The following is a 72,089-nucleotide window of genomic DNA, read 5'->3' as shown; positions in this document are numbered from 1 at the left end:
CGGCGTTGTCACTTCGTGTGGATTATAAAAGGTGTGTTTGTATGCTATTCGTTTATCCTGATGAAAGAACTACATTATTTGTTCTGAAACGTTGACATCACTGGGCTATGTGATTGTATTATTTCAAAAGTCATCTGAGTGCCGTCTTCTCTAAAGAGATTTTATATATATATATATATATACATATTTATATATATATATATATATATATATTCCTGGGTAGCTTGTATGGGAATTGGTATGATTTCCCGGCGTACAGGTGCCAGCGGTCAGAAGACCGACAGCAGCATCCTAATAGTGAAGATCCCGACAGGGGTCCGGTAAGTATACTTACCTTCTCCCCTTTTTTTCCTAACCCTCCCTCCTTGTACCCTAACCCTCCCCACCCCGCACCCTAACCCTCCCCTTAAGTGCCTAAACCTAACCCTCCCTCCTTGATGCCTAAACCTAACTGTCCCCTCTTAGTGCCACTATATATATACATATATATATATATATATATTTACCACAAACAAAAGGCGGCACTCCAAGCCTTAAATGGTGAACAAAGATGTATCTTTATTGCATTGACGTTTCAGGGACTGCTACCTCATCATCTGTCCTGATGAAGGGTAGCAGTCCCCGAAACGTCGATGCAATCAAGAGACATCTTTGTTCACCATTTAAAGCCTTGGAGTGCCGCCTTTTGTTTGTGGTTTGTGGAGGGTTTGATCATCCGGTTTGGAAGGCACCCAAGCAATTTAACATGAGGCTTACAGCAGACTAGAGTGCCGGATTTAGTGTTTTATATACAGTATATATAATATAATATATATATATATATATATATATATGGAGAGAGAGAGAGAGACAGTTTTGTTGGCACTCCAATCCAAGGGGAATAAATGAATATGTGCTCCGGTGCTCCGATAAACACTGCATAAGTCAAACACAAACAATCGGCATTCGGGGCTCCAGTGATTATAAACACATGTATTAATGACAGCAACGTTTCAGGGTATAACCCCCTTTGTCAAGCCAATACAGACAATGAAACCAACATACACAGTGCACTTACCCCTTAAGTAGTGACATGTAACTGACACCTGGTCTCACATGCCGCGGAACTCACAGCCGGAAATCACGCAATGAGATACATCCGGCTCCTGCGTTCCAGCGTCTCCCGGCAATACCTAGCCTGCGCTCCACTAGACCATCCACTGCAGCGCATGCGTAGTACCCCAGGACACAGCCACAGCAGGAGTCTCCGACTCAAAGTATGATCTGTATCGGCGGCGTCCGCAGCATGGAAACTAGGGGTAACAATAAGTGAATTACCATCACCCAATAAATAACAAACACTAAAAGACATATATATATAAACAAAAGACATAGTAAAGCATCCAAAGGATTATAACACTAAAGAGAAAAAAATGCCCAAGTCAATTTCTACTAAATCTAACTATAAGTTCAAAACCACATTGCAGTCCTGAATCCTATACAGATAAAGCATTCCAATTGATCTTATCATTCAGCCCTTTGGGCGAAATTGTATCTAATCTAAAGATCCACTGGGATTCTTTATGAAGAAGAATTTTAGCTCTATCTCCACCTCTCCTGGGTACCGGCACATGATCGATGATTATATACCTAAGTTGTGCCAATGTGTGGTTGGCCTCTTTAAAGTGCCGTGCCACTGGCTGTTCACATTCTTTGCCAGAAAGTATAGTTTTGATCGCTGAGCGATGGAGAGCCATCCTTTCTCGAAATTTACGAATCGTCTGTCCAACATAATACAAATTGCATGGACATATAATCACATACACCACATGTGTAGTGGTGCATGTCAATACGTGTCGGATATCATAGATGATGTCTCTGTGTGGATGTTTGAAATTTTTACCACTGATGAGATATGAGCACGTAACACAAATATGACATTTATAACAGCCTGCTGGTTTAGTATACACATTCGGGGTATGTGGAATGTTCATATCCGTGATGTCTGTGCATACAATGGATATCTCTAAGGTTGTTGTCCATTATCTATTTTAACTATATAGGGGCTGGCTGTTGTCCTGTCCATAGGGGCTGGCTGGCTGTTGTCCATAGGGGCTGGCTGGCTGTTGTCCATTGGGGCTGGCTGGCTGTTCTGCTGTGTTGTCCAGGGGTCCTCTGTCCATCAGGGGTGCTCTTTACCTCCAGTGTGAAACAAATTAAAATATATTTTTTTATTTCTGTGTGTGCATTAGCCACAACTATTATCAGCAACGTAGGTGCACAGGGGTGCACCTGTATCATCTATCAAAGGGCTGCTACCTCGTTCAAGGGGGCTTACCCCCCACCAGTATGAAAAAAAAAATTCTGTGTGTGTGTGCGCCTGTTAACCACACTTATCAGCAACGTAGGTGCACAGGTGTGCTGCCTGTGTCATTTATTAAAAGGCTGCTGCCTAATTCCGGGGTCAATCAATATGGTTTTTTTTATGTGTCAGGGGTGCTGCCTGTGTTGTTTATCAAGAGGCTGTGCCTCGCTCGGGTGCTCTCCCTCCCAAGTGCCCCCAAAAAGTTGATTCAATCAATCAATCTGTTTTTTTTCTTGTGTGTGGCAGACAGGCCCGGCGACAGGGGGGGTCCAGGGGTACAACTGTACCAGGCCCCAAGGTCCTAGGGGGCCCCGAAGTGTGCCGCTGCCTGCACTGCTGCTGCAGTGATCAGCAGGGTGCAGGCATGTACAGGGCCCCTGCTGAGCACTGCAGCAGCAAGTCCAGTGGGGGGGAGCAGGGTGCCATCTGCCACCTGGCCGGGAGACATTACCTGCAGCTGCACGCTGCATAAACTTGCAGGGCCGGCAACTTACTATGTACTGGCTGCTGCTGGGGCCCGGCTTGGTGACACTCAGCACTGTGTGGGGGGCGGGGCTTCTGCCTGATGACTCCTCGAGATAGAAGCAGTCATTAGTTAGCTCCGCTCCACCACAATGCTCTTCCTATCTCCAGTCCCGTCCAGCAGCAGTCAGGACTCAGCAGACGCTGCCCAGGAAACACCAGGTAAGTGCAGGGGAGGGGGGGGGATACAAAATGTGGGCTAGGATTGGGAAGTACAGTGGGGGATGGGAGAGCACAGTGTGAGAGGGGATGGGAGAGCACAGTGTAGGATGGGGATAGGATAGCACAGTGTGAGAGGGGGGATGAGAGAGCAGTGTGAGAGGGGGGATGGGAGAGCACAGTGTGGGATGGGGATAGGATAGCACAGTGTGAGAGGGGGATGGGAGAGCACAGTGTGGGATGGGGATAGGATAGCACAGTGTGAGAGGGGGGATGAGAGAGCAGTGTGGGTATGAGATAGCACAGTCTGAGGGGGGATGGGAGAGCACAGTTTGGGTTGGGGGATGTGAGAGCACAGTGTGAGATGGGGGGATAGGATAGCACAGTGTGAGAGGGGGGATGGAAGAGCAGTGTGGTATGGGGGATAGGAGAACAGTGGGGGATGGGTTAGCACAGTGTGAGAGCATAGAGTGGGTTGGGGGATGTGAGAACACAGTGTGAGGGGGGATGGGAGAGTACAGTGTAAGAGGGGGGATGGGAGAGCACAGTGTGGGATGGGGGTGGGAGAGCACAGTGTGAGATGGGGATGGGAGAGCACAGTGTGGGATGGGGATCACAATGGTGAATAGGAGAGCACATTGTGGGATGTGGTAGGTATGAGAGAGTATAGTGTCAGTTGGGGGAGCACAGTGGGATATGGAAGCACAGTGTGGGATGGGGAGCTTATGTGTAAAAAAAAGAAATATATATATATATATATATAATGCAAAGGAGCTACTACCAGTCCCTATGCTGCTTAGGTTAAGAATCAAGTAGCCGACGGAGTCAAGCCAGCAACGAGGGGCAACAGAGGACCCGGCGCATGGCAAGCTTAGAAAAAGACTCACAAGTAGAGACGCTGCGGCAGGCATATATAGAATAAGGTAAGTGTGAGACATGGAGGGAAACTGTGGGGATCAGAAGTTCCCCAGAAAAACCACATATAGCTATACCCCCCAACTGTCCCACTTCTGGTAGGGCAGTCCCGCTATTCAGGTACTGTCCCGCCATCCCACCCATGAGCCGCAGTGTCCGCGGTGGGGGGGAGTTGTGAGAAATCAATTTCACCGCTGTGCAGAGCAGCAGTGAATAGATGCCGTGCGCATGTACATGGTATCTCTTCGCTGTGCAGGGAGGGCTGACACAAGCAACTAGCCTGTTTCTGCCAGGGACCCTGGAATGGGGGGGCCCCTAAAAGAATGGGCGTATCAGCCCCATGATTTCTGTTGCCGACCATGGTGTCAGGGGTGCTGCCTGTGTCATTTATCAAGAGGCTGGTGCCTCGTTCGGGCACTCTCCCTCCCAAGTGCCCCCCCCAAAATAATTCAATCAATCAATCTGGTTTTTTGTGTGTGTGTGTGTCAGGGGTGCTGCCTGTGTCATTTATCAAGAGGCTGGTGCATCGTTCGGGAGCTCTTCCTTCCAAGTGCCCCCAAAAACTTAATACAATCAATCATTCAATCAATCTGGATTTTTTTTTGTGTGTCAGGGGTGCTGCCTGTGTTGTTTATCAAGAGGCTGGTGTCTCGTTCGGGTGCTCTCCCTTCCAATTGCCCCCCCAAAATTAATTCAATCAATCAGTTTTTTGTGTGTGTGTCAGGGGTGCTGCCTGTGTTGTTTATCAAGAGGCTACTGCCTCGTTCAGGTGCTCTCCCTCCCAAGTGCCAAAAAAAAAATGAATCAATCAATGTGTTTCTTTTTCTGTGTGTGTGTGTGCGCGTTAGCCATGGCATCACAAATGCCTCTGCTGAGATTTGCATAAACATTTTTTTCAAAGGTGAAACTAGAGGATATGGTCTAAAAATGGAATAAAGCCATTAAAACTGTGTTCTTTGGTTATAGTGTCCCTACTCCCTAACCATGGCCCCTCAACCTGACTTTCAGCGAGTCAGAGGGGCAACTCCATACAACCATATTCCAGAGTGCAGCTGCTTTTCCTGTAGCCCAGGTCAGAAGATGTGTAGGGGGTGTGGTGATGTTATGGACTAAAATGGAGCTCACATCCATTAAAGTGGACAATGAATCCCCAATCTAACAGGGAGCGCAGCTGTAATTTATACACAACACAGGATGGGATGACGATATAGGCTTGGATGGTGGTATAATCTGAGGTGATGTATACATCTTCTTCTTCAGACAATATTAATCTGTCCCCACTGGAATCCACCATTACAGGTGCCTCTGTAATTTTTGCACGTAATTGACTGTAAAGGTCTTTCTCGTAGAATTTGTATTTCATTTTGATGGACATCATCATTTCCACATTTTGGGGAAGTAGTGTTAGGCCAATTACTGACAAGGTTCCCGGCTGTGCTGAAAACTCTTTCTGAGTACACACTGGAAGGTGGGCAGCTCAAGTAAAGCAAAGGCAGTATTTTTGTGTAAGTTCCTCCAAGGGGTATATTTATTTACTAAAGTTCCTAAATATGAAAAGTGTTCATGTTGCCCATAGCAACCAATCAGATCCTGTCTATCATTTCTAGAATGCAATTGAGAAATGATAACTACAATCTGATTGGTTGCTATGGGCAACATGAACACTTTTCATTTTTAGAAACTTTAGTAAAACTACCCCCAAATTTCCTCTTTTTCCTGCCAGTAGTTATTTACATGTATCTCCTTCTCTTCAGATCTGTGTCCATTGGGAAGAAAAAACAATGGCCCTCATTCAGAGCCGTTCGCTATTTGCGGTCGTTTGTTCAAAAACAAGGGGTGGCTATTCAAATGATCCGTTCGCACATTGCAGTCTGTTCACACCTCTAAGTCTGAACGAGCGAGCAAAACATACACTCGTTTATTTGATAAAAACGCCCCCTGGCCGCTCGCACCATACGTCATGTCCGCTATTTATTAGATTAATCGAGTACATCGTACAGCGTATGAACTGCTCGCTATTCTTGTGGTTGGTTTTTTCAACCGCTATTTTGCGAACAGTTCTGACTTTAAAAAAACCAAGTGACGTGATCAATGACGCTGCTGGATTAATTATGCACACCCTTAAAATGCCTGTTTTGACCTTTAAGCACGCCTGCATTCGAATTCCACTCCCCCGTTTTCAAGCACCTTCCCCTGTTACCACCCACATACGCCTCATTCTGTCACTCAAAATAGCAGGCACTCGCTATATAGCGTACAAACGATTTTCGGCCGCACTGACTGGTTCGCGCATGCGTACTAAAAACCGTACGCATGCGCAGATGTGCGAACATCGCTCGGAACGAGCGTACTGCCGCTAACGAGCGGCTCTGAATGAGGGCCAATGCTGGGATGAAAATCCACTCCCAGAGAGCAGGCATGGTGTTCAAGAATTCCCAGGAAAGACACAACATAGGACTTAAAACTTAAATCTGAATTGCTGCATTTAATGCTCTGTTCCGCTTGTTCACATATCTGATATGGTTAAGTGGACAGTGGTGGGAACAACGGCAGTTTGAAGGCCACTAACTAACTCTGTTTTTTTAATGTCCCTGTACAGGTTGGGAAATGCCTTTACAGAAGGTTTGCAAAGGATTATTTAAGTCAATTGTTTTTGGAAAGCACTCTTCCTGGTCCCCTTCTGGGATGAAAATCCACTCCTAGCTGCAGAAGCAGCTGCAGGATTCTCAAGATGGACACAATGTAAGGCCTTAAATCAGGGGTAGCCAACCTCGGTCCTCGAGAGCTACTATCAGTTCACGTTTTCCAAACCACCTAGCTGGTGCACAGGTGTATTCATTACTCACCAACACATTTAATTATTTATTACACTTGTGATTCTGTGAGGAGATCTGGAAAACATGCACTGTTGGTAGCGCTCGAGGACGAGGATTGGCTACCCCTGCCTTAAATCATATATCTTACGCTTGTCCACATATATGTGCTGGTTAAGTGGCACTTTGAGTGGCACTAACTAACTATGTTTTTTTTAATGTTCCTGAACAGGTTGGGAAATTATTTTTTTATGTTGAAAGCACTACTCGAAGTCTTCCTGGTCCACATCTGGGATGAGAAAATCCACTCCCAGCAGCAGCAGGCATGGCGCTTAAGGATTCTTCTGGGGCAAGGACTGATGTGACTATGCCAAATATTTTTTTGTAAATGCCTCCTCCCCTCCCTTCCTCCCTCATAAATTTTCTTTGGAATCAAAAAATTAAATAAAATTTACTACCAATCAACCCTTCCTGTCCCTGCCCTGCCTTCAACTACATACATACTCCAACTCCCTCAGGCCTCTTTTGAATAATAAAAACATTTGTTTCCTGATGTGCCATGTTGGAAGTTGAACTGCCACATGTTTGTGCCGCCCACTGCTGCCGCTTAACTTAGTCAGCCAGCTAGCTTGGTGCAAATTTTGGGCCTAAACTGGATGAAAACAATATAGTGAGCTGTGAGGTGGTCAAAATTGACTGGAAATGAGTGGAAATAAATGTTATTGAGGTTAATAATGATTTTTAATGGAAAAGTCCAGATCCAAAACCGTAAAACCAAACACGGAGGTGAGGTTTTGGCAAAACCAATCCAGATCCAAAACCAGGGGAGATCCAGATCCAAAACCAAAACATGGGGGTCGACGCACATCTCTAATATATATATATATATATATATATATATATATACCTGCCCCGGATCCCTCACCCGAGGCAAAACCTCACGACCTTGCTGTCGAGTCACGAGGTTTTGTTTTGAGCAGGCTTAACGCTGATTGGCTGAGAGAACCGTTAAGCCCATTGAAAACAGCACAAAGGAGAAAAATAAGATGGCGCCCACCATCCCCTGCCACCTGACACCGCCAGCAGCACTCCCGATGCTGACACCGCTGGCACCCCCACTGGCAGCATCCCCCGTTGCTGACACCACCGCTGCTGACACTCCTGCACTGCTGCCCAACAAACTGAGGACACAGTCAGCGACCCTGCTCTGCCGACTTTGTCAGCACACATGTACTGAGGACATCCCCGCTCTGCCGACACCGCCGTCACCCTGCATTGAGAACACTCCTGCACTGCCGACACAGTCAGCAAACCTGCACTGAGGACACCGCTGGCACTCCCGCTCTGCCAACACCGTTGGCACCCTGCATTGAGAACACCCCTGCACTGCCGACACAGTCATCAAACCTGCACTAAAGACACCGCTGGCACCCCCACACTGCCGACACTGCCAGCAAACCTGCACTAAGACACCGCTGACACCACCACACTGCCGACATCACCGGTACCCTTCACTGAGGACACTGCTAGCACCACAGCACTGCCATTCCATGTACTGAGGACACCATCAGCAACCCCGCTCTGCCAACCCTACTGTCACAGTAAGTGCACTATTGGTGTATTCAACCCACACTGTATAATACACTGTATCCGGTTGGAAATTAGAAACTGAACTGCCACATGTTAGTGCCGCCCACTGTGCCACTTAGCTTACTCAGCCAACTAGCTGGATGCAACCTTTTGGCCTTAACTAGATGAAGCAAATAATATTGTGAGGTGGTCAAAATTGATTGTAAATTACTGGAAATAAATGTTATTGAGGTTAATTATACTGTAGGAACAAAAGCAGGCTCATTTTATGTGATTTTAGCTGTTTTTATGATATTTTAAGAAAAAATCCATATCCAAAACCAAAACACGAAAACAAAACACGGAGGTGAGGTTTTGGCAAAACCAATCCAGATCCAAAACCAGGGGGGATCCAGATCCCAAACCAAAACATGAAAACAAAACACGGAGGTGAGGTTTTGGCAAAACCAATCCAGATCCAAAACCAGGGGGGATCCAAAACACGAGGGTCGGCGCACATTTCCAATATATATATATATAACAAACTCGAGGGTGCAGGCACTCCTGTAACTTATCTTGTACTTGCCGTGGTGCACACACAAGGAAGGTAAAACAGCGGCAGGGTAGGTGTCACTCTTCGGGCTAGGAACAAATGAAGCTTGCATAAGTGCCAGTCATGAAGTGAAAGACTTCACGACTGGCACTTGTGCAAGCTTTATTTGTTCCGATCCCAAAGAGTGACACCTACCCTGCCTGCTATATATATATATATATATATATATATATATATTAGGGATGTGCAGGCTCGGATAGGTTCGAGTTTGCACGTGGAGTTCGGATTTTTCCCTCCAAAAAAACGGAACTCAGAACGAGGCAAAACGTCATCTTACATGGACGAACATCATCATTCCTGGTCTTTTGTCCAGGAATGATGATGTTCGTCCATGTAAGATGACGTTTTGCCTCGTTCTGAGTTCCGTTTTTTTGGAGGGAAAAATCCGAACTCCACGTGCAAACTCGAACCTATCCGAGCCTGCACATCCCTAATATATATATATATATATAGACTAGGGGTGAGCGGGTTCGGATTTCTGAAATCCGAACCCCCCCGAGCCCCCCCGATCCGAGGCAGATCCGAGTCAGGCTCGATTTTTCCCGCCTGACTCGGATTCTGAAATCGAGGCAAAACGTCATCATCCCGCCTTCCGAGTCTCGCGGGTTTTGGATCCTATATAAGGTACCCGCGTCGGCGCCATTTTCTCACTCGGCTGTGGACAGTGAAGAGGGAGGGTGGGAGTTAGGGCTGGCTGGGCTGTGTAGTGTAGTGTAGTGCAGAGTAGTGTTGTGCTGTGCTGCTGTTGTCCATAGGGGCTGTGTCCACTACTTCAAAGTCCATAGGGGCTGGCTGTGTTGTGCTGTGCTGCTGTTGTTAATAGGGGCTGTGTACACTACTTCAAAGTCCATAGGGGCTGGCTGGACTGTGTTGTGCAGTCAGTTGTCCATAGGGGCTGTGTCCACTCCAAAGTCCTGTGCAGTGTCCCAGTCCTAAACGGGTGCTGTAGTGTTGTCCAGGGGGTGCTCTGTCCGTCAGGGGTGCTCCCCCTAAGTGCTAGAAAAAAAAATATTTTTTCTGTGTTTGTGAATTGTGTGCGCAGTAGCCGCACGTGCATCAACAAAGTAGTGCCAAGCGTGCGCCTGTGTCATAAGTAAAGGGCCGGCTGGCTTGACCGTTAAAGGGTGCTGTAACCCCCAAAGTACACTCCAAACCAAATAACAAAATATTTTCTGTGTTTGTGAATTGTGTGCGCAGTAGCCGCACGTGCATCAACAAAGTAGTGCCAAGCGTGCGCCTGTGTCATAAGTAAAGGGCCGGCTGGCTTGACCGTTAAAGGGTGCTGTAACCCCCAAAGTACACTCCAGTCCAAACCAAATAAAAAAATATTTTCTGTGTTTGTGAATTGTGTGCGCAGTAGCCGCACGTGCATCAACAAAGTAGTGCCAAGCGTGCGCCTGTGTCATAAGTAAAGGGCCGGCTGGCTTGACCGTTAAAGGGTGCTGTAACCCCCAAAGTACACTCCAGTCCAAACCAAATAAAAAAATATTTTCTGTGTTTGTGAATTGTGTGCGCAGTAGCCGAACGTGCATCAACAAAGTAGTGCCAAGCATGCGCCTGTGTCATAAGTAAAGGGCCGGCTGGCTTGACCGTTAAAGGGTGCTGTAACCCCCAAAGTACACTCCAAACCAAATAACAAAATATTTTCTGTGTTTGTGAATTGTGTGCGCAGTAGCCGCACGTGCATCAACAAAGTAGTGCCAAGCGTGCGCCTGTGTCATAAGTAAAGGGCCGGCTGGCTTGACCGTTAAAGGGTGCTGTAACCCCCAAAGTACACTCCAAACCAAATAACAAAATATTTTCTGTGTTTGTGAATTGTGTGCGCAGTAGCCGCACGTGAATCAACAAAGTAGTGCCAAGCGTGCGCCTGTGTCATAAGTAAAGGGCCGGCTGGCTTGACCATTAAAGGGTGCTGTAACCCCCAAAGTACACTCCAGTCCAAACCAAATAAAAAAATATTTTCTGTGTTTGTGAATTGTGTGCGCAGTAGCCGCACATGCATCAACAAAGTAGTGCCAAGCGTGCGCCTGTGACATAAGTCAAGGGCCGGTTTGGACATCTGGTCCGGACTGAAGGACGTGCCAACAATTTCTGACAAGTCTACTGTCACTGCATATGATACTGTCCTCAAAGCAGCAGCGACAAGCGTGCGTCTGTCTGTTAAAGGGTGGTGTAACCCTCAAAGTGCGCTCCACAAACAATAAAAAAATTCTTTTTTTTTCTGTCTTTGTGAAATGTGTGGGCTTTAGCCGCACCTGCATCCTTAAAGCAGCAGCGACAAGCGTGCGTCTGTCTGTTAAAGGATTACATCGGTGACAGCATCCAAGTAGGCATGTCAGACAGTCCGTACCTGTACTGGCAGGAAAAAGAAGCAATTTGGAGGTCCCTGTACAAACTGGCTCTATTTTATCTGAGTTGCCCCCCCTCCAGTGTGTACTCCGAAAGAGTGTTTAGTGCAGCCGGGAACCTTGTCAGCGAAAGGCGTAGGAGGTTGCTTCCGCAAAATGTGGAGAAGATGATGTTCATAAAATGAATTATCAACTCTTCCAGGAAGACCAGCCTCCAGAACGTACAGAGGGACCTGTGGTTGTGGATTCCAGCAAGGACGAATTAATACTCTGTGAGGATGAGGATGTACACAACACTGAAGAGGGTGAGGAATCGGTGGATGAGGAGGATGAGGACGACATCTTGCCTCCGTAGAGCCAGTTTGTGCAGGGACAGATTAATTGCCAGCTTGTTTTGTGGGGGCCCAAACGAACCAATCATTTCAGCCACAGTCGTGTGGCAGACCCTGGCGCTGAAATGATTGGTTTGTTAAAGTGTGCATGTCCTGTTTATACAACATAAGGGTGGGTGGGAGGGCCCAAGGACAATTCCATCTTGCACCTCTTTTTTTTCTTTGAATTATGTACTGTTTGGGGCCTAGTTTTTCAAACTGCCATCCTGTCTGCCACTGCAGTGTCACTCCTAGATGGGCCACGTGTTTGTACCGCCCACTCGTGTCGCTTAGCATAGTCATCCAGCTACCTCGGTGCAACCTTTTGGATATAAAAACACTATTGTGAGGTGTTCAGAATAGACTGGAAATGAGTGGAAATTAAGGTTATTGAGGTTAATAATAGCATAGGAGCAGAAAAACACACAAATTCTGTGATTTTAGCTGTTTTTATGCTTTTTTTAAAAAAAATACAGATCCAAAACACAAAACCCAGAACCCAAAACACGGAAGGGTGGTTTTGGCAAAACCAATCCAGATCCAAAACACGAAGAAAGATCCAGATCCGAAACCAAAACAGAAAACACGAAAAGTGGCCGGTGCACACCCCTAATATAGACATAGGGACTCCAATCCTGCAATTCATGCTACATCTAACAATGCATTAAATGTGGCACAGTAGAAGCAGTACACATTGTTTTCATGCCACACATAGGAATTATTATCAGACACCACTACACACACTATGCTGGGCTAGTTACACCCAGAGGAAGAAGACATGCTCAGACTGCACCTTATAGAAACCAAAGGCCAACAACAAAAAAATTTTGTTGTAAAAACAAAAAACACATATTTTAGAAGGATATAAATAGCTGCACATTTAAGTTGGTTTTTTTTAGCCCTATTACTATAGGAGGTGTCAATAGTATATATTATAATTGGCAAATACGGCAAAAAAAAAATGCAAACTAGTTTTCCCTAAACTTTATCCTTAGTTAGACATGTTACATACAGGTGTATATGTGCATCCAACATAGGGCCTGATTCAGCAAGCAAAGGAGAGAACACAAGCACCCGTCCACTGCAAGAATATGCTAATCAATCCATACACACGGAGACTGCAGCACAACATGCAGCCGCCCAGCCCCATACTAAGCCATCCATCTCCCTTTACTCAAAGCCTGATCAGTACGTAAGAGAGCGTAAACATCAGTAACATTGATCACATTTGCATAATAGTGGATGACCAGACCTCGCGCAGGATATTGGCAACTTCCTGTGTGCATGGAGTCTCATCACTGCGTCCGTCGCAGCACTGGCTTAATTATGGATGCCCCTAAAATGGCGTCCCAATGCACAGGCAAGCCTGCGTTCGCCTAACCACCCCCCGTCACCACCCACAAACGGCACTTCCTGTCAATCAATATCGGCAAGCACAGTGCGCGCAAGCACAGTGCGATGCATACACATGTGCAGTACAAAAACATCAGCCAAGTGCGTGTGTTCTCTCTTTTGCATTGCTTACTGAATCAGGCCCATAGTACATACCGCACTCCTTCTGTTCATTACAGGGAGTACCATTTTTCCTGAGCATTTAGCTGCCTGTAGAGATGGCCATCAACCATTTATGAATCATAATCATCGATGGTTTATGGCTGATGTAAAATGCTTTTACCATCGATGGGGGAGAACCAGATGGTTTCCCTCCATCGATGGTAAAGCATAACCGAATGTTTTTTTGTTTTTTTGCAAGTTGCCGGGACATGGAGCATAGGTCCACCCCCGACATCCGCAATGCCCCACCCCCAGTTTCTAATTGGTCAACGGACCAGTCAGTAAAAAAACAGGGATGACCATTGGTTGGTGAAACCATCGATGGTCATCAATTGCATAATTGGTTGCCATCGATGGCCACTTGCTAAATCACCATCAATAGTAACCATCGATGGTAACCACACCAATGGCCATCCCTAGCTGCCTGACTCTGATTTATTCCTCCCTCCCATGAGGCTTCTTTCCCCTTCCTCCACAGGTCAGACAAGCATGTGATGAGCCCCACCAATCAGAGCTCAGCCCATGCCTCTCTGACCTTTTGTGCTAAGCCTCATGGGACTCAGGGCCTGATTCAGACCCGTTCGCTAGGCAGCGTTTGCGCATAGCCTTTGGATGTTTGCAATCTGCGCATGCGTATAAGGCGTGTGCAAACCAGTCCATGTGATTGGGAAGCGTTTGCACCCAGTACATAGGACCTCATTCAGAGTCGGTCGAAGCGGCCGCACGGTCGTACGGGAAAAGGGGCCGGATATTCAAATGATTCCCTCGCAAGTTGCGTCCCTAAGTTCGGATCGGTAGCTGGCCGACCAAGGGGAGGAAGCGGCCGGAATTTTAAAAAATGCGCCCCCTTCTCGTACGCATTGCACGTCATCTCCGGGCAAATAAGGATTAATCGAGACTATCGGGAACCATTGGAACTGGTCGTAGAGCTTAAGGTTGACCATACCCTCTCTTAAGCTCTACGATCATGTCAGTGTAAAAACCTCCCATGTCACACGTGCCATAACGCTACTTTGTTAATTATGCACTCCCATAAACCGTATGCACTCCCATAAAACGCCATTCGCATAATTAGGCACGCCTGCGTTCGGATCTCCACTCCCCCGTTTTCAAGCACCTTCCCCTGTTACCACCCACAAACGCCTCAATCTGTCACTCAAACTACCGACCTGGCTGTGTTCAAGGAGAGAGAAATTTCTGATCGTAGCGGCTAGTTTGCGCACGCGCATTGCGAACTTTACGTATGCGCAGTATAGCGAACATCGGTGGCATACGACCGTGCGGCCGCTTCGACTGACTCTGAATGAGATCCATAGACTCTCCGCAAGAATGAGTGACAGGATCTGCCATTTATGGGTGGTGATAGAGGGTGGTCGATGGAAGTGGCGGTGAGGTGGTGCAAACGCAGGCGTGTTTGTGCGTCTGAACGCCGTTTCAGGGGCATGCATAATTAAGACGCAGCATCAGCATACACATCACATGGCTGAATTACACATTGCAGCAGTGCTGCGTATGGGTCTGATGTTACTCGATGTTACCGATTGTTTCATACACTTCCTGGAGATGACATATGCTACTTAGGGAAAGTGGGCGTCTTGTGTCAGGCTGGTGGGCGTCTAAATACATACCACGATCGCACAGCAAGACATAGTTGGCGTGCGAATCGCTTGCTAGCGATCGCGGGATTTGCATACTTTGGCAGCTGACGGCTGCGTGCAAACATATCCTAGCAAATGTGTCTGAATCAGGCCCTCAGCTCCCAGTAATGCACTGCACTTGTGCAGTGCACTCGGTGTGCTCCTGGTGCCTCTCTGAAATGTTGGGAGGAGCAAGATGCCCCTTTGCACCACCCATTCCGACCCCTATGCTGCAAATAATACTAGTTTCCACTATGCACAGTTAATATCATCTACAGCCAACAAAATGAGCTAACAGGATAATTATGATCTGTCATATACTCTCTGTCTGTAGCCAGATTGATCCGTTATTGCGTTAGTATGTTCTATGCATACACAGTCTAATCACTTGTAGATATATTTCTCCCACCAATAGTGGTGTACTGGGTATCCTAGTGATTAAATTATTGTACAGATACTATTATTGTTGCCCTACTGATCCATAGCTAGCCATGCCTCCGGTAAATTGATGCACGGCTGATATGTAAGTGCTGTTCAGCAGCGGTTTCCCTAATATCCATCTGCACTTTCCCGAGGTCTAATCATATTACAATTCCTTGTCTGTGCAATCATTTAACCAGGAACTGGTGCATTCCTCTAAAAGGACTACTTTGTATGTTTGGACTAAATGGGGCGTGGTCATGCAGGAATCCCCCCGATTACTTTACTATGGGGGCGTGCGGGCTGCCCCCAGAGACTCTGGCTGCACTGCCCCCTCTTTCTCAGTGACAGAAGCTGAGTGCTGTAGGATAATGTCACACTGCAGCACCCAGCTCCTGTCAGTGCGGAGGAGTCTGCATTTAGGTGTCACCACCTGGAAGGGTGACATCCAGGTGCGGTTCGAGCCCCCCTTGGTGACACCTCTGCGTTGCACATTGCCAGCCCCACAGGTTTGGACTTAGGGCCTGATTCATAGCTGAACGCTCTGACCAGAGCGCTCGCTCTGAATCAGGGCACTCCTACCTGTTTTTGGAGCATCCTCATGGACGCTCGCATAGCTGTGGGTTACCACCCACAGCTTATGCGAGCGTCCATGATGATGGTCGCGATGGTCAAGGACCATTGCGACCATCGGGCTTGTGACAAGACCCTGCGGTAGGGTCTCGCTTCCGCAAGCCCAGGAGTGATTTTGGCTCATTACTGATGTCAGTGGGGCCGGACTCAGACTGTAGTTCCCATGGGAACGCCTCCGTCTGGCCACCACGCCCCCGGCACGTCCACCAAAGGGGGCGTGCTGTCAGTCACCATCGACAGCACGCCCCCCTTGGTGTGAGACCCCGAGCGACGTATTTCTCGTCGCTCGCCGGGTCTCGCGCATGCGCCGACGGAGCTCCCTCTGTCGTGCGCATGCGCATTCTCACAACATCGACCCGCTAGCAAGCGAGCGGGTCTGAATGACCCCCTTAGTCTTAATAGTATGTGAAACAGGGCCCCCGCTATGCCACACAATGCCCCCAGTATTTAATATTAGGCCTCACAATGCCCACAGTATTAATATTATGCCCTAGAGTGCCTTTTCTAGTATTAATATTATGCCACAGTATTAAATATTATGCCCCACAGTGTTTCCTCCAGAATTAATATTATGCCCCCCAGTGCCCCAATATTAAATATTGTGCCCCACAGTGCCCCTTACAGAATAAAATTTATGCCCCCTAGTGCTCCAGTAGTAAAAATTATGCCCCAGAGTGCCTCCTTCAGAATTAATATCATGCTCTGCATTGCCACAGCATTAAATATTATGCCTAACAGTGCCCCTTCCAGAATATTATGCCCAGTACTAAATATTATGCCTAACAATGCCCCCAGTATTAATATTATGTCCCACAGTGCCCTCTCCAGAAATTATTTTATGCCCTCTAGTAATATTATTTCCCACAGTGCCCCACCCAGAATTATTATGCTCCCTCAGTAATAAATATTATGCCACATAATACTCCCAGTATGAATATTATGCCCCCAAGTATCCCCAGTTTTATTATTATGCCCCACAGTGCCCTCTCTAATATTAAGCATCCCAGTATTAAAAATTATTCCCCATAGTGCCCTCCCCAGTATTTAGATTATATATCCTTGATATGACAGATCCCTAAGTACTTACCTTGTGTGGAGGCCCAGCCATTATATATTTAATGAACACCCCACTCCCCCAGCCATTATATTTTTAATGAACTCCCCTCATCCCAAGCCATTATAAAATATATTTCATGATTCCTCCCACCCATATCCTACCACTTTTTGTCACTTACCTCAGTCCTCCCAGAGTCCCAGGCTTCCAGCTATCCAGCTGCACCAGAGTCCAGCGTCCTGCTCCAGTCCTGGTTGTCTTCTTGGGGCATCCCCAAGTGTCACTGTCAGTAGTGCAGGATGAGGAACTTTAAAAAGAAAAGACTGACAGGTCAGGTGCCAGAGACACCCCACTGGTCGGGGAGGGATTGAATTTCTGCTATTCTCCAGCCTCCACTGCCAGCAACAGTGCGGGGTGACGGAGGCTGGGGATGAGCTAAATCATTCCCATACTTCAGCACTGCTGGGGGGGCTCCTGAGCGTGGAAAGCCCAGGGGTACACACCCCTTGCACCTCCCCCTCTTAATCCGACGGTCTCTTCTCCTGATGATAGCCTGGCATCCTGAACGGGCTTCCGCTGCTTTTTCTGAATGCATAGTGCATACAGAGCAGCTTCCAAGTACCTTAAGAATCGCGGAAGTGATGTCAAGCTTAAGGGACTCGAGGGCCGCTCTGTATGCACTATGCATTAAGAAGCAGAATCCCAGCGCCAGGCTTGTGAAGGTCTGGTAGTGGCACCTGCTCTCAGCCTTTGTGGCTCAGACTGATCCTGTGTGAGGGCGCCCTGTGTGCCGGGGCCCCGGGATGACCGCCCCTATTGCCTCACCGTTAATCCAGCCCTGACTGGAGTAGAGATGGATCCCTGCTCTGCAAGCCCCGTCTTAGGTGGAGGCTGCTGTCTGGTGACAGCATAGGCTACTGCACTGACACCATCCCTCCTCCGTGTCCACTGAGCCAACAGCCTATTGTTGAGATCCACAGACCACCTCCTACAGCCCCCCACTGTAAGGAGAGCAATTGCATGGTGTAGCAGTTTAGGTTAGGGTTAGTTTTGGGGTTTGGGTTAGGGTATTAGGGATAGGGTATTAGAGTTGGTGTAGCAGTTAGGTTATTAGGGTTAGTTTAGGGGTTTGTGTTAGGGTATTATGAATAGGGTATTAGGGTTAGATTAGGGGTTTGGGATAAGGGATTAGGGAAACATATAGTGCTATATATGGATTGTTTGAGGGAGGGGGGCCCCAAACCTGTATTTTACATAGGACCCCATAAGGTTTAAATTCAGCACTGACCAGGGAGTTGGAAATCAGATTAACATCTGACTGTCACAATACTAACCAAAGTTAATAAAGTGTGTTCATTCAATTATGGAAATTTTTGGCCTCATTCGGTGTGCTGCTGAACGCAGAATGCCAATAGTCAGGAATCTGCGCGTGGGTAGGGCCCGTTCCGCACTTGTGCAGAATGTGCCCTGCATGATTGGATGCAGAGCAACAGCAGACTGTCAGTGATTGACAGTCTGCTGCCATATGGGGGCAGGGAGGTGGTGGCACCAGCAGTAGCGGCTCTAGGCCTGGGCAAGTCGGGCCATCGCCCGGAGTGCCATTGTATCCAGCGGGTGCTGGAAATGCCCACCCTCCCTCCCGGCACTATAGTGATTATGTAGCTTCAGGGGGAGGGAGAGTAGGAGGGAAGGGGCGGCAACACAGGATGGCTCTGGGCGCAGCAAAGCCTAGCGCCGGCCCTGGGCACCAGCCTCCATTTTCCAAAACGAAGCTGGCCTCTTTTGGACATCTGTGATGGCTGGCCAGGGTCACTCAGCTGTCCAAGAAACACACAGATGATCCGTTGCTATGTCTGTGGACGCAGCTAGGATCATTAGTGCATGCAGGAGGCATGATGCCTCCTGCTGCATTAACATAATAGCAAGGATGTAATTGCAAAGCTGCTTGCATGCACCTTTGCAGTTCCGTCCAGTGCTGAATCACTCCCTTTGTAGGACATGTAGATTGCACAGCTCTTTGTGTTTGCAGCTATAGGAAGCAAACACCATTGGGTATAAAACCACAAAGTGCTTTCAGCTGGCCTTCATGTGTGAGTGGACATAAACAGAGATTTAAAAGCCTTTGATGAGGTTTTGGATTAAAAAAAGTCTTTCTATGATCAACATCTCTTTGCTGGTTGGGTGCGATTTGCATTAACTGAGAAGTACTGTACATTCTAAAAGATATGAAATATCTCAAGAAAGCACTATCATAAACACATATCTACAGTCATATAATAGCTAAAATAAGAATAATTAAGGTGTACACCCCATATTTTAGAGCTAATTAACTAATCCACTATTCAGCCGAGACTGGGATGACATCATCCTAGGTGTGATGCTCTGCTGAAAGGTATGAGCTCCCTTTATTTTTGGTTATGTTGGCATTGAAAGTTTGTAACCTGCATCGTGCATTTTCCTTCCATTTTCCCCAGATAGATTAGCTGCGTGTTAATTCTGTAAATTCACCCTTTTTCATTTGAAACTTGCCATACGTGTATGTATTCTGTAACCCTTGAGTATGTACCATCGGTGGTGGCATCAAAATAAGCAAGGTATTCGTATTGTGGCACTCTGTCTATAGCATAGTTGCACCACAGTCAGTGATACTCAGGCCCGGCAGTAACGCCAATTGCAGTAGTCCCAGGCCCTGACAAACACAGGAAGGGCGGACCGGCGCAGCGCGTGTGACGTCATGACGTCACGCCGCTGAATGAGACCGAGGAGCCGCGGGGTGTGAGAGCCGCCAGAGAAGACAGAAAAATACAGGCATGTGCAGCAGGTAAGTGTTGGTAGAGGCCGGGCTGGGCTAGAGAGTCACGGGTCGTTTAGTGGGGAGCTACAGATGAAGGGGGTGGCAGACACAGGGGCTGGGGGAGATGTGATGGGCTGGAGAAGAGGGGGAGATGTAACATGGGCTGAGGAAGAGTGGGACTTGTGCCAGGGGCTGGGGAAGAGGGGGACATGGGCCAGGGGCTGGGTAAGAAGGGGACATGTGCCATGGGCTGGGGAAGAGGGGGACATGTAACAGTGTGTGATGGACTGGGGAAGATGGGTGTGTGTGACGCAGGGGCTGGTGAAGAGGGGTGTGTGAAACGGGCTGGGGAAAAGGGATGTGTGACATGGGCTGGGGAAGAGGGGGGTGACAGACAAAGAGGCTGGGGAAGAGGGGTGTGTGACAGACACAGGGGCTGGGAAGAGCGGTGTGTGTGTGTGACAGGCATGGATAAGGACAAGGAGAGGGTATAGGGGCCCCCAAAAACATGAGTGTACCGGCCCCTTGATTTCTGTTGCCGGCCCTGGTGATACTTGCTGAGGTCCCTTACAACAGTTAAGAGTTATTGTGTTTTTCCCTTATTCATGCATTCCTAAACAGAATGGGTACACAATAGAGCTGTTCCTGTACTCATTTTGATTTGGTAATCTCTGCTGTCTCCTTGGTGATATTAGCATCTACAAAACATGGGAGACAACAGTCCTTGCTCTACTCCTAGCTTCTATGACACTAAAAAAAAGCACTAGGCTGCACACAATTAGTACAAACTAATAGATCATCCCAAGAGTGCCCATGCAGTGCAAAAGCCTCCACTAAAACCAGCAGATAAGGACACTTATGGGTATATTTGCTAAGAATCGTGTCTGGCTGAGAATGAGCTCGCTGGGCATTGCTGGGAAACGTGTGAGGTTTTTCTCGATCAAACACACATATTTTCTAAGAATCATGTTTGACTAAGTTGTGCCCCTTACATATATAACACAAGAAACATATACACACAAAACACATACCTGAATCCCTGCTCCCGCCACACCCGCTGCTGTCCTGTCCATCGTCCTCCCACTCGGTACTATGGAATAGACGTCATGACATCTCTCCCATCACACATTCCAGGAGCCATAAGGCGGAGCTCATGAGTGAGCTCCAGCCCGGGGCCGGCAGTGGGCGTAGCAGCCAATGGGTGTCTGTCTGACTCTCATTGGCTGCTGAAACACCAACACCACCACCGAGTAGTACGAGTGTGTGTGTTACTGTGCATAGTGGACTCACTGCAGTCCACACTACACTTACTTTATGGGACCTAGACTGAGGCCGGCAGCGCCCCGGCCACGACGCCGGTCTGATGGCGCCCAGGACATGAGCTTCGGCCAACCCCCCTGGTTACACCACTACCTGTGTCTGTCCATTTACACTAACAAGAGTATCTACTGCATTCACCTATCAAAAACTGGAGTAGATGATCTTGTCCACAAGCTCTCAGGACCTCATTCAGAGGCAGTCGTTAGTTGCAAGCGGTTGCACTGAGTCAGGACGGCTGCTTGCATCCTGAACGACCGCCTCCTTGTCGTTCGCTAAGCTGTGGGTTAACACCCACAGCTCTAGCGACCGACATGGGTGATGGTCGCGATGGTCAAGACCATAGCGACCATCGGGGCTTACGACCAGACCCTAAGGTTGGGTCTGGGCACTCGTAAGCCCCAGGGAGCTTCCTGCTCTGATTGAGCAGGAAGCTCCCCACTGACATCATTGCTGATGGAACGCCTCTGTTTGGGCAGGTACGCCCCCTGCCCGCCTCCCAAACGGGGCGAGCTGTCACTCACCATCGACAGCTCGCCCCGTCTGCTGCGAGACCCCCAGCGATGGATTATCCGTCGCTAGCCGGGTCTCGCGCATGCGTGCGACGGAGCTGGCTCCGTCGTGCGGATGCCCAGTGGGACAACATCGAGTCGGTTGCGAGCACTCAGCTCCTGTGACCGACTCCTAATGACCCCCTCAATTTCTTTCTGTATAAATTGGATATTTTTGGAAAAGAGTAAAATAATGATTTTGAAAGTTTAGACATCTGAATTTTTTGTTCTATCAAAAAATTATGGTCATGCTGGTTTGTATTATAAAGTTTTTCTACCTCCCTGTAATACACGCTGAATACCAGATATCATATATTGCATTGATTCTCTTTGTAGGAATGACTCATGTGCTCAGGGATTGCTTGCAGACAGATTGTTAAATATCATTTGTACAATGACTACTGTATATAGTCATTTTCTCCAAAAGCAACCTGACATCCAGGATCTGTTTTTCAGACTGAGTTTTAAGTACCATTGAAAAGATGTAATCAGTATCACACCAGGTTAGTAATGCAAACCCTGTTACAGCAGCCAATAACCTAGCTGTCTAGTAGAGTTTAGCCAAGGTAAGAGAGGTTGGATATAATATTAAAGCTTTGTTAATAACTGTGTAAATACAATATCCATTGATGATATATTTTACATACTGACAGCTGTGTTTCTATTAAACTACTGAAACCCACTTGGTAAAAGTACATATGTTTATTTGGAAAGTTATCTACTGCACAGTATATGAGACGGCCTTATATTAGATCAGTTTACATTGCTTTAGATAAGATTAAGCTGGATATCAGACACAACAGAATTATTTTATGTTAATGAGTGTAGTGTGGACAATTCCAGATTTGGCAATCCCAGTAATAGCGAGAAAGCACTGACCATTAATGAGGTTGCATAGCTAATATTTATTTACCTGCAGATGCCTGCGATTTGCTGTGTGTGTTATGCAGATCACAATACATTATGGAAGATATACAGTAGTTTTATGCATGATGAATCTAACCATTGTTTATTGATATTGCTACTGGCTGTGTATTCCTCCCACAGCTACTGTATAAATTTAAACTGCAGCAACCTCCAACCTCCATTTGCTAGCTGTTGTATTGCAACAATGTTATGCTAGTGAACAGGGCATATTTATTATTAATTATGTTATGCCACCAAATATTACCATTACAGATGTGTCCTCTTACATCTAGAATCCATACACCATGTAGCGCTCCCTGCTAGTCGCGCTCTGCTGTGCGGCAGCTTGCTGTATTAAGTCGCCTCATGGCGTATTGAGTACCATTGTTACGTTCTGAGACGCTGGAAAAGCCGGAGAGTATAATACAACATCCCGTCTACCAGATGCCGCTTTTCCTATACTGCACTGCACATGCATAAAAAAAGACAATGCACTGTCTGTAGCACTGCCCGCTGATTGGCTGACTGAACCTGTCATTCGGTACGCTATAAAACAACGTGTTCGTTATGATCGAGAGCTGAAGTTGAGTGTGTAATAAAGGATTAAATCATTCGGTGTGCGAGTCCTGCATACATTTCTGAAAAACAATAATTATGTTCGCCCTTTAATATTACAGTATATTATGCTAGATACATGTATCAGCATGATAATACCTCATTATGAAAAAGTCAGTGCCAGTCCCTGTGACTTGTGCACATTGTTCTACAGTGATGTACAACACTCACAAAGCGATGACATACCTTAGAAATGAACAGTGGGGTTTGATGGGTGCTGTATGAAATCATCACTGAACTATAAGTCACAGCCCAGAAAGAGTTGTCTTTGGATTACACACTGACTGTGCATCTTCTACAGCAAACTTGTGACAATTTTTGCAGTACTGTGCGGTGGTCACACAGTGGTGGCATGCCTTAGAAATTAGTAGTAGTGGGGTTTGAGCAATGGTGTTTGAAACTATCATTTAATTACAAGTCTCAGCCTAGAAAGAGGTGTCTATGAATTACATGCTGATTGTGCATCTTCTGCTGCAAACTTGTTGCAATTTTGGCACTGCTGTACGTCTAGGAGCTTACCCCCTTACCTTTCGACTGTAAGCTCCATGAGCAGGGCCCTCCTGTTCTCATCATCTACTTCTCTTACACACCTGCCACACATAGAAAAAAGAGAAACCAGATGCACAATACAACCATTAATAATAATGCATAATATGCAAGATTTTTGGCATAAATTTGGCCAAAGTTATGAGCTTACCCACCGTCGTCAAAGTAACCTCATCGGGTAAGTCCCTAACACTATAGGGGTTCATGTCTGGGGCATGGGGCACCCCCAAATCACCCCATCCAAACCACCCCAGGGCACACAAAATAAAATTAAAAATAGCAGTGAAATGTTGTAGTGTTAGGTGAGTGAAGGTGACTGCTTGGTGTTGAAAGTGTTAGAAAAAATGAAAAATAAGTGTGAGAAAATGTAACATAAACAAAAACATAGAGTGATATAAAGTGTTAAAAATAAGTGTCAAGTGGTTATGCCCCAAAGCAAGCAAGAACCTTTCATTAACATAATAAAGCCATTTAGCCATTAGCCATTTACTGTAAGCTGTCAGCTCAAGGTTTGCCCTTGTGTCCTGAAAAGGACAGGAATGGTAACAAACCAGGCCTGGGGTATTGGGAGAGGGGGGACCTGTTTTGTGGGGGGTCCCCACCTCCCCTGAGATCCCTGGATTGGCCTGAGTGACTTGGGTTGAGATTGCTTTGGCCCTGGAGACCCAGCAATAGGGTCTCCTGGCTGAAGCATTACACCCCGGTCGTTTTGGGTCTGGTACTGGTTTTAATTATAGGGGGACCCCTACGCATTTTTTTTCCCCCTATAATTAAAACCAGGACTGGCCCAGCAGCCTGGTGCAGGTAGCTAAATTATGATAGAACCCTACTCATTTTGTTCCCCATAATTTTAGGTACCAGGACAGGCTGACAAGTCTCCGGGGCTGGTTAGGCTTTTTGGTGGGGACCTCACGTCTTTTTTTTTTTTTAAACAATTAACCCATTGTTTTACAGGTACAAAACACAAGCAGTTTACAAATATCTCACTGATATGTGCAGGCTGCTTGTTTGGGTGAGTTTGCCAGAGAGAAAACACTCTCAGGTGAGTAAGCTTATCTAAACCCGCAAATAGGGGGAGAAATCTCGATCTGCTTCACCATCGGAAAAATCACTTTCAGCTAAACTCACTTCTTAGTAAATTTGTGAGTTGTTAAAGGGTAAACTCACCCGAATTTTGGTGAAGCAAAGTAAGTTTAAAAAAACAAAACTCGACCAAACATGATTCTTAGTAAATTTACCCCTGAGTCTCTAATATCATGAATCCAAAAACTGAAATGCTCTAAAACCAAATGTTTTAAAGCGCTGACATGAAACTTAATGCATGTGATGGATTAGACAGCATTCCCAGAGACTTTAGGTGGCAGAGCATTTTCTTAAGTCCATCTACACTGCCTTCAGTCTCGTGGGATCTATCACCTCCCCAAGCCTTAAAGAAGTGCAAGCAGGGGGGGGTTTCTGAGTACCCAGAGCCCCCCCCCGACAGACTCGAGAGCAGGCACCATGTCTTTAAACCCTGCCCACCTTGCGGCATCATCATGATTTGCGGGTCAATAGGGAGGAGGCGGAGCCAATATGACGCAAGTCTACTAGACCTGTGAATCGTGGAATTTTGCAGCTAGGGGGAGGGGCCTAATTATATAACAGTTGCCTGCCAGGACCCGCAGCTGCTGCAAGGGTAGTGTGTGTGTAATGTATGTGCGACATATGTGTGTGTATATATCTATGTGTGTAAGGTATGTGTGACATACAGTATGTATTGGTGTGTGTATATGTATGTGTATGTATGTATATATATATATATATATATATATATGCATGTCTGTATTTATATTATATATAGATGCATGTCTGTATATATATATATATATATATACAGAGCTCACATTCTAGAGGGTAGGGGCAGACAGACAGGGGTGACCATTAATAACATTTTCCTAAGGTGACCATGTTAAACTTACGATGTTCTTATCATACTGTACACAGGGGTGTTAACATTGCATACTGTACACAGGGGTGCTAACATTGCATACTGTACACAGGGGTGCTAAGAGGGGGTGGGACAGGTACAGATGTCCGAAGATGAGCCTCTGTAAGGGCCCAATAGTGCAGAGGAGGTGTAATAACGCAGCAGATGCAATACCACAATCAAGGACAACTCACAGTAACGTATACATGTAGGGGGCAGAGCCACGTCCCATCCAATACCATGCCCCCCCAGCACCCAGGTCCGTCCAAAGTCTTGGCAGCCCTGTGCATAAAACAGGGTCGGAGCATTGCATTGCTGGGTCACATAGGAACAGGGATAGTGATGTCACTCTAGACTTCCGGGCCCACCTCTTTGCTCTCAAAAGAATACAGCATGGGCCTCTTCTGACTGTGTGTGGTCTCTGCTTTTATTGGAGTCCTTGTGGGAAGCAGGGGCCTCTCAGGAATGGGAGAGTCGACACTGCCGGGTCACCCTCAGCTCCTGGTCCTCCAGTGGCTGCATTCCGACGACTGCCTGCAGTTAGCTCAATGCATACATTTTTTCACCTTTGGTTTTGTCTTTCTCCTTCATAGTGTACACAAGTATGTACTTTACCATGCCTCAGCTCTTCCACATCATGTTACTAAGGGCCTGATTCTGAGTTGTATGCACTGCTAATGTCAGACGCAGTGAAGCCATTTTTTTCTGCACATAAATCCAGATAGCCTGTGTGCACAGAAGATGCACGGGTTCAGAAATGTAAATGTAGTTCCAGGGCAGTGACAGGTCCGTTTTATGGGTGTGTTATGGGAGTGTGGCAGTGAAAGTGGCTGCATACACAACCACTCACATAGGAGACCATATATGGTTGGCAAAACTGCTCCTGCCATAGTGCAGGTACAAGTTTTGATCATGCAACTGATGATACATCTGAAGATGCACCAATCGGTATGTCAGCATATATAGAAGTTGACATTGGGGGTCTCAGTTCTTGCACATACGTTGTACAGATGTACCCCGGAGAAGGACTTTGTAGCTAGAATTAGGCCATAACAGTTACAGACAGAATCACATCACAAAAGAGAGCTGAGTGACAGGCTGTAAACTATTCTGTCTCTAACGCATAAATACATACACAAAATATATAAAAACATGACTAAAAGTAATGATAATGTGATAATTACAGTTGTTACTTTCTGGAGCTTAAAACTCATGTATTATAACAAATAATGCAACCTCGCTGAGAAATATAAATATAAAAGAGATAAAAGTTCCCCTGTGACCTGTATAAAAGCTCTTGGCCTGTGACTGTAGTGATGAATATTGTTAATTTTATTATACTCTGATATCACAAATCAAAAAAGATATATTTTTCACAGTAGTTTATGAAAGTATTCACACAACTCATGTACAACATATTTCTCTCTCTTCCACAGTTCAAGGTTCTCTTCTCTGCAAAGCCAGGGAACGAACATACATATTACTCATCCACGGTTCTATACCAGCAAGACATTGTTGAAAAGTTGTTAGACAGAAACATGCTGTTCCACTGAAGCAACCAGTCACAGAGAAAATCAATGAGCAACGGGATGTACTATGTGTGTAGGGAGCAGATCTTGTGTGGAACATAAAAATACAATGTTTTGTACTGCATACCAAATATATCAGCAAACAGTAGGAACGTGAGAAGCTTTGTGACAGCCTTGCGTAAATAAATAAATACATAGATAAAATAAACTTTATCAGGATAGTAAATGCTAGTTATGATTTAGATATAGGGAAGGTAAGTTATGAAAGATAAAACAGCCAAGATGCAGCACTGAATCCTGGTTGTGTTTCTTGATTTGTGGTCCACAAAAGCACATGGGTTTGTAGAGCAAGATGGCCATGTTTACAGACTAGCAGATCATTGTGTCAGTACATTGGAGGAGTTGTATAAAGCGTAAGCACCTAATTAATGTTGTGGAACCAGTGCTCCGGAAGGTGCAAGCAGAAATAAGTGTTAAATGCTGCCTCAGGGCTACTCATGGGTTTATCGTGGGTCTGCAATTAATAAGCTCCTGGCAGTTTACCCAGGAGAACGACTGTACAACACACCCCACGGCCATTTAACCTCAAATTCCAAGGTAGAAGCACAGCTTATTTGACCTTATTGTGACATGGTAAACCTAAAATAAAAATAACAATGTATATTTACAACATATAAATGTGTGTCAGGATCTGACCTGTCTGGATCCTGACACACATCGGTCAAAGAGTCAGCGGACACAGGATCAGAGACCCCTAGGCAATACTGAGTAACTCGGTGATACTGGACAAGACTGGACTGGATGTACTGAACCAGAGTGGAACTAGACTTAAACAAGACTGGAGTTAGACTTGGATGATACTGCACTGGTGTGCACTAGTTACTGAATTTTGATAATGATACCTCAGCGCTCGACCTGTATGTGATTTATTAGTATAAATAAATTGATAAGGGTCTGTGTGTTTGTTTAAAATCGTTTATTTGTCAATTAATGTTAACACCATCAAAAGTTGATATATGCTGTTAACAGGTACCTACAATGTTAGCTAAATTCCTATTAGCAGGTAAGTACAGTTTGGTATAAAATCTCAACTATATATAAAAGATGTAAGTGAATAAACCAATTATTAACAGGTAATGAATAGATTCGTATTTCAGAATGGATCAAAATAGCTGATTAATTACAGAACATATATAAATTGATAATTAAGTGCTGTGAAATCGCCAGCTAGCACTAAGCGTATATAGGACGTCCACATATAACATCACGGTACGTATACATCACAAACTGACATTGGGATGGGTAGGTGTGTTGGAATATGTGGTTTAGACAAATACTATGGTGCTATGTGTGGGTACTGGGGGTAGTGGGAGAGGGGGGAGGGGTATATTTGATGTCCCGATGCTGTCCAATATGCTTAGTCCAAAATATGTCCTGCACAGAGAAACACACAGACCCTTATCAATTTATTTATACTAATAAATCACATACAGGTCGAGCGCTGAGGTATCATTATCAAAATTAAAGATCCACGTGTGAATTGAGGGTGGTTACCTCATATACCCACAGCTGCCCCCACCACAAGATTAATTGCTCTTAGAGCTCTTGTACATACATACATTAAAATTGGAGATAAACTAGTTACTGAATGTAGCTCTGAGGAGTGCAGGAGTGCACAGGACAACGTGCAACACTGTACTGCAGGGGTTCCTTCCCAACCATGGTCCTCAAGACACACTAACAGTCCAGGATTTAGATAGATAGATAGATAGATATGTAACCCTGGTTAAGGGTTAAAATAAGTACTGTACAGTAGATGTATTTATTGTATTCATGTACATGGCCCTTCTATAATTTATGTATACAGGTACAGTATATCTATTTCATGTAGTTACATGTAAGTTTATATAGTACTATACAGTGGCGTAACTTCATCCCAGGTGCCCGGAGGCAAGATAAATGTTGGTGCCCCCCCAAACTAAAATGTACCACCCCCCAGCACCTATGACAGCTGCCACCGCCCACCTTATGCAGTTCCTTTTATATAATGCCCCAGTAGTGGTCCACCTATGTAGTGCTCCCCAGTAATGGTCCCCCTATGCAGTACATCCAGTAGTGAGCCCCCGGTAGTTGCCCCCAGTAGTGAGGCCCCGGTAGTTGCCCCCAGTAGTGAGGCCCCTTGTAGTTGCCCCCAGTAGTGAGGCCCCTGTAGTTGCCCCCAGCAGTGAGGCCCCTGTAGTTGCCCCCAGTAGTGAGCCCCTGTAGTTGCCCCCAGTAGTAGGCCCCTGTAGTTGCCCCCAGTAGTGAGCCCCTGTAGTTGCCCCTAGTAGTAGGCCCCTGTAGTTGCCCCCAGTAGTAGGCCCCTGCAGTTGCCCCCAGTAGTGATGGCCCCCACCGCGCGCACACACAAAAAAACAAAAACAAACACTTACCTTTATCCCCGCTCCAGTGCTGCTGCCGTCCATCCCTGGTGTCTGCTCCTCGGCACTATGGGAGTGACGTCATTACATCACTCCCATAGTGCACTGCGGGACCCGGAAGACGGAGCTCAATCCTGAGCTCCGTCCCCGGCGTCCTCTCCTCGGCACTATGGGAGTGACGTTATGACGTCACTCCCATAGTACACTGCGGGACCTGGAAGACGGAGGGAGCTCCGTCCTCCGGCTACCGCCAGGAGGATAGGAGCCGGGCGCCCGCTGGTAACACACTCAGCGGGCGCCCGGCAAATGGAGGGTGCAGGGGTGCGACCGCACCCTTTGCACCCTCCGTAGTTACGCCAATGGAGGTGGAGCGCCGATCAGCGGCACTCCTTCTCCATGCAGCTCCCGGGGACAATGAAGCCCGGTGCCCCCTTCGGGGCTGACGCCCGGCGGCAAATTACTCCATTGTCTCCGGGAGTTCCGCCACTGGTACTATATAGTACTTCTTTCTTTAGTGGGGATGTGTCTCATTGTATGGGATGCACACACTAGAAGAAGGGCGGAGTGATTTAGCTGAGGTGGTTTGGTTCCTGTCAGAAAAATAAAGGCAGGGATAGAGACAGAGAGGAGGAGCTGCCAGCAGACTGAGAGGGCTGGAGTGCTCACCCCCTGTGTCCCAGGTGGCAGCTGAGTGGGCCCAGGGGGGTGGATTTGGAGAGGGAGCCCAGCCGGAGCTGGGGAAGCAGGTTGACAGCGGCGTCCCAGTAAGCAGCTCACCGTGCGGCACTTTGGTGGAGTGACCGGTAGTGTTGGTCCCAGGAGCCGGGTCAGAGGTTGAGGTCATGGGTATGGAGCAGCAGCAGTGGTCCCGATGGGGGGGCTGCATGGGGGGATTGGCGGTGAGCAGAGGCTGTGAGGGGCCGTGAGGCAGAGGCAGAATAGCAGCAGTAGCGGCCAGCGGAGGTGTGGAACCAAACATGGGAGGTGGCAGCTATAGGAAGAGGCGGCTACTGTCGGACAAGGCTGGGGTTACTCAGTTAGTGTATTGAAGCCTCATCATATGCTCTTTAATCGGCAGCTGAGGTAGTGATAGCAACAGAGCCCCGGCAGAGAAATCTTCAGTTCCATAAAGGTGGTGGTATGAATACTAATGCTGGTCAGAGAGTAGACTCCAAGCTCTGCACATACATAGCTACTGTACATTAGTAGCACAGGAGTGCAAGTAGGAAAAATAACACTAGTATTGATGGCTGACATTTGTACTACCAGCCATTGAGCTGGATAGACTTCCCTAAAATACTAGCCTTAGCAAATAGCTGGGGAGGGAGAAATGCATATACTGTATATATATATGGATAATAATACATTTGAAGGAATAAGGCAAACTACTAACTCAGGAAATATTTAAAAACTCAGGAGGTGGATTATAACTAAATGCTATTCTCATAGAAACATTTGCAACACATATATCAACTTTATTTATCCTCCAGTGGATATAGACAGCCGCATACAGGAAAAGTTACCGTCAAAGAATATTCCGACAACAGAACTTTTATAAACTAAATGTTAGGAACAGCATATTATCGACACGGTTCTGCACTCACACTACAGTGCTCTTCCTAGAATGCCCTGCATTCTGGGTCCTGGGCAGAGAAGAGAGGATGGACTGGACCAAAATACTGTTGTCACCACTCTGCCCGCACCTCGCCCCAGGGCTACTATCAGGAATAATGGGGCCCAGTACAAGTGGATCATGCAGTACCCCACCCCTTGACCCCCTCAAGCACTCTTACCAAGGCCTGGTGAGTGCAAAGGTTTAGCGTGGAGTGCTGTGTGATTTAATAAAGGAGAATTGTGCTTACCTGCCATCCTTAGGTTCAATTATGTGGCATTGATCATGGTTGTGTTTGCGTTCTTCCATGCCTCTTCTTATCAGCAGATAACAGCCATGGTTCTGTGTACAACATTCAGGAGATGAGGATGGAAACACATAAAGAGGGGAAAAGTGGAAGACAAGTTGTAGTCTGGTGGAATAATAGCAAAGTGGATGGTGGGAGCAGATAGGAGAAGAAGGTTGGGTAACAGATGGGATAATGTGAAAATAATAATAAAAAACTTACAGAGACACACATGTGGAGTGGAGGAGGGGCAGGTGGTACAGAAGGGCATAGGCACACATGGGAAACGGAGTGTCAGGTAGACACACATGGGTGGGTAAAAGAAAGCAGAGGGACACATGGGGTGTGGAGTGTGTGACAGAGGCACTCATGGGGAGAGGAAGGGGTAGAGGCACTATCACCCATGTGGAGGGGAGGGAAACAGGCACACATACTAAGCTACACAGTGTAGAGACAAAGGGCCTGATTCACAGTGCACTTGCTGATCGCAGATTCCCGATAATCAAACGCAGGACCCATTCTGCAGGTGCGTAGACTGGGTCCTGCGTAGTCGCATGCACACCCTTGAATGCCTCTACCTGATTGACAGGTAAAGACTTTTAAGGAGCAGCATGGGCTGGCCAGCGTTCACGGAATCGTGGGCATGTCCGCCCCATTTCCTGGGATTGGCCAGCCCAGGATCTGCGTTGTTGATCAACACAGTGTCCTGGGCTCGCAAGCCAGCCAGCCTGAGGCTTACTTAGCTGGCTGGAGGCCTGGTGCTGTCCACCATCGCGACCATCGACCATGACGGTTGCGATGGTGATCCCAGCCTGCATCCTCCATCGCAGTGCTGGGATCGCAAATGCAGCAGGGGGTGTCATACACTTCCTGCTGCATTTGCATCATAGCAAGGACGGAATTGCAAAGCTGTCTGTGTGCAACTTTGCAATTGCGATCCTTGCTGAATCAGGCCCAAACACAGAACTGCAGACATAGGGGGGGAGATAACTGCACTAATTACTGTGCTGCACTTGCAGTATTCTTCCTGGGCTGTGTGCCTATGCGGTTCACACAAGTCCCCTTCTGGCCAGTAAGGAAGCAGAGAGAGACAGAGAGGAGGAATAATAGTGTATATTAGGGGTGAACTCCCGGGGCAGAGGCATAGTGAACAGGGAAGATTATATAGATCTCGAAGCACACTGAGAGCATTCCTGGTCCCTAAATGAGGGTAGACCAGTGGATGTGACCAGGAAGTGTGTGCCTGCAGCAGCGCTCTCTCTAATGGCCCCCAGCCCACACTCTCACCTGCTGTGATAGCGATGCAGGCGTCACCCACTCCTCTCCCTTCGTCCCAGGATAGACAAATGCTGGCTCCTCCTTGTTAGGGCTGGGAGAGAGATCGGCAATGCTGGGGGGAGGAGCAATGGGCGGGGCTGAGTGACAGACCATTTTCCTGCTGCCCTGGTCCTCGCTCTAGTCTGACCGGGAGCCCGCAGCGAACAATTGATCCACCACCCTGATTGTGCCCCGCACCCCCCCCCGGGCGGGGATGGTAGCGGGGAGCGGACTGCTGTGATTGGGCAGTGCATGCAGGGGGAGTGCCGGCAGGAGTGTGGCGGCCCGGGGGGGGTGGGCTGCGGGCATTATTGAAGCTTTTGGTGTCACCCCCATGGAGGGTGACACCCGATGCGGGCCGCACCCCCCTTGTGACGCCACTGGTCAAATGGACTACAAAGTGACTGTGGTGTAAAGTACTTACCCCGTATTAAACAAGTTGAGGACTTGCAATGTCAACTACTTTATGACCACAGGTGTTACAGTAAAATATGACTTGTATTACTATTATATACATCTAAGTTATTCATTTATATACAAGTATTACCAATACTTGGGTGGAGGAACTGAATTAATAGTAATAGGAGGTACACCACTTAACAATGAGTTTAAGGGTGGGAAAAAGAGATTACATAGGAGTTAGTAACCTGGTGTCCCTTTAGAGGGTAAAGTGGGGTTACAGATAGATAGATAGACAGACAGACAGACAGACAGACAGACAGATAGATAGATAGATAGATAGATAGATAGATAGATAGATAGATAGATAGATAGATAGATATTTTTGAGCAATATATATATTGTATGGAAAACATTTATTTGAATATTTTAAACAATAAGTGTTAGAATAAATAAAATTATAGAATAAAAAAATTTAATTTGCATTATACAATAAGGAAACTGCACTAAATTAAGAACAATGGGAATCATCATGAAAAAATGTGTAAGATTGCAGTTTTGTAGCATTTGTTGGCAGGTACAGATGTGTCCTCTTGCATCTTTGCCGATTGCGCTGTAAACATGCGCACGCATAGCGCCATGCGATTATCTGCAGGCGCTTACACCATGCTATGCCATGCTGTGCACTGCATGCACTATGCAATCCTATGGAGTCGCGGGTGCGAACGCGATTTCCTGCACAAGCGGCAAAGATGCAAAGAGGACACATCTGTACATCAAGCTCTTTCTGATGAATACAGAAATTGGTACACTGCTATAAGCAAAAGAAGAGGCGTAAAATAAAAATGGGATGATGATTTAGGTTCTAATATAATCCAACAACGTTTTATTAATACAAGTCGAATTCCTTGCTCTCTTCTTGTCCAAATGGAAGCAAAGCAACAATTGATGATATTGATATATGCACAAATGGCTGGTGCTACTGCATGACTAACCCTTTGATCACACCATTCTTATGCTTGGAGATTGTAGGAAATATGACCTATTGATGTGGTCAAAAAAGTTAATTTCTACAAGACTGTGGACCTCATTCAGAGCCGGTCGCACAGAGCGTGCGGTCGGTCTGAATGAGGGGAGGACCTCTTGTATTTTCAAGACGTCCTCCTTTGCGGTGGTAAGGCTGTGGGTTAACACCCACAGCCTTATGACCGCCTAAGGTGATGGTCGCGATGGTCAAGACCATCGCGACCATCGGGGCTTACGACGAGACCCTAGGGTAGGGTCTCTCTTGTCGTAAGCCCCGGAGAGCTTTCGGCTCTGTCTGAGCCGGGAGCTCTCCACTGACATCACTAGTGATGTCAGTGGGGCCGCCCCAAAATGGAACGCCCCTGTTTGGGCTGCCACCCTCCCCGGCCCGCCTTCCAAACGGGGCGAGCTGTTAATCAACATCGACAGCTCGCCCCCTTTTGATCGAGACCCGCTACGACCGGCGCTGTTGGTCGTAGCGGGTCTCACGCATGCGCACGATGGCGCCGGTGCCATCCTGCGCATGCTCTGAGGGGGGCCATCGACCCGGTCCGAGCACATCGGCGCTAACGACCGGGTCTGAATGACCCCCTGTGTCTCACTGCTGTAAGGTACTTGTACCCAACTTCACCATATTTTCAGAAAGCTATCTATCTAGGGCCTGATTCTGAGTGGGACGCTAACCACACACATTGCTGTTATGCACACAGTTGGCCGATGTTGTAAATACTGCACATATGATCTGGGTCACACTGCACTGCGTACTAATGGTTACCACACAGAGATGCAGAACAAATTTGTACTCAGAGATTGTGGATTTTAGTTGGTGTTCCCGGTGGGGTAAATTAATGAGTTCTTAAAGCCACAAAAACACATTTTAATTCATGTATGTACAAGGATATTCAGGAATAAGAGACAGACCCTTATATACACAATTTCTAACAATTCGCTTTGCATCAATTGCAACACTACTCGCAGTGATCACGCACGGTACAATTTAAAATATTCTACGAGACCTCTATATAAGTACATAGTACACTATGCTGTAAGGAGGTTTAAAGAACACAATGTACAAGGACAAAGTACAAGGTTTTGTTTTTGCTTTTAACAGCTGTTATTTTTCAGAGTATAAGATGTATACAATCCGTACAGTACAACTGGAAGGCACAAAAAGAATCTTGCTAAAAGTACTCCGACATTTCCTAAAACGTGGAAAGAATAGTGTTTTATTCAAAGGAAAAACTTTGCAGCCCCCACTCAGGATTGCACCTGCAGTGTGAGGTGCACAAGTGTACTTCAATCACCGTCATTCATATTTTGCAAAATACTTGTTTTCCCAGAATATACTTGAAAAATAAAGTAATCTTAAAGTATTTCAAGTTATATAAAAACAAATTCAACAAATCAATTCTTTTCTGAAACATTCAATCTGGAGTCTTATTTTCTTAATGCTTTCAGTTATTTTGTTCAATGATAATTGAGATTTCTAATATGAATAACATCCACACTTTTGTGTGCTTTTTATTTTACTAACTTTATATTAATATGTCATATGATTGTATGAAAAATGTTAATAACATATCTTACCATCTGTTAACAAAAGACTTTCTATGTACATTATGTGTGGGAGGCAGAAATTTCAAGGTAAACTCTATAAGACCAGCAGATTCTTTGAATACAGTTATACTTATTAATTCCCTCCTTTTGTTCAGTTGAATTTATGAAAATTCTTATTTTCTCCTAATTGTTAGTATTTATACATGTATCATTTAGAATTATCTGAGGGAGATGAAGTGGAGAGGGATAAAGGACCTCAGTCAGAGTCGGTCGTTGCGGCCGCTCGGTCGTAAGGTAAAAGGGGCCGGATATGCAAATGAAGCGCTCGCAAGTTGTGTCGTTAAGATGGGATCGTTAGCTGGACGAGCGAGGGGAGGATGCGGCCGTAAGACTAAAAACACGCCCCCTTCTCGTTCGCAATACACATCATCTCCGGGCATATAAGGATTAATTGAGTCCATCTGGAACCATCGGAGCTGGTCGTAGAGCTTAAGGTTGACCATACCCTCTCTTAAGCACTACGATCAAGTTAGTGTAAAAACCTCCCATGTCACATGTGCCATGACACTACTTAGTTAATTATGCACTCCCATAAAACGCCGTTTGCATAGACAGACACGCCTGCGTTCGGATCTCCACTCCCCCGTTCACAAGCACCTTCCCCTGTTACCACCCACAAACGCCTCATCCTGTCACTCAAACTAACGACCTGGCCAAGTTGAAGGAGAGAGAAACTTCCGATAGCAACAGCTAGTTTGCGCACGCGCATTGCGAAACTTGCGCATGCGCTGTTTTGCGACCATCGCTGGGTACGACCGAGCGGCCGCTTAGTTTGATTGGTTGGTCCAAAGTACCAACCAATCAGCTTCTAACTGTCATTTTATAGGCTGTGCTAGAAAAATTACAGAAGATGATTGGTTGGAACTTTGGCCCTCATTCAGAGCCGTACGCTCTGAGCAGAGCGCACGCTCTGAATGAGGGCCGCCCTCCATAAAAATGGAGTGTCCCCCTGGACGCTCGTATAGCTGTGGGTTACCACCCACAGCTTATACGAGCGTGCAGTTTGATGGCCGCGATGGTCGTGACCATCGCGACCATCGAAACTGCGAGCCGGAGCCTGCGGTTGAGGTTTTCAACCGCAAGGCCCGGAGTGATTTTGGCTCTATCAGAGCCAAAATCACTCCCACTGACATCACTAGTGATGTCAGTGGGCCGGCTTCTGACGGTAGGCGTTCCCTTGGGAACGCCCCCATCAGGGAGGCACACCCCCGGCACGCCCACCAAAGGGGGCGTGCTGTCAATCAACATCGACAGCACGCCCCCTTTGATCAGACACAATGAGCGAAGGACTTTCCTTCGCTCGTCGCGTCTGGCGCATGCGCACGACGGAGCTCCCTCCGTCGTGCGCATGCTCAGTGCAGACAATCGACCCACTTGCGAGCGGACAGCCGCTCGCGAGTGGGTCTGAATCAGGCCCTTTATCTCCAAGATTTGATAAATCTACCCCTCTGTAACTTTTTGCATTACTTTTTATGGCTTAGGACACTGGAAAAGTTGGGATATTAATAATTCTCTTAAATATATTTCAAATGAATATTTTGCTGGGTAGTGGGTAGTTGTATGTAAAGGTAGTTGTAAAATATGTTTTCTTTTCTATCCCCTACACAGTACAACAAATTAATACTTTTAATTTGTTTCCTTTCTAAAAATAGTCATACATTACTAATTTGAGGTCAAGAAAAACTAAAATGATTTCAGAATGTTTTTACTAGCTCTATTTTTGAGCTACACTACTTGCACTATACTGTATGTACTTTAGTAATATAGTCATAGTGAAAAGCTATTTTAAAATAATCTGATATTTTTCTTGATAGAAAATAAATAACAGTTGTTTTAATTCAATCAATCACAAATAAGTATACAAAACGCAACAAACATACAGCATACGAAACAAACATACAGCATACCAAAGTACTATCTAATATAGTGGCCTATTCATGTGGGTGCTTTCTCTTTGCTTGTCGCTTGTACTCCTCTTCTGGGGCATCTCTTGTCACTGTCCAACAGTAGTGATTCACCTACCCTGATATCTTTGTTCCATTGCTGAAATGTCTTGGTGGAATCGCTCACTATGCTTATCACTCAGTGCACCGCAGTTATCTTGTGTGGGTAATCCCGTGAATCGCATATATTTGAATAGGGGAGGGGACAATAATTGGGTCATTAGGCCCTGCCCCCTCTGCGCGGAAGCAGATTGCTGGTAAGATTCTCTCCATTCTGCCCAGTTCACTAGGAATACCCCTACATCGTCATAAATGGGCTATATCTCGGAACTCAGAGCTGAGAGTTTTAAATGTCATATTCATTCTTTGCATGCTGAAATCAATTAGAAGTAACTATTTTCACATCGGAAACATTTTCTTTGTTGTGTAGTGCGATTAGGAATATAATAATGACACTGTACTTGATTTATATGGGTTGTGGAACTGTATTTTTTTTAAATGATAAAAACAGCTAAAATCACATAAATGTTGCATATTTTTGTTTCTACAGTATTATGAACGTCAATAACATTAATTTCCAGTCATTTCCAGTCAATTTTGATAACTTCACAGCTCACAATATTGTTTTCACTTTTTACCAATGTAGGCCAAAAGCTGCAGCGAGATGGCTGGCTAAACTAAGCAACAGAGCAGTGGCACAAACACACAGCAGTTTAAAAGAATATAGAAGATTTATGAAACATTGCCACACAGCAGTGGCAGACAGGATGGCAGTTTAATAAACTATAAAAATGTTTGTCGTCTTTGCAAAAAGACAGTCATTAACTCCCCAAACAGTGCATAATGCACAGAAAAGAGGTGCAAGTTGGAATTGTCCTTGGGCACTCTCACCCACCCTTATGTTGTACATTAAAAAGGACATGCACACTTTAATAAACCAATCACTTCAGTGAAAGGGATTACCGTTTTTGTGGCTGAAGTGGTTGGTTTGTTTGGGCCCCCATAAAAGAAGCTGCCACTGGGGTTAAGGCAGCTAACAATGTTGTTGGCTTAAGGCAGCTAAAAGTGCTGTTAATTATCTCTTCTCTACAGTGGCAAGATGTCATCATTGTCATCCTCCTCCTCACCCTCATGAGTGTTGACATCATCTTCACACAACATTAACTCATCCCTGCTGGAATCCAACATTACAGAGTCTCTGTACTTTGCTGATCGTTGACAAGGTTCTCAGCTGTGCTGAAAACTCTTTCCGAGTACACACTGGAGGGTAGGCATCTTAAGTAAAGCAAAGTAGATTATACAAGGGCCTCCAAATTGCCTTTATTATCTCAGTAGTCAAAGGGACTGTCTGCCATGTCTATTTGTACACTGTCATTAAAATAATCTTCCACCATTCTTTGGATGGTGCCAGTATCAGATTGCGTTACGGTAGAGGCGTCACTAATTTTGGGCAATTATTTTAGACCTAACCAGATGTCAAAATGTTGTGTTGACTCATCTGCTTCACCAGTTCATTTCTTTGAAAAACTAATTTTTTTTCCTGGCAGCCACAGTTGCCAGACAAACTGAAGGAGGAGACGTTGTTGTGTCATGTGCTACTTGAGCTGACAACTTGCTCACCAAGAGCTCTTTGCATCTCTTAAGATCTTTGTCAGTTAGAAAGAAAGACAAGACGTATGACTTAAACCTAGGGTCAAACATGGTTACCAACAATTTCAAGATGTTGACAACCCTTGGATCCTGGTAAAGCAAATAAAGGTTTTCATGTACAAGTCCAACATACTTGGCGGAATTACTTAATTTCATCTCCTCCTTCAGTTTCTCGAGCAGCCTTTCCAAAAGTCTAATTAGGGGAATCACCTGACTCAAGATGGCAGAGTCTGAACTCAATTCACAGGTGACTGCTTTTGGTTTTAGCACCTTGCACAACATGGAAAGTTTCCACTGCGTTGGACTAACCGACATTCCCCCTCCTCTCCCTGTCATGGCTTGTTGTGTAGGTTTGGATGGCTTTTTGTTATTCTTCCATTCACTGAAGCATATACAGAGTAGAATTACACCTTGTTACTACCTCTTGCTTTAGTCGGTGGCATGGTAAATTGAACATTTTTTGCAGCTGCTGTAATCTTATACATGCAGTTGCTAAATGGTGAAAACGTCCCAAAAATTTTTGGGCCACAGACTGCATCACCTACATGCACCTGTCATTTTTTTTTTAATTCTGCACCACCAAGTTGATTGTGTGAGCAAAACATGGGATGTGCTTGAATTCACCCATCTGTAATGCCCTCACAATATTTGCGGAATTATCAGAAATGACAAATCCTGAGGAGCATCCAATTGGGGTAAGCCATTTTGCTATGACATTCCTTAATTTTTCTAACAGGTTGACAAAAGTATGCCTCTTTGTGAAGTCGGTAATACAGAGAGTAGCCTGCCTGGTAATGAGCTGGCATTTTGTGTTACCTACTGCTGCTGCTGAAGGCAATACACCCATCCAGAGGGTTGTCACAGTCATGTAATCTTTTGTTTGCCCAGTACCGGTTGTCCATATATGTGGATAATTGGGCAGTAGGTATTTGGCAAATATCTTGGTTAAGTGGACAGTGGGTACTCGTCACATATCTGTGGTTAAGTGGACAGTGGGCATTTCGTAGGCCAATAATTTTTTTTTTTTTTAATGTCCTGGTACAGGTGAGGAATTGATTTTCTTACAAAATGGAACTGCACAAGTTCTCCTCAAAGTGGAGGTTCCAGTGATGTTGCTGCAAAATGTCAACCTGCCCAAATTCTGCAATGGCACCAGGCTGCAAGTAAAGACCTTCCACAGGAATGTCATCAGGGCCACAGTGCTCACTAGCTGTTCTTAAAGGGGAGTGGTTGTTCATACCACGCATACCACTTTTACCATCAGAGTACCCCTTTGAGTTCAAGAGGCTGTAGATTCCCATCAAGGTCTGTTTCTGTTTTACAATGATTATCAACAAGTCCCAGGGTCAGTCGCTGAAGGTATAAAGGATTTACTTGTTGAAGGATTGCTTCTCACATGGGACGTTCGACATGGCCTTCTCCATAGTGAGCTCACCCAGCAGCCTGGTGACCCTAGCGCCTGAGGAGAGAATCACCAATGTGGTTTACAAGTAGGGAAAACAAGGTTTACATACATCTTATACTCCACCTTCAATTCATTCATATTGAAAAAAGCTTAAAAACTCAATTTATTTAAATGGATACTACCACACTCCTTTACCCCAGAGGCATAAAATTAACTAAGCATATAAGTTAAGTTGAAATGGAATGAAGGAAATGGAAATAGTAAATATCTAAGGTCTACCCAGGTGAAACCGGGCACATCAGTTCGTGTTTGTATATGTTGTAATGGTTTTGGCACTCCGGAAACTTTATAGGCTTCTAATGTTGAACACCTGGCACCCGAAATTAAACTTGTTGTCTACTCCTGATATAGACATTGGTCCTCATTCATTACAGTGTTTGAATAGTTTAGTTACCTAACATGCCAGTTCAAAACAGACCTCTTGTGATATCAAGATGAAGAATTGCTCTTATTGCTACCATTGAATACATTCTTCTTATGATATACACTATGAAAAACAGAATAGATAATTGCTAAAGTACAGGCAATTATTTCATCACTTTGTTATAAAAAAACAACGGTACTTGAAAGAAAGGTGCTATGCACAATGACGTGAGACACCTGACTCACTGCTTTGAAGGCCAAAACTTCATTCTATCTCTGTAAGATTTATTCATGAATCATCAATAGCTCAACTTTTAAAGTGAGGTCAGAGCCATGACCAGACACAGGTTTCTGCACTAGTTACATAATGTTTATCAAGCATAAAAAAATCATCATGTATATGAAGTCTTTCAAAAGACTGCTGTCATTATTCTAAAAGCAGAATATCTGACATAACCTTGGTTATATAAAGCATGAAACTTATTTAAAAAGTATCAGCATTATTTTAGAAATTATAATATACTACAGAATAAATTGTATCTAATTATTCAACTTACGTAAGGTAATTCCCTAGGTGTCTACTGAATTTGGGACGTTCTTTACCTTTATAAGCCCTGAGTAAGACTTAACCTAAATAAAGAGCATGGCAATGTGCATAGCATAGAGAAAGATAGATAGATAGATAGATAGATAGATAGATAGATAGATAGATAGATAGATAGAATCGGTATGATTACCGCTGGACCCCTGGCCGGCAGTTCAAATCCCGACAGCGGCTGGCTGACAGAGAAGGAAATCCAGATCGTCCCTAGGTAAGTGTAAACTAACCTATTTTCCCCGCTAACCCTCGATAGATAGATAGATAGATAGATAGATAGATAGATAGATAGATAGATAGATAGATAGTGTAGGAAGTATGGTATACTTGAAATTAATAGAATAGATGTCTTGGTGTAAAACCGCAAACACCATAATAGCAGGCCACCTCATTAAAGGAATCATAGCTCAAACTAAATACATTGTAATGGGATAAATCAAATTAGCAGACAGGTTGTCTAGAGTAAGGTTATTAACCTTTTATTTAGCAAATAACGCTGTACAAAATTAAAAGTATACAAAATACCCCCTTGTATGTTGGTTTTGCCCTTTATAAATGTATTCAATATATTATAGCAAGCTTCTGCTGAGCTAAACCTTCTACTTTTAAATGTTTTAAAATGACCCTTCTGATTAGTTTATTATATGATGTATTGTTTGCTAGTGAATATAATTTTTGAAGGAAACAGTTAAACCTAATGTAATGTATTTTGCTTATTCCACAGTGAAAAATTATGAGATAGGAGAGATTTCATTGTTTCGGAGAAGACGAGCCATAAACAAGACAGAACATACACTAACTGCTGTTTTCAGAGAATTTCTGCATTTTTGGGCTTGATGGCTATTTAACAAGTGAATAATTGAGACTGCATAGTAGCCTGATAGCTAACTTCATTTTTAGAAGACAATAGCCCCTTGTAGCCTATGTGCTACATTTTCTACATTTTTATGGAGAAGTATCCTTCACGTCCCTGTGTAAAAAAATATATAATTTATGGCCATTAATAAATAGGCCCTTATAGCTAAAAGGTATGGGTAGCACTGTTGCACTTGCTTTGCATTGCTTTAGTAAAATACTGCTCCACATTTATTCCGATATCTGTACTGGTTAATTTTTTTGCAATATATGTTGAAGTGACTGTATTACCTCCTTAATGTATCTGCAGTGCCTCTTGCAGTACATACATCACAGGTTGAGAACGTATGGTCTACAGCCTAAGAAGCCTCAGGAGGGAGTTTATTACCATATAAATGGATGTGCTTCTCATTAGTAACTGCATAATATAAGGAGGCACAGCACATTTCTTTGTGCTCATATACACCCATTTTTCCGTCTTGCACATATACAAGTGCACACCCACTGCTTTTTCGAACAGCCCAATAAAAAGCTCTGCGCAACCCTTTGCAGGATTGTGGGAACAAGTGTATTTCCCTTCACCATTATTAAATTTGAATATCTTCACGCAAATATATTTTGGGAATCTTTAATGTATTCAATAAATAACCCATTACACAACTATCATAATTATTATATAATTATTAACAAATATTTATATAGTGAACACATATTCTGCAGTGCTTTACTGAGAAGCTTTTAGCCATTCACATCAGCCATTGCAATACTGGAGCTTACAATCTACATTTTTACCACATGTACTGTACATATACACATATATACATTAGGGCTAAATTTGTTGTTAGAAGACAATTAACTTACCTGTATATTTGGAATGTGGGAGAAAACTGGGGGCCCTGGTGTTAATTCATGCAATTATGGGGAAATTATACAAACTACACACAGATACTGTAGAGCCTTTGTGGAAAGTAAACCAAGATCAAAGTGCTGTGAGATAGTAAGCTAACCATTGGGCCTCAGTGCTGCCAAATGTATACTCCCTTATTTGGTACCTTTAAAAGATACTTCATGTAAATCTGCATATTCAGTTCTGTGTGTAACTCATAGGGGCTGACTCAATTCTGCACAATATTATGTGCTTTTCTAGAACAGCACATCACTGCCAACTACATCGTGAGCTTTTCATGGAGGTGCGCAGGAAAACTTACAGTTGTACTGCAGATATTTGCGCAGTCAAGCATCACGTGATGCTTGGTGGGCACTTCACAGAGCTTTGCCTCGGCACAATGAAGCCAAACATCAATACTGAATTGTACCTATCTACTGGTGACAGTTCTTCCCCAAATAAAGGGCCCATCAATGTCTCATTATAACAGCAGTCTAGCAACTATTTCTCTACTTCTTCGGCCACTGATCAGTTTTATATAAGTGTCAGTGTTGTCAAGGCACCTCCTCTATGAATATTTCATTCCAGCTAATAGGTAGAACAATATGAGCCCTTTACTCCAGCACTACTAGTGTATGTATTGATGATTGCTTCACTTTAAGCTAGAGATGTGCGGTTAAATTCTCCAGAAATCCGAAACCACCCAAATTTCGTGAATCCGGGTAAATCCGAGTCGTGGTTCTAATCTCCTGAGGAGATCCGGGTGACTTTTAGTGCAAACATACGTTATTAATTTTTACTGAATAGAAGTTTCTCACCTTAGGAATGTAAAATGGCTTATTTACTGTATCACTGTCATCGGATTTGAAAATGTTGTAAAACCACAAACCTACAACCTTACAGGTCAATCCAATTAGGACCAATGTGCTCTCCCCCGCGGGTACTGTAAGTACGGCTGCATGACTCACTTACGGTACCTCCGGACTCACACATTTCTGTTAGTAGGCCCAAAGAGCTGCAAGCAAAAATGTGCAAGTCTGGAGTGAGATTGTGCTACGACGGGGGTGTTCCAATGGCAATTCATCCCCTTCGCTCTTAATTATATTGACCCCTTAATCTTAAAGTCTTCTCAACGTTACCCTCCCCTGATTTGTAATTTGTGAATTGAATCTAAATTCGAAATGATGAAAATAGGTTATAAACCGGAGTATCAAGTGATACATTTGAGTTAATTTAAATTGCTACAGTATTTTGTTTTTACTGTGTCATATTGTACCGTATTATTATATTACAAGATGAAATAACACACAGTGCTAAACATAAATTTTCCAATACATTATTATGACACTGATAAACCACTGTATCATATTTGTACAATTTGGTAACGTTTCCCATTCATGCTGATGTGAATTTGTATTTCCAATTTACTCAACGGTGTGATAACAATCTATGGTGCATACTATGCATCATATGGAGCTTCCGGGAATATAAATGATTATTTTCAGCTTGGTCCTTTCTTAACTAAAAGTATGTGCCAAGTCTTTCTGTAAACCCAGCGGACTGTAAGAGGAGAAAATAGTAATAGAATGGAAATAGAAATTGTATAAATTACAAAAAATATATTCACTGGGTTAGCTGTTATGGTATGGCAAGTAAGCAGTGAGTGCACAAGCTTAAGTAAACTACAGAAAGTAATAGTACAGTAGATGTAGGTGTAGTGTCCTACAAAGGTTATATAAGAAGCCACCATAAGTTGTTGGTAAAATCAGACAAAGGTGCTGCTAATACTCTATTGTACAGACAATAGCAGTAGTCATGATGATGAGGAAAATACATTGGTAGACAGGGATATAAACAGATTGTAATGGGAACTGTATAGTTGACTGTCCTACAACTATATTGTTGTTGTTGTTATTATTATTATTATTATTATTATTATTATTATTATTATTATATATTATATACGAATGGTGCTTTAAAATTCAAAACAGACTTTCTGTTGCACCTTATGATCGGATGTGAGCTCTTGACATATACGTATATGGGGTAGATGTATGGTCCAGCTGCTCTGAACATGGAGCCCACCTCTACCCCACAGTCTTTATGGTTATTTCTGTGCCTGATATCTCTTGAAAATTACCACTAATTCGTGAGTGATAAAATACAGGACTGAGTTATCACTGAATCCAATTAGCTGCTTTGGGTGACCTCCTCAATTTGTAATAGCAATTATTTTTTATTAGAAAAAAAAAAGATTACCACGTCTGTCACCATCATCAAGTTAATGATGATGACGGGAGACTTAAAGCATATATGTTTGACTGTATCTGTAAAATTTGACCTACTCTAAATTGCGCCCAAGCATATACTGTATTCAAATGGAAATAAGTAATGTATCTGTGAATGATTTAGTAAGTAGCATACCTATATTCAAGCCTTCACAGAGAGTATAAATTTAAATAATTTAAATTTTTTTATAGTATTTATTGAAGAAGAGAGTACTATATAAAGAGTAGAGATGCGTGGGTTAAGATTCTTGGAATCACTTGTACGTCATTATTAGGGTGCCACCCTTACACTAGGAGTGCTGTGAGGCAGTTTGTTGTTTGTTCAGTCACTGTTAAAAAAATTTGAATATAAAACTTATGTGTTAAAAAAGATAACGTCATTATTAGGGTGCCACCCAAGTTATACTACTGGCATTAATTTGTGAGGCAGCTTATTTTTCACAAAACACCGGACCACAACATTTGCTTACCGGGTCTGGTGGCATTGGACTCTGGGGACTCTGATGGGGCAGCAGGCAGGAGATTCCCAATGCCCACAGCGATGATCACACTGATTGCAGCTGCTACGTGGGTGCCAGCGTTCTCCCTCTTCTCGTGCTGTCTTCTGCATGTATGCACAGACGGCTCCCATTGGGACGTGAGTGCCGCTCTGTGCAGAATTTAAAGAGCCAGTAGCACCAAAATCAGGAAGTTCAAAGGGCACCCATTAGAACTCCTCTTATTTAAGGAAGTTTCTGGGAGTACTTCCTTGCCAGAGTATAGGCTTACAAATCATACTCAGGCATTCTTGTTTAAGTCTTTACTGCTCATTCCTGACCTTGGCTTTGTTTGTGACCCAACTCTGAATGTTCCCTGGTACTGCACTTGGTACTCTGGTTTGACCTTGGCTATCCTCCATGGCCTGCATACATCTGCTCCCTGGTACCATCTTGACCGTTTGGTTTTGCTCTGCTTTTTGACTATGCTGAATGTTTTCATCCTACTCTACTCTATCCAGAGCACACCAGCACCGGTTTTAGGGAACCTAGTGTGAGGGCTGCGACCTGTGAGGATGATAATGGGATATTTATTGAAATAGCATGAAAAAAATATAAAAAATTAGAAAACCCTACCATCAAGATGGACTGATGCTCAACTCTCTGTCCTCATAAAGATGGAGCGCGGGTTTGCAAGAAGGCACAGGAGTAGCATAGATGGCAGGGAAGCCACACAGATATAGGTGAGAAGAAGTGATGAGACACTATTCAACATGTTTCGATGCTCTGCAATGCCTTTCTCAAGATAAGTATCTCCTCTATTTCTTCCAGCATGCTCATGAGTGACTCATCACTTTTTCTCACCTACTGTATATCTGTGTGGCTTCCCTGCCATCTATGCCACTCCTGTGCCTTTTTGCAAACCTGGACTCCATCTTTATGAAGACAGAGAGTTGAGCATCAGTCCATCTTGATGGTAGGGTTTTCTAATTTTTAATTTTGGAATTCTATATATATTTTTTTCATGATATTTTAATAAACATCCCAATCTGTGGGTTATATATGAAACTGGGTGACTCCCTTGTTTTCGTTTCTATGTTTGTTGGCAAGCCCTATTCCAATGTGAGGAACCCACGCCGCGGATAATCAAAGATACCTTTATGTGCAAGTACCATGTTATCAGAAGTAAGCATACGTGTAAGAAATTCACTATATCACCTTTTCCCTCACTGATGGGTGAGATTTCATCAAGGGAGTAGGAACTGATGCTGGAAGTGGATCCCCATTCACCTTTCTTCTTTTCGTGTTACACTACCTTGCGGTGGGATGTACCCAGGAAGTGACCTATTGTACTTTTCTTATCCTTTTCATGTACTGTGGATTATCTACATTGGAACATTTTGGACACATGTGACATGAACTACTGAAGGAACAACTCATAAGCGCAAGTCAGATTGTTGTTTTTTCGTATACATTGTTTCGAGTTGGTAACTCAGTTGCAACCTTTGCTTCTTTGAGGTGCTGCGCCATTGTGTTGTTAATTATTATTATTATTTTTTCTCTGGATTTCACTAAGTATGTTGGACTTGTAGATCAACTTCTTTATTCACTTTGTCAGGACCAAAGGGTTGTCAAGATCACCATGCTCGATCCTAGCCTTAAGTCATACGTAATGTCTTTCTTTCCAACTGACACAGATATTAAGAGATGCCAGCAAGTTCTCAACCCAAATGACATGATGACGTCTCCTACTTCAGTTTCTCCTGCAAATGCTGCTGCCTGGAAAAAGACTGACATTTCCAAGAGACCCACTGGGAGTGTGTATGATGAGTTAACTCAACACACCAAAGTGAAACCTATTTTGACATCTGGTCAGACTTAAAAGAATTACCCAAAATTATTGACATCTCTACCATAATTCAATCTGATACACTAAGCATCAATAGGAAGGTGGAGGATTATTGTACAAATTAGCATGTCACACAGTCCTTTTGATTACTGGGTGGAAAAAAATTTAATTTTTTGTCCCTAGTACAAACTAGCTTTCTTGTACTTAAGCAGCCCACTCTCCAGTGTGTACTTGGAAAGAGTGTTTAGCACAGCTGGGAACCTTGTGAGCGATCAGTGTGGGAAGCTACTTCCTCAAATTGTGGAAAAAATAATGTTCATAAAAATGAACTACAAATTATATGAGGAAGAACTTTGCCACTAATTAAAACAAAGTACGGAGACTTCTGTAACAGTGGATTCCAATAGGGACAACGAATATTGTGTGAAGATGATGTTAACACTGATAAGGGTGAGGAGGATGAAGATGATTATGACATCTTCCTGGTGTAGAGATGAATAACAACACTGTTAGCTGCCTTAAGCCCATTGGTAGCTTGTTTTATGGAGGCTCATACAAACCAAGCACTTCAGCCACAAAAATGGCAGTACCTGTCGCTGAAGTGCTTGGTTTGTTAAACTGTGCATATCCTTTTTAATATACAACATAAGAGTGGGTGGAAGGGCTCAAGGACAATTCCATCATGGACCGCTTTTCTTTTCATTATGGAATGTTTAGGGGCATTGGTGATGATTTTATTAGACAAACATTTTTATTGGTTACTGCTCTAATACCTAACTAATTTGCAACACATTTTTAACCATAAATAATGTGGTGCCTCACAAAATATATAAAAATAACAGAATTATGGAACATCATTAGTATTATTTGGTAATATGAACAAGAAGATTCAAGGCCGTGTCTTCCTTTTAAAATATTATACTAGTACATGTAAACACAGATCCCCACCAATAGTGAACAGGAATTCATCCCGTCTCATTGAAAGCTATGCATGCGTCTGAGCCCATGAGCCCCACCATGCTGTGGCTGCGTCTGAGCTCCTGAAACCCACCACACTGTGGGTGCATCTGAGCCTTGTCTGAGCCCCGAACCCCATCATGCTGTGGGTGCATCTGAAACCTGACACGTGCACCTGGACCCACCTCACCATTGTACTTTATGTGTGTGTCATTGCAAGATTAAAATTTAAAAACTATATAATGGAATGAATCTAAAATAATCAGGATTACGAAATAATCTCGTCCTGTGATGGGATTTCAAACCTGGACCACTGCTTTGTAAAATAATCACCTTAACCTCAAGGCCATAAGGGCTTTCACAGCTGTAAGTGCTATCTACTGAATTGCTTAGACATGAAGGGTTGGCCAAGTGAAATTACAGCAAGTTACATACACTTTTGTAAATTAATCTGCAGTTGTGACACACTCTAGCTGATAATGTATTGGTTATACTGTATACAGTTTAGCGGTTTCAAGAGCAAGCTTCTCAATTTTAATTTTTTTTAAATTAATCAATCAATCTATGATTCTTTTTTACCTGCCTTCCACTACATACTCCACCTCCATTTCCCTGTACTGCCCTCTGGCCTCTAAACTAGTTTCCCACATACTCAGATTCTCTAGTACATCTCATTACTGTGGTACTCCATTATGGCTGTCGTAACTTAGACGCTCTGTCACAGTAGCATTCCTATACTTTCATACTTTTTTCTTAATTGTGCAACTTATTTACATCTTAGCTGAATACACAGTTGCTCATAGTTTACAATACTACAGTAGGTACTTATGCTCTGTACACACTGGCTGATATATTGGCAGTTCAATTGATACATTGTCCTGGTCCTAGTGAGTTAGCATTTGTGTTGCAAAGGAATTGGTATAAAGTTGCAGATTAAGCATAATGATGCTTATAGGTTCTGATGGACACTAATCAGTATAGTGAGTTTGTCCGTAACTGATACTAAATATAAAAAGCTAATAACAACTTGTTAACAGACATTTAACTGTGGATAGCTCCTTGGTTTTAAAACACATCTTTATTCTTTCTTCATTGATTGATTCTTATTTTTATTTCATGCTGAGCAAATACATTGTTTTCAACATTTTTTTTACTTATAAATAAACACAAATAAAAGTTATATCTTAAGTATAACACAGATGTTATTCTTGTGCACAAAGATGGATTTCCTTTTTCCAATTCTTTTTGGTAGTTGTGTATACTGTATCTATTTCAGTGACAGCACCCCCTTATCTAATACTCCTATGAAAGATACCTGTACCAAAATACAGTAGGTTGATATTTGAAGGGGTTATACTATCTGTCCTCTGACTATATAGACTATATACTGTATGTTAAAGTCTAGTGCAGTGATTTTCTTCTTGATACATACAATGTTGGGATTTCACATGTCGACATTTCAAATGTCAACACTGTCAACATGTTGACATTTTGAGGATGTCGACATGTTGACAATGTTGACATTTCAACAATGTCGACATGGTGTCGACATTATGATTGTTGAATATTGTGAATGCCGACCTTATGTCTGCATCTCATACTTGCCTACTCTCCCAGAATCACGGGAGGCTCTCGATTTTCTGGGGAACCCACCACACCCCCGAAAGAGTAGGCAAATCTCCAGCATCTTGCCCACTTCCTAGTGAAGTGGGCAGGATGGGGAGATTTTCCGAGCAATTTGTGGGTCCGTAAGGAGGGGGCGGGCTAAATGCCGAGAATCGCAGCATTTAGCCCCGCTCCCTCCCCATGCACTTGCTAATCGCTGGGTTTTCCTGTAAAGGGGTTGGGGGGACCTAATGATGGCTATTGTCAGGCTCTGCCCTCCCCCCGAAGATGAGAGCAGCAGGTCCTCTCCAAAAGTTGGTAAGTATGCTGTATCTCCTACTGTCGGTTATAACATTTGGACCACCGAATAATTGGCTGCAACTTTAATAGTAATGGAGCATCACGTAAGGGCTTCATTTCACGTGTCACATTTAAGCAGACAGTGTTGCAGGTACGTTTGCACCTTAAATGCACCCTGTTCCCCTGAAAGCTAAATCATTTTTTTTATCCAGAAACACAAAATCAAATGTTTTGAATAGGGGCACAGTTATCATCATCATTTATGGACCGAGGCTGTATTTATCATAGAATGCCCTAGTCACAAAGCATAGCACGCATACATTCACCACCCCCTTGACATGCTGAATTACGTATGCACCTTCCTATGACTAACATTAGCTTGGACATACTGTGCTATAACTTTTAATAAACTGGCTTTTTTCTTTTACCTTTCTGACTTCCTTCTCTACTTTTCAGCCATGCATTTACATAATCTGGCTGAGTTACTATATAGATTTGATATCATTTTATCCAAGCAAGCAGCATTGTGCCATATCACAGGATTATTTAAATAAATACTTTTGAATGAAGATGAAAAGACAGATAATATAAGAAATCCAGTATGATAAGTCACTATATGTAGTACAGGTTGGAGCATACTTGCCTACTTTTATTTCTCCTCCCTGGGAGAAGCCCGTGGAGGAGAAGCAGGTGGGTTGGGATGGGGATGTGGCCTGACAGTTTGCGTCATTAAGCTCCACCCTCTTTGCGGTAAATTGCCTCAATTCGCACAAATTTAAATAGAGGTGGGCTAAATAAGGAATAAGGTGATTCGTGAAGAATCACTGCATTAAGCCCAGCCCCCTACATGGGGACCCACGAACGCCGCGGAAATTCTCCCTATTCTGCCCACTTCACTAGGAAGTGGGCATAATGCAGGAGAAATGACTACTCTCCCGGGGGTGCGGGGTGTCACCCGAAAAGTTGAGAGCCTCCCGCGACTTCCGGGAGAGTAGGCATGTATGAGTTGGAGATGTTGCCCATAACAGCCAATCAGATCATAGATATTATCTTCTAGAAGGTGCTAGATAAATGTTAAGTAGAATCTGAATGGTTGCTATGGGCAACATCTCCACTTATAACAATCTGCACTTTAGTAAATATACCCCTTAGAGTAACATGTGTGCCCTGAACATAAAACAGAGAAAATGAGGACACTTGAAGCAGATGGTTATCTGCTAAGTATAATTTAGAATGCATGTTTTCGTTAATACTTCGTTATTAATGGAATTTTACAGTATTTGTATATTAAAGAAAACAAGAAAACTCCTAATATTTTAAAGTGAACCTATAATATCTAATTTTAAGTCTTTTACTGACCTCATGTGATACTGCTTACTTGCTCACTCCAGTATAACTGGATTCTGACTATACCTTGCTTTAAAACATATTTTACATTACTGTCACACTGCATAGTGGGCCCTTCAGCAAATTGTGCCTTAAGGCTCAGCTATTTTTACATTTACCCCAAAAGCTAATGTGTTAGTCTTAATATTTTCTCTTCATAAATTTAAAATATAGGTCAGAATGGTGCAGCCCTGGCTAAGATATTTTGAAAGCTGTAACAGTTAGGGATTGGCCATAATTTTACTTTGTAGGAATGACCAGGGTACTGTATAATTGTTGTATTTGCCATACAAATGAAAGTGCAGCGCAGTGTCACGTCATAACAATTAATTAGTAAATTCAGTATGTGTATTATGTGACCTTTTAATTCATTCCAATTACAATATCTTGTTTATATTTTTTTGTCCATGCATTAAACGTAAAATTTAAATTCAAATACAAAGAAAATCATTAGCGATGAACCACAGTATAGCCTACTCGTTCCTATCTTATTGTTGCGCGTGGTCTCAGACCCATTGGAGTTTTTATTTTAAATTACAAATGCATTAAAAAAAATGCATGACTTTTTAGTTGCGTTCAATGCCTCCTCTATATGCAGCTCATATCAGTTTATTTGTAAGTTGTTGCATTGACATGAATTTACAAATGCTTTCAAAGTTAATTATTTTGCAAGTTTTCTGTACGTCCTGTCCACTTCCTCCTAGAACAGGGGTGGCCAACTAGCCAGAGGCAAAGAGCCAAAAAATATATGTAGCCAAGTTAAAGAGCACCTTCAGCACGCGTGCAAAAATGGGGCATGGCTTAGATGTCACAAGGCCTTTGGTATGACATTTGCAGGAGCATGACCTTGTGTTACACCCCTGTAGTAGTGCCCCTTATGCAATGCCCCCTGTAGTAGTGACCATTATGCAGTGCTTCCTGTAGTAGTGCCCCTTATGCAATGCCCCCTGTAGTAGCACCCATTATGCAATACCCCCTGTAGTAGTGCCCATAATGCAGTGCCCCCTGTAGTTGTGCACCATATGCAGTGCCCCATAAGCATTGCCCACTGTAGTTGTGCCCCTTATGCAATGCCCCATGTAGTAGTGCCCATTATACAGTGACCCCTGTAGTTGTGCACCATATGTAGTGCCCTGTGGTAGTTGTGCCCCATAAGCATTGCCCACTGTAGTTGTGCCCCTTATGCAGTGCCCCCTGTAGTTGTAGTTGCCGTTGTTGTGCCACTGTCAAGCCGCATGGCCCGCATCACAAAGAGCCGCATGCGGCTTGAGAGCCGTGGGTTGGCCACCTCTGTCCTAGAACCTTTTAAATCAAATGTGTTTTGTTAGCTTTTTGAATATTTTTAAACAAAATAACAATTTACAAAATCCAAACATTTAAATTCAAAGATGTGTAGCCCTAATGTTAGTGTATATGCAGGTGACATCATCCTTAGGGGTCTATTTACTAAGCAGTGTTAGGAGACAGAGTGAAAAGTGATAAGGTGCCAGCCAATCAGCTTCCAACTGTCATTGTTCAAACACAGCCTGTGAGATGACAGTTTGGAGCTGATTGGCTGGCACCTTATCACTTTTCACTCTGTCTCCTAACACTGCTTAGTAAATAGACCCCTTAGTCCTGTTTAGTACAGCAAATGGAATTTGTCACCCTTGTTTATCTTATCATTCCAGGCTATAGCTCTTGCAGCTCTCCTGAACTGCAGTAGGTGGAGTGGCATGTAGTTGGCATCCCAGTGATCTGGATGCTGGCGGTCAGTATACCGGCGCTGAAATCCCAACAGCAGTCTCAATCCCAGCTAAAGAATCCCGACGACTAACATCCCAACGGCAAGTATTAGGTTTACTGGGAGGGTTAGGGTTAGGCTGTGGGAAAGGTGGGTTAGGGCTAGGACACTAACCTACTTGTGTCGGGATTCTGACTGTCAGGATGCTGCTGTTGGTATTCTTATCGCTGGCATCCCGTACTCAGGCCTCCATTTAGTAACAAGTTGTATCACCAATACGAGTGACAAATGTCACTGTGTATGATAAAAGGTGCTCCAGCCAATCAGCTCCCAACTGTAATTTTTTTAACAGTTGACAGTTGGGAGCTGATTGGCTGGAGCAGCATTTATCATACACAGTGACATTTATCACTTGTTTTGGTGATAAAACTCGTTAGTAAATGAGGCCCCTAATCTGGTGCAGTAGGTATTGGCTACATCCCTAGCTTTCACATTGACTGTAAAAAGGCCATAGCAACCTTAGATGTATAGTTCTCAAGAAACAAGATCTTTGAATGTGTTGGAAGCATGGTACTCCGGGCCTCTGATGGTTGTCTAGTGTTATATGGATGAGTGACACATTTATGGGCCCATTTATCAACAATTGCATACTCAATGCGACCTGGGCCAGATATTAGCGCTCATAATCACATTGCAGTATGCGATATTAGCGCTAGAATGTATTAATTTGCATATTGCGGGACAGGGGCTTCGAAAGGAACCTGTCCCTACGACGTGCTCAGAGTGAAGTGACCGCATCAGAGGCGTCGTCACGCATCTCTTTATGGTCTACTGACCAAGTATGTGCTGTGGCCACTAAGCCGGTTAGTTTTGTGACGTGTAGCCCATAGGCTTCAGCAGCATAACATCATCTTTAGATCTTATGCGCTGCAATGATTATGGTAGCCACTGGCAGAACCAACTTGCAACATTAAGTTCTAATTATTGTAATTATTTGAGCGATTATTTTAGCTGCGGCGGCCAAACTTCAGAATACTTCCCATTCCAGAGCTTGGTAAATCCAACAGCACAGAAGCCCCCATAGAAACCTATGGGGATTGCGGCTGCTGTCTGAAATAGAGGGAGTGCAGCAGATATTGGAGATGTCTGCTGCACTCCCTCCATGGTACATTTAGGGGATACTTAGTATATGCACTTCAGTGTTTTGCAAAAGATATAAAATTATCCAGGGTGTACACAACTGTTAACACCCAATAAGATTTTGAAATATCCACATAGATTATTGCTGCTGTTCAAACAGAGGAGGTCATCTAAAAAACTCAAATAGGGGTATTCAATATGGGCGCGATAACATCGTTTTTTGCGTTAATATCGCACTTTTTTTCTTTTTTGCATTAATATCACTGGTTTTAGTTTTACACCGTATTCAATTTCAAAGACTTATCGTAGTTTTGAAAAGTCTTTGATAAAAAACGTTGATAACTTTTCACTATTGAATAGGTGTCGAAAAAAAGTGCAGAATTGGGGTTTAGGGGTGCAGGCTTAAAAAAAATAGCCTGCACCCCTGAGATTGACATTTAAAAAAGAACTGTGTCAAAAAAAGTTTTAAAAAAAAATAGGGACACCCCAAAAAATTAATTTAAAAATTGGGGTGCCAAAAAAAAAAAGGGAAAAAATTGTTAAACAGTAGGGAAATAGGTTCAGGGCTATTCTGCAAGTATGCGGCTGGTGTTTTCTAGAATAGATTTATAGCGGCAGGTGCACAAATGAAGAATTTTTAAAAACTGACTTTAGGGACTTAAAAATATGCTAGTACCCATTTTCATGTACCCCAAATTTGATGGGACCACTTAAAAAAAATCACCTAAGTGCTCTTCTGCATCACTTCTTCAATGTCGGGAAAAAAACACCTGCTGCAGCTATTTAAATCCCCGACTTTCAATTAAAGGCTAAAACGGGGGTACCCATAGTGATCCCCCATGTTTTTACTACTTTAGGGGGATCATACAATTTTTTTAAGGAAAAATTCGTAACTTTACGCAAATCCAACTTCGGAGTTTCCCGTTTTCGTTGATTTTATATTGAATACGGGGATAAGCGGGAGAGCGCACCATACTTTAACGCAGAAAAAAAACTCCGATATGAAACGTTAACTTCGCCAGGGAAGTTAACCTTTTATATCGAATACCCCTCAAAGTCTAAACAGATATGAAGAAAGTGTGTAATCAATATGCGCTTTACCCACCTGCAGGTCAGGAATGTTTTTAAACTAGTGACTCTGATTCTAGAACCTATTGGTCGGGACTCATTCGCTAAACTTCTGAATATATATTTTTTTATGTATTTTTCAAGTAATTTTTTACTGTGACATATTTCATGGGATATATTTATAAAATATGTGAATAAATGTTTATATTTTAAATATCTACCTCTCGTGCAGTGATTCCAAATAACCAGACACTTTTTTTGCGCTGTTCTCCTTTTTTCTTCCATATCTGTTTGACTCATAGGACCGGCAGCTATCAGCTTCGTAATAGAGAAGTTGTTTGCTGTTACTCCTATATGCTAGTGATGTTCTTGAGGAAGTTTACCCAATGTAATTATATAACATTTAAGAGGCAACAAGTGCCAATGTGCCCAGACATTAAGAGCCCATGTAGTATGTCTCCCTGCCAAGGCGTCAAACTAACATTTTAGACATGTATGAAAGGGATATTACACAAATAAGAGTCAGGCTGTAATGCCGTATTGAAGGGGTGAATATGCCATTGGTCTATCTCTCATCTTTCTTGGTTTCTGGCAGTGCCTCCACCTGAATCTTGACAGGCCCCAGGGCATGTAATAGGTTTTTAGCCATGATCAGATATTGCTTCAGAAAACCTCCTCCCCATCACATCATTGCAACCACAATAATTAGTGAATATGAGACACACAGGATCTGCTGCTAAAGGCCCCCATACATCAGCAATTGATTGCAGCAATCGTGCAATTTGCAATCGATTGTGTATAAAAATCTTTCCCTTTTTCAATCGATTGCAGATTGCAGAATTGCCACAATCGATTGACAAAGGGAAAGATTTTTATACACCATCGATTGCAAATTGCATGATTGCTGCAATCAATTGCTGATGTATGGGGGCCTTAAAACAGCCACGTTCGATTTATTAATTGCAGGTATAGAAAAGGGTGGGTAGCTTTTCTGCAACTTCATAAAAGGCAAATGAGTATCAGCAATAATTACAATGTATTTATTTATTACCAGTTACTTATATAGCGCACACATATTCCGCAGCGCTTCACAGAGAATATTTGTCCATTCACATCGGTCCCTGACCCAGTGGAGCTTGCACTCTATATTCCCTACCACATGTACATGCACATATTTACACATTAGGGTTAATTTTTGTTGTTGGCCAATTAACCTACCAGTATATTTTTGGAGTGTGGGAGGAAACCGGAGCACCTGTAGGAAACCCACGCAAGTACAGGGAGAATATACAAACTCCACACAGTTAGGGCTGTTGTTGGAATTGAACCCACAACCTCAGTGCTGTGAGGCAGTAATGCTAACCATTACACCGTAATGTAAAAGGGAATAGTTGAAGGATATCAACAATAAATATGGCATGAAAAATATTGATAATGAATAAGGTATGAAAAATATTGATAATGAATTAGACATGAGATAAAGTAGAAAAGAATATTAAATACTTGAAATGTGCACAACAATAAGCAAAATACACTCTGTAACTATTCAGTTCCTCAAAGGACTATGAATTACAGCTCAGTTCCACAGAGGCAATACATTCTTACTTCTGTAATTATAGCAACTGTATACCCCCAATTAGATTATTGTATGCACAATCTCCCTCTCTATAGAAAGTAACCATGCAATACCTGTCAGACTACGATTTCCTTACAAGTTCCTAAAATGAACACTGCGAGTTGCACAATCTAAATACCCCAATATCTAAGAGTCTGACTCAGGGGTATTTTAAGAGGAAGGGACCCATGTGCAGCCTCAATTTGGGCACCCTCCTCTCTGTCAGCACACTGAGGGCCTGATTCAGACTTGGGAATAGAGTGAGATATCTCTCTCAACTGATCATCTAGGTGAAACCATGCTGCACTGCAGGTGGGGCAGATTTAAAATGTGCAGTAGAATTTGTGTTCATGCCAAAATCTACTGCGCATGCGCGGGTCTCTGGGAAAATGGTGCCCACATCTTTTTCCCGGGGACATCTTTTCTGCACATGCGCAGGACACCGGGAACATGACCACTGCCATTTTCCCAGTGATTTTGTGCTGCTCTGCAGAGCCAGTCGGTGCTGTTGAGCAGCACACCGTAATCTGCAGAGAGGTAAGTATTATTAACTATGTATGCAGGGTGTATGGTATTGGCCCCATTCACACTCCGGGGGTCCGGCACCACCACACAGCTGCGGCACCACCCCAACCTCCCGATTTGACCACCCGCAGGCCACTTCAGCCCATGGGTAGAACAGCGGGACATTACTGTCCCGCTGAAATTGGGATTTTGGGGAGGGGTGCGCCCTCTATGAGAGGTGCCCCTGTGTGACCGCACTGGTCAAACACCCCTAGAGCCGGCCCTGTGTTGCAAGCTTGTTCTGTCAGTGGCTACCATAATCATTGGAGCACATAAGAAACACAAATCACAATTGCAGTTATGGTACTCTGGGTGTGGTAGTGGGCACAGATAAGTTAAGTGTAGCTGGAACCTTAAAGCTGAGAAGGCAGATCCGGTGGAACTTCCTTCTCCTTTGGCAAATGACTCCACAAGCTTTACCCACCTCAGGCTGTAGCAGAGAGGCTAGCCCCAAACACACAGCAAAATGATATAACGTGACTGCCTTGGTAAATAGAATAATCAAGTAGAATTATTAAAGAGTGGTAGGAGGACATAGATCCAGGGTGAAATTCCACCTGGTTACTACCTCTTGCTTCATTTGGTGGCATGACTAATTATACTCTTGTCATAACCGCTGAAATCTTCTACATGTGGTTGCTGAATTCTGAGAATGCCCAGAAATTGTTTGTGCCCCAACCAGTATATCTTGCACGCACCTGTCAATTTTTAAGAAGTCCTGAATCACTAAGATTATTGTGTGCGCAAAACATGGTACATGTTCAAAATCACCCGGTTGTAATGCTTGTGCAATGTTACTTACGTAATTGAAAATTACAAATCCTAAGGAGAGTCTTAGCAGGGTAAGCTATTTTGATATCACATCAGTGAGTTTTTCAAACAGAGATTAGCCTGTCTGTGAATTATCTAGCATTGTGGGTTAGATGCTGAAGGCGACACACCCACCCAGTGGGCTGTTTAGATTTGAGGTACCCTTTCTTAAATCTTCTTTCCCCTTGACTTCCTATAGTAAATGTTAAAGAAGTACTATTTCTGCCAGCTCTAGTACTGGGTTTCTCCTGCTCTTCTATCGATTGATCCATGATTGAATTTATTGTTTACACCAAGATCAGAGTAAAGCCAGTTACTGTAGTTGAATTTATTTGCCACAACACCAAGTGAATACAATGAGATAGGGAAATGAGGGACTGTTACCTTAACAATCTAGTTTTATTAAAAGATTGGAGATTTTTGTAGACACCAAAAAAATAAAATGCCTTTTATCCACTTATTGGACAGGGACACATCTACACCCACTAGGTACTGTAATACACTCTGTCTCTATGAAACACACACTCTTACAAAAATACAATTTAATTGAATTATAATAAAAGACTTGAAATGGTTCTTTAACACTGGCAAAAGAATGCTTTTTATCCACTTATAATTTTTGGACTGCAGCTGACAGGGACACTGCCTCTATGAAACAAATGCTCAAGAAAAAATACAATTTTAATTTAAATATAATAAATTACTTGAAATGTTTTTTTAAGTACGGCAAAAAAATGTCTCTTTTCCACTTATTATATTTGGACTGCAGCTGACAGGGACACATCAATACCCAATAAGTACAGTAATATACTCTGCCTTTACGAAACACACGTTCTTACAAAAAATACAATTTTAATTGAATTTTAATTAATACCAGCAAAAAATAAATCTTAATTTTTGTGCAATTATTATTCTTTTTTATAACAGTAAAAGAGGTCTTCTTTCTTTTGGGTGCAGCTCATTTAGACAAAGCACAGTCATTTTTGCACAAATAAGCTTGAAGTTGAAATCACGCTGTTTGGGGCATCCCATATTTGGTTGCTAATGTGGAATTACAAAATTATGGCCCTCATTCAGAGCCACTCGCTATCGGCAGTACGCTCGTTCCGAGCGATGTTCGCACATCTGCGCATGCGTACTGTTTTTAGTACGCATGCGCGAACCAGTCAGTGCGGCCGAAAATCATTTGTACGCAATATAGCGAGTGCCTGCTATTTTGAGTGACAGAATGAGGCGTATGTGGGTGGTAACAGGGGAAGGTGCTTGAAAACGGGGAGTGGAGATCCGATCGCAGGCGTGCTTAAAGGTCAAAACGGGCGTTTTATGGGTGTGCATAATTAATCTAGCAGCGTCAATGACCACGTCACTTGGTTATTTTAAACTCAGAACTGCTCGCATATCTCACTTGCCACTATTTCTTTATCAATTGGTGGCACAACTATCTCATCTAGCCCCAAAGTGCGCTGTCTTGAAGTTATCCTGGACTCATCCCTCTCTTTCAAACCACATATCCAGAACCTCTCGCAGTCCTGTCATTTCCATCTCAAAAATATTTAATAAATCAGACCCTATCTCATCCAGGATGCTACTAAAACCCTCATACACTCACTGCTCATCTCCAGATTGGACTACTTAACCTCCACCTATCTGGCCTCCTCAAATCCCATTTATCTCATCTAAAGTTTGTCCTCAGTGCTGCTGCTTGGCTCATATTCCTCTCCAAATGCTCTACATCTGCCTACCCTCTCCTACAAGCCCTCCACTGGCTCCCCTTCAATTTCAGAACTCAATTTAAGGTTCCCATGCTCGCTTACAAAGCCCTCACCCAATCATCTCCCATTTACATCTAATCTCCCCTCACTCTCCTGTCCGTCCACTTTGTTCAATTAATGCATGTCGCCTTTCATGCCAACTGATTACTTCCTCCCACTCCCGCCTCCAAGATTTTGCCCACAATGCTCCCCACCTTTGGATCTCTCTCCCTCTCCCCATCAGACTCTCCACCTCTCTACAATTATTCAAACGGGTGCTCAAAACCCATTACTTCATTAAAGCCTTCAAGCTGTCATCCTAAATTGCTGCTACATGTTTCTTCCTCCCCGTATAGCCCATCTGTGTCACACCTGTTTGTCTGCTCCTCCCTATTATAATATAAGCTCTTACGAGCAGGGCCCTCTACCCTTTTGTGCTTCTCCCTACTTTACTTTCATCTACTTCTTATTCACCACTAGGGCACCTACCAATTGGTTGCTTATGCTCGGCAGCTTATGTGAGTATTATGGTTGCTAATGTAGCTATGTATATTATCCATGTCCTTGTCCTGTATTGTATTGTTCTGTAAGTCACTGGTCACCTATTTGTTTATGTACTTTGTAAGGCGCTGCTGAACGCTTGTGGCGCCATATAAATACATGATAATTATAATAATAATGAGGACTGGTCCAAGGCTACATGAGAATTTAATTGCTAAACTTGAATTTGATGTTATGCTTGTGACAAGGCCTGGTGTATCCTTGAATCCACCTGTGCTTGTCCATTTCTTTACTGTTATAAAAGTTTTTACATCTTTGTTGTTGTTTACACTTTATACTGTGCTATCTTATACATTGTGTCACTGTGCCTAAGTGCTAGATCCCTGTAATTTCATGACTTCTGAGCCTCTATCACAGTCTATCGCTTCTTTTTTAGTTTCCTTGCTATTGTTTTAGTACTGAAGTTACATTTCTCTGTTAAAGTCCTCCCTAGGGTTGTCCCTGTTACTGCTATGGCACATATATTACCTATTATTGGTGCTGACCCCTGGAATTTAGGGCTGTATGACTATGTTATTTCACTGTGTGCACTCTTCGGGATGCAATGTTTTAGCCAATCAACCCTTCCCCATTTATGTTTTCCTTTTTTTACTCTATGGCTCCCAGCACCTTCCTCTCACTTTATGTTTACTACATGGGTGATTCTTACCATGGACCACCCTCCCTTTCCCAATGGTTTTTGTTTTGTCCTATGCTCTCCCCTATGGAGAGCATGACAGCCACAGATTTGTACACTGTTTTTCTTGATCATCTCCCCTGTCTGGCCCCCTCCTTTCCCTTTTACTGTTATTTTATGGGAATCTAGATCCACTGTGTCATGTGACCAATGTTTATTTTCTATCTTCTGGTTAACCAATGCCTTTTATTTCATGCCTTTGTCTTATACTGTTTTAAATGGTTAAGTTTACTGAATTGTGCTAGACCTTTTCGCCTCCTTAAGAGGGATCTGGTGTTTATTAGGAATCAGCTATAAAAACACTTTATGGCCCACATGCGGAATGCTCTGATGAAACTTCAGCATAAGATTTATAATTGAGGCAACAAGTCGGGTACATTTTGGCTCAAGAATTGCGCATTCATCAGGCCAAGAATCAAACAAAATATATTATGTCTCTGGATGGGCAAAAATTGCTCAACCCATTGGCCATAGCTGATGACTTTGCTCATCAATATGAGTCACATATTGGGCCTGATTCAGAGCCACTCGTAAGCGGCAGCTCGTTCGCTCCGAGCGATGTTTGCCCAACTGCGCGTGCGTACGGATCGTTATACGCTTGCGCGAACCAGTCAGTGCGGCAGAAATTCATGTGCTCGCAAAATAGCGAATGCCTGCTAATTTGAGTGACAGGATGAGGCGTATGTGGGTGGTAACAGGGGAAGGTGCTTGAAAACGGGGAGTGGAGATCCGATCGCAGGCGTGCTTAAAGGTCAAAACGGGCGTTTTATGGGTGTGCATAATTAAAACAGCAGCGTCATTGACCACGTCACTGGGTTTTTTTTAAGCCAGAACTGCTCGCAAAATTGTGGTAGCAAAAACCAACCACAAGAATAGCGAGCAGCTCATACCCTGTTCGATGTACTCGATTAATCTAATAAATAGCGGACATGACGTAGGATGCGAGCGGCCAGGGGGCGTAGTTTCCCAAAAAACGACCGCAAGTTTTGTTCGCTCGTTCAGACCTAGAGGCGTGAACAGACCGCAAACAGCGAACTGTTCCTTTGAATAGCCACCCCTATTTTCAGGACGAGCGAGCGCTAATTGCGTCCGGCTCTGAATGAGGGCCATATTGTGCAAAAACGCTAATACCCCTCAGCCTACAAATGATCCTATTTCCTCATTTCTTGAAGCCTTACTGCTCCCTAGGTTAGAGGCTGATGTTCTGGTAGACCATAATGTCACCTGGTCTGATATGGAAGTTATATGCGTTATTCAATCACTTCCTTTAGGGAATCTGGCCCAGATGGCTTTATTAACTTTTTTACAAACACTTTGCAGCTAAAGTAGTCCCCCACATTTACATCTTTCTTTAATTTTACTACTGTACTGAACTGGTCTCTTTTCATGCTGAGATGCTAGAAGCCCAAATGCTAACAATCTCTAAGCCAGAGAAAATTATCGCCCTATTGCCTTCCTCAAATTGGATATTTATATTTTTGCAGAATTGATAACTACTTCTCCCCTTTGATCCCTCAACTCATTCATCCAGTCCAGGTGGGCTTTGTACATGGCAGACAGGCTCCTGACAAAACCCGGCGGGTCTTTGATCTAGCAGAACAGGTGTTGAGGAAGTGCCAGTAGTTTATCTTCCTTTTCCTGTATGCTATAAAGGTGTTTGATCACTTCATTGGAGGTTTATTGATGCCACTCTAATTAACATTCACCTGCAGGGGGAGAAATTGTCATCATTTGCTGTCTGGTATAGTAAACCAACAGCTCAGGTCCTGAGCAATGGCTTCCTATCCTCTCCCTTCTCTATCATCATGGTGTGCCTTTAATGTATATTTTATCAATTGAGTGATGTTCTTTCATTTGTAACTAACCTGTAGACCTCCTTAACAGCCATGCATATGGGTATTGATCATTACAGCTTTGCATCCTTGTATACATTGAATACCACCAAAACAGAAGCCTTGGCCATTAATATACCTAGTGAGACCTTACTCGACCTTAAATCCCATTATCAATATCACTGGAAGACAAATTCCCTCCTCTATCCTTATATATATATATCCAGAATAGTAAAGTAGATTTTGTGGAGGTTAATTTTAACCCAATTATGGAACATATTGTGGAGTTATTGAAACATTGGCTGGGCTTTGAGGTCTTCTGGTTGGGTATATTGGCTGCATTTAAATGATGGTCTTACCAAAATTGATGTACTTGTTTTGCACCATACCTTATCAGGTATGTAGACGTTTCCTTGCTCAGGTACATAAATTAATTTTGACTTACATTTGGAAAGGCCAAAAGCCACATTTGTCCTATCATCATCTAACTGGGTCCAAATGTCAAGGTGGGCTGGCGGTTCCTAGTTTATTGGTATATCACTCTGGCTGCTTAGTGTCACAAACCCAGCGAATGGGTGCTACCTCCCCACTTGAACCACTTGGCTGATCTCAAATTGGACATGGTACCTCAATTTCCGTTATCCAACTTGATTTTGACTCCTAAACAATTCAGTCTCTTAATGCCTGACAATACCAAGGCAATTGTTGACTCAGATAAGATGTAGGACAATACCTTATTAACTTGCACTGTCTTACCTATACGTAACCTCTCCTTAGTACCCTTTTTGCTTTTGATCCATGATTTGAGAGTTTCTGTTTATTCCAATAGTGGCATTACTCATGCTGCTGATATTCTATGTGCTAATTCCTTGCCCCCTTTTCACTCATCTTCAAGTCCAATATCATTTAGGCCCTGGTGAAATTTTACTCATTAGCCACTGGGTCTCACTCTCTACTATGCTTAAAGTGAATCGCCCCCTGGCTCTCCCCCATCTATCATTCTCTCTAAACTGTACACATACAACTCTAGGGAAGATATAAGGTTTTGGTACTCACTTTAAGTGGGTGATGGAGCTCTGGTCAAATCTACTGCTCAAATCCAATGGCAAACCGATCTACAGATATCATTCTCGACTCAGCAATGGGAAATTAATTATCCTAAGAGTCACTATCTATCTAACTGCTGTACTCACTTAGAAATGCAATTCAAATTACTTCATAGGCTGTATTTTACTCCTACACCCAACCAAAAGTATCAGCCTGGCACTTATAAAGCCAAATTTGAATGATATATCACAGCTGCAGACACCTATGGGTCTGTGTAAACCCAATTAAAAATCACCTTCTGATGATCACAAACAAAAACTACAATGATGGTGTTGCGCTAATTGATATTGTAATTATTCATAAGCAAATACTTAGCATGGCAGAAAATAAATTCAAGACACCAAATGAATGTATCTGACATAAATTTATATATATATATATATATATATATATATATATATATTCGGTGTACATGTTAATAAAATAATGAATATTACATATAAAAAATACAATCTATATAATTAAGAAGTCTGTACAGACTAATCTACATACATTGCAATAGGCGGTCACATGTTGACTTTATTATACCCTTAGGATTTCCCTGTTTGAGGATAACCTTATTCATCAGCCTGTCGGTTGAAAGACACCATCAATTGCTATACCTGTTGGACAATACCGGTTGGATTAAAAGTGCACTCCAATAGCACGGAGACTGTTGTTTTAACACTTTCTTATATTTTACATCGGGTGATCAATTTAGTGCTACCCCACGTTAAAGACCCGGAGGTCAGAATAAAGGAGGTTTTAAGGACTCTCATTTGTGGATTTTGGTCCGGTGAGAACTGTCAGTTTTTTTACATTGATCACAAATTACATGATCTTTCCTTTTTCAGTGAATCTGCTATTGCAGGTTTTTTATTAGGAATCAGTAGGTTCTTTTGCAATGTATGTAGATTAGTCTGTACATATTACTTAATTATATAGATTGTATTTTTTATATGTGCCCTTCCCAATCAAAATATTGTTGATGGCACCGCTCAGAATTGGGGCATACTTTCCATGTATTCTGGGGTTGTTCCATGGTGCAGCCACCATGGCTGGAGGTTTTCTCCTTAGCTCTTAAAGTCCCCAATATTCAACTCCAGGTGTCTCCTTTCTTGGCCCTTCTCCATGTCTACCCCCAGATTTATCCAAGCATGAGCGTTATTTATTGGGCGACAATTTGATTGCTACGAATATGGCCATTGCACACAATTGGAAATGTCCATCTCCACCATCCCTACATAAATTTATTTGTAAAATCCAATATGCCTTTAAAATGGAAAGCCTAGGTCTCCCATACTCTTTCTATGTAATTTTGCCATTGGGTAGGTGGTTTAAATGGCATGAGTTTCTAATAGATGGAGAGGTAGCTGCAATGCTACTAGTGGTATTTCAATGAACATTTTTGATATTTCTGGCTGTACACATTCTGCTTTTGTTTTAAACTTGTATTCCCTTATTGTATAATCAACTGATACTCTGTCTTGTTTCTATTTAGATGTGGATTTTGTAAAAGTGATTTTTTTATTCCCTATCTCCCCTTTTCCCATTTGTTTTTTCTGTTACCCTTTTCCTATTCTATAAAAATATCAATAAACATTGTTTATAGAAAAAAGTGTTTTTCATTATGGTTACAAATGTATTTGTCAAAGATTCATGCTGATGGTTGTAATGATGGAACATTTGTGAAACATATACAATACAAAATTGCAATAAGATATTTGTAAGTGACATGGGGTCTATTCATCATAACTTAATTTCCACAAAAGTAGGTGAAAATTAACATTTTCACTTGCTTTTGTAGAATACGTTATCGGGCAATTCATCAAAAAGGTAAAGCAGGAGATATCACATATATTCTCTCCAGGAATGACCCGCTGTGCCCACACAATAGTATCGGGAAAGAATTTATCAAGCTCCGGAAACCTGCTCTCTTCCCTAAGGGAAGGAGTCCCGGGTTGCGAAGAGGGATCCTTTCTGATCCCTCCCCCCCTGTCCGGCTCCTTCCTCTGAAAAGAGCAGTGATAGCATTTGGGGAGACAGATGATTTTACTATGAAAGGAGCAGTGAAAGCATTCAGGGAGACAGATGATTTCCCTCTGAAAGGAGCAGTGAAAGCATTCAGGGAGACAGCTGATTTACGGATCAGCTGTCTCCGCACCATAGTAATGATGAATTGCTTCTGTGCTCTTGTCGAGATGGAATGTTAATTATTGGGGTCCAATAATTAACATAATGAATAGATCCCTAAGTCACAATTATGATTTTTTTTTTTTAAAAAGACAGTTTTTTACTTTACTTTTTTACTCCATTTTATGCCTGTGTCAGTGGCGGCTGCAGAGGCAGCCCGACAGAAGCAGAGTGCGACGCAGCGGAAGCCCGACAGCGCTGGAAATCCCGATCGTGGATAGGTAAGTATCCACTAACCTAACCTAACCCCCCTAACCCTAACCCTCCTTAGGGGTGCCTGACCCTAACTTCCCCCCCAAGTGCCTAACCCTAATCCCCCCTCTAAGTGCCTAACCCTAACCACCCCCTTCCCCGCTGCCTAAACCTAAGTCCCCCGGGGGGGTGCCTAACCCTAAGTCCCCCCCGGGGGTGCCTAACCCTAACCCTCCCTGCCCCTAGCCTAACCCTAACCTTCTCGGGGGGGTGCCTAACCCTAAGTCCCCCCCGGGAGCCCTAAACCTAACCCCCCCCCCTGCGGCTGTCCGCTCGTGGCACCCGGCATCACAACGATTGTGATGCCGGGCTCCGGTCTCCCGGCATCGGGGAAATGCGGGCGTCTACATCTAGACGCCCGGCATTTCACCCTTGCCGGGATAAGACAGTCGGGAAGCCGGCTGCCGTTATTTAGGCAGTCGGCTTCCCGATTGCCTCCCACACCAACTGCTCTTCCAAACACTGCCAAACATTGCTGGCTGAAACTCACTGGCAGTTGGAGCTGCTCCCCTATTTGAATTTTGGACTGTGCTGCAGCCCCACCTCTGGATCCACCACTGCTTGTGATATTGTGTATAATGTCTATAGTTCAAATCTGGTGCAAAACCTCAAACACTTTTTATTTACAGAAGAATATAAAATGACAGTTACACATATTTAAAATAAATGCCATATTAAAATTTAGCACAGATTTTACATTTACCGTAAATGCTTATTCGTGTTGGTATTATAATTACATTTCTGGCATTCAGGATGGTCAATGTTTTGCTGAAAATAAGTGTAATAAATATTATGTATAAAGGCAGCTTTACAACGTGAGTACATAGAAAACAATTTTTAAATGATATCCTTTATGAGCTATCTGAGATGGAAGAAAAACAATGGGTTGTAAATGGAATCATTTAAAAGCTTTATTTGTGAGGGACTGGATTTAAAGTTTTTCAAGGCCAGATTGATTTTGATTCATGTTGCATTCTCCTTTGAAGGCTTGACGTGGTGATTTCAGTGTACGGCTCCTTCTCCTGATGCTAAAGCGAGTGCTGCTTGCTGGTGTATACAACAGGATTATAATACCCCACACTGAACTAATAACTGTGTCTCAGACAGGTCTCAGTCATCAGTCATAGGAAAGAACTGCTGATAATGCTCACAGCCCTCACATTTTTGAGGAATGACCTTTCCTGAGTGGCTTAAATCCTTTGCAGTGGTTTTAATACAAATTCTGTTATTGCATTTTCCTGTAACTATGTACTGGTCTCAGGGCCGCCATCAGGGGAGTACTGTCGGGACTGGAGTCCCGGGCCCGAACACTCGGGGAGCCTGTCCGGCGTCTGCTGCTGCCCGCACGCCCGCCTGCCACTAGCCCACTGCAGTGAAAGGCCCGGAGGGGGGGTTCTGGCCGCTCCTACCAGTATGCTGCAGACCTGCAGCCGCCCACGCAAGTGCCCACCACTATCCCCCCCCGCTGTACAATACAGTGACTGAGTAAGTGACTCGTTGTGAGTCACTTCTCACCCAGCCCCAGCCGCGCCGCCCTCCCGTATTGGCCGCTGTGCCCACTATCTTGCCCCCAATAAAGTTTTTTTTTTTACACCGAAGCAAGCATGGCGTGACGTCCCCCCACACCGCTAAATGAGCCGTGACAGGCGGGTAGTGTAAGGAGCCGGTGTCCGGAGCATAGAGGCTGAGACAGAAGAAGGAGCAAAATAGGTAAGTTAAGTGTATGTGTGTGTCTTTGTCTGTGTGTGTCCGTGTCCTTTCTCCCAGACCCGGGCCAGGCCATTTTGATGGCAATGGATACAGTTGATGGGACTGAGGGAGAAGGGGTGGGGGCCCTGCCTTTTTTGTCATTTCTGATGGCAGCCCTGACTGGTCTGTCTGTTTATGCACTGTGTATGTCACACTTATGCGTTTAAACTGGTTCTTTATTATTGTAAACAATGCATATGGTATAGGCTAACTAATATAGCATGTAATATAGTGTAACATCTGATCCCTAAATCGTCAGAGCTACAATGTCAGAGAAATAATATATTGTACACATGAGATGTGAAATCCAGATACTAAGATTAAGCACCTTATGGAAAACTAAACTCAAGAGTGTCCCTATAGCATATTATTTTTCATTATGTATAGTCTTATTACTGTATTTTTACTTGATGGAATGAATACCTAGCAACCGTCCTAGTTTTGTCAAAAAAGTCCCGTTTTGAGGGCGCTGATCAGCTGGACTGCATTGTCCCGAGCTGCCTGGCAGTTGGAAGGTATGACTCAAAGGATATCAAAGTCACTTCATTTGCCACTGGTGCATGTGGTAGTAAAAAGGGTTTTCAGGAGGAAAAGCACATGCTCACAATATGTTGGGATGTTGACAAGTATGGGAACCTAGTGGGAATATTGTCTGGTGACAAGTGACAATATTTACTAAAGTGCACCATCTGTCTCTATGCATATTAAGATGCACCAGCAGATGTATTGGTCGCACTATCGGAAATTGCACCTACCCTATGGCAGGAGCAATTTCTCCATCTGCGCAAAGTGAGAACATTGGCCACTTCTTGTCTTCTTGTCTCCTCCACCTCCACCTTCTTCCTCCATTTGCCCCTAACAACAATTGTCATGCACCTCCACCCCTATATTTTCCATTCACTGCACCCCTTACCTTCCTCTTCAGCTGCGTCACTAGAGTCTCACAGGTAAGCACAATCTTCTAATTTTAATGATTTCTGCACTACAGAATCAAATATCTTACCTCCAAAGATAATTTATAGGAGTAAGGTTTGCTGACTTTCACCTCATGCAAATATTATGGCAGTAATTGTACTACCAAAACATGGTACTGGTACTTAACACTTAATTAACAATTTTCCACACAAAAAGGCACTCGTTGGTCTTTGAAAAAGTAAAAATTATAAAAAAAAGTAAAAATCCTGTATTCCAACATTTCCGAATTTTACTCTGTCCTCAGGGGTACAAGAATGCTTAGGTCACAAATATTATAAGTGTAATTGTACCACTAAAACACATTCTGTTAAGTTGAAAAAAGAGCAAGAGTATAGGATCTGAGCGACTTTGACACGTGCCAAACTGTGATGGCTAGACGACTGGGTCAGAGCATCTCAACGGCAGGTCTTGTGGGGTGTTCCCGGTAAGCAGTGGTTGTACCTACCAAAAGTGGTCCAAGGTAGGACAACCAATGATAGGGTCATGGGTCCCCAAGGGTCATGAGCGTGGGGATTGAAGGCTAGCCTGTCTGGATGTCGGCTGATATTGATGCTCACCAGGTTACCCATTATTCTTCTATCCCATTTATACATTTGCATTCAGCAGAGTACTTTCACTGGTATGCAGTCAGGAAGCCGGCGGACCTAATCCCGACAGCCGGCTTCTCGACTGCATAATCCCAGCGAGGGTTAAATGACAGGCATCTAAATCTAGATATAAGTCAGGAAGAATGGGCGGTTTGCGCACATAGAGTAACCCTCTAAGAGTACCAAGTGCTGCTGGCTTTATGAGGTGTTCCAAAACCTCTCTTAATATATCATGGAGAAAGTACAAGCTAAGCGCTCTATGGTACGGGGATATATGTTCTATTTATGTCCTGATGTGTGTCGTGGCCTTTCCATAAATTGTCCCAATTCACTCCTAGTGAACTTGTATCAGGTTGGCAATATCTGTAGGCTGGGTGTTCCTGATAATACACTGTGAAATTACACTTTAGTGTTATATCAGCTGAGCAATAACTTTAGGCAGTATGTTCGGATGGTAAAATACGCAACAACACTGTATTCTTGTACCAGGTGGGCAACAACTTTGGGCAGTGTGTTCAATTAATGATGAATTATATACCTTAACAATTGTAATCCAATAGTCCTTGTGAGCAGGAAGTCTCTGAGTGTTTCTTCCCTCCTTTCTTTACAACATCATGGATACCTCAAAATGAATGAATGGATGCAGTATCAGGGTAATTGGACACTATGGGCCTGATTCAGACCCACTCGCAAGCGGCTGTCCGCTCGCAAGTGGGTCGATGTTCTGCACTGAGCATGCGCACGACGGAGGGAGCTCCGTCGTGCGCATGCGCCAGATGCGACGAGCAAAGGACTTTCCTTCGCTCGTTGTGTCTGATCACAGGGGGCGTGCTGTTGATGTTGATTGACAGCACGCCCCCTTTGGTGGGCGTGCCGGGGGCGTGCCTCCCTGACGGGGGCGTTCCTAAGGGAACGCCTACCGTCAGAAGCCGGCCCACTGACATCACTAGTGATGTCAGTGGGAGTGATTTTGGCTCTGATAGAGCCAAAATCACTCCGGGCCTTGCGGTTGAAAACCTCAACCGCAGGCTCC

Source organism: Taudactylus pleione, unplaced genomic scaffold (genome assembly GCF_031769625.1).
Source record: "Taudactylus pleione unplaced genomic scaffold, aTauple2 ptg000021l, whole genome shotgun sequence".
In the NCBI taxonomy this organism is placed as follows: Eukaryota; Metazoa; Chordata; class Amphibia; order Anura; family Myobatrachidae; genus Taudactylus; species Taudactylus pleione.
Note: the sequence above shows the minus strand (reverse complement) of the source record.